General features: G+C 35.3%; 1 protein-coding gene across 1 annotated transcript; it reads right to left on the bottom strand.

The window, feature by feature from the left end:
* Positions 1 to 17,023: 17,023 nt before the first annotated feature.
* LOC150079871 (ATP-dependent DNA helicase Q1-like) lies at positions 17,024 to 70,069 on the bottom strand. Its single transcript, XM_090383266.1, has 11 exons — positions 70,007 to 70,069; positions 67,404 to 67,574; positions 59,376 to 59,555; positions 55,049 to 55,354; positions 51,991 to 52,157; positions 48,948 to 49,029; positions 46,449 to 46,715; positions 42,991 to 43,129; positions 42,073 to 42,167; positions 24,172 to 24,444; positions 17,024 to 17,562 (listed from the first exon to the last, which is right to left on the bottom strand). Exons 1-11 carry the CDS (start codon positions 70,014 to 70,016, stop codon positions 17,024 to 17,026), a joined length of 2,229 nt encoding a protein of 742 aa, XP_090239392.1. The 5' UTR covers positions 70,017 to 70,069.
* Between the last annotated feature and the right edge of the window lie 2,020 nt (positions 70,070 to 72,089).

Genomic DNA, 72,089 nt, shown 5'->3' with positions numbered 1-72,089 from the left:
CCACATCATAATAACCAATCAAATTTGTCAGACAAGACTTTCCCTTAACAAAACCATGCTGTGTTTGAATTATTGCTGCAGTCTTGTCTAGATGATCCTGCAATGCATCTTTAACCAGTGACTCCATTATTTACGAATATACTCGCAAATGCAAGTACCTTGCATTTGCGAGTATTAAACTTAAATTGCCACTTCTCAGCCCATCTGCATAATTTGTTTAGATCTTTTTCTATTAGCATACCCTGATTATTGCGATTATCTATGCTGCGACCTTGGTATCATCTAAAACTTAGAGATTAAACCTGATATAGCTTAATCAATATCATCATTAATAAATATTAATTAATGGGCCAAGCAGTGCACCCAAGGTAAATCCGCTAATAATATTAGTCTAAGTAGAGCAGCGCTCATTGATAACTACTCTCTGTCTTTTCCCATTCAGCCAACCCTTTATTTATAGTTGTAACTTTTCCTCAATCCGTGTTGCTCCAATTTGTAGAGCGGTCTTTTATGTGCAACAGTATCAAAAACTTTTCTGAAATCTAAGTATATGATGACAAAATTAATTTTTGCAGCCAGTTCCTTTGAAAATGCATCATAACATGCAATCATATTGGTGAAACAAGATCACCATATAACAAATCCATGTTCTGCTTACAGTATAAATGCATTCCTCTCTAGATGTGCCTGAATTACTTGCTTAACTGCCGACGACACTATTTTTCCTGACACAGAAGGTCAGCTAACAGGTCTGTAATTACTCGTGTCTCCCTTTCCCTTTGATCCTCATTTGTGTATTGGGTATCCTCAGCTAACAGGTCTGTAAATACTCGTGCCTCATTTTGATCCACATTTGTGTATTGGGGATCCCCTGATCATAAATTTATTCTCATAATTATGGCTTAGGGTTTGCTTCCCTCCTTTGTTGCCTCCATTAATGTAATTGGATGGATCCCATTCACACCAGGTGCCGTTTATATTCAACAATTTCTCTTCCATTTTCTTCTCACTTATCACAAAATCATTTATGTCCCTGTTAGATTTTGATAAACTTCTACCATCCCCCTCCCTAATTAATTACTTATGTGTGAATGTAGAAGAAAAATACCAGGTTGTCTGGAATCTGAGCAGGATCATCAACAGTTAAAACATCGATGTCAAGTGTACAGTTCATCTCCTTCCTTCTAATGTTAATATAAAAAAAAGACATCTCTGCATCTTTCGCAAAATAATTCCCATAGCTTGCCCAACCTCCTTTGTGACTTGATTGCAGACTTGTTTATATCTACCATAAGTTTCTGTATCATCAGATAATTTATATGCATTCTGCGGAATTTTCTTCTCTGTAGTAGTAGTAGTAGTAGTGGCATGTGATGCAAGAAAGCAAATGTAGGAGCTTATGCAGCATAAGCCAAAAAAAAAAAAAAAAAAAATCACACCATTCCCTCCAAATGCCTGTCCAGTTCCTCCTTATATTTATTTAACCTATCAACTTCCACAGCGACAGATGGAAGTTTGTTCCAGCAATTAACCACCCACTGGCTAAAGGAAAATTTCCGCACATCTATTCTACATCTGTCCTTTCTTAATTTGAATTTATGCTCCCTTAGATTCGTAATCTGAACAAGTGGAAGGATCCCATCAGAATTCAGCGTGCTCAACCCATTCAAGGCCTTATAGACCTCAATCAGATCACCGCGCAGGTGCCTAGTCTCCAGCCACTGCAATTTGCAGAACTTAAGCCTCTCTTGGTAAGAGGATCCTTTCATTCCCCTCACCAATCTAGCTGCCCTTCACTGTACACGCTCAAGTAAATCTACATCCTTCCTAAAATGAGGCCTCCAGACCTGTACGCAGTACTCAAGGCGTGGCCTGACCATTGCCTTATACAGAGGGATAATCATCTCCTTTTCCCTGCTAGCAAAATTCCTATATATCATTGACAAAACCCCATGACCTGCCCTGGCAGCCTGTCTGCATTGCTCAGAAAACTTCATATCTGACTGCACAATTACTCCCAGGACTTTTTCATTTTCTACCGCCTTAAGTGTAGTACCACACAGTTGGTACGTTTCTCTGGGGTTACGTCTACCCATATGTAGTACTTTGCATTTGTCAAGGCTAAACTTCAGTTGCCATTTCTTAGCCCATCTGCCCAAATTATCCAGATCCTGTTGCAGTAGCACACTGCCATTACTGTCATTAACAACCCTGCCAATCTTTGTATCATCTGCAAACTTCGACATTAAGCCTGATATACCTTCATCAATATCATTGATAAATAGACAAAACAACAGTGGACCTAACACCGAACCCTGTGGGACTCCACTAATAACATTAGTCCAAGAAGAGCAGCACCCATTGATTACCACCCTCTGTCTTGTAGCACTTAACCATCCTTTTATTTATTGTAGCAACTTACCCTTAATACCATTCTGCTCCAATTTGTACAATAGTCTTCTTCCATGCGCAACAGTGTCAAAAGCTTTCCTGAAATCCAAATATATGATATCAAAATTATTTTTCGCATCCAGTTCCTTTGTAACCACATCATAATATCCTATCAAATTTGTCAGACCAGACTTTCCCTTAACAAATCCATGCTGTGTCTGAATTATTGCTGCAGTCTTGTCTAGATGATCCTGCAATGCATCTTTAACCAGCGACTCCATTATTTTACCCGGAACAGAAGTTAAACTAACTGGTCTGTAATTACTCGTGTCACCCTTCGATCCCGCTTTGTGAATTGGGGATACATTTGCACATCTCCAGTCCGAGGGAACCTCCCCTGAGTCCAAGGATGCTATCCTAATTATGGCTAAGGGTTTGCTTAGTTGCTTTGCCGTCTCCTTTAATATAACTGGATAGATCCCATCCACCCCAGGTACTTTTCTTACGTTTAACTTCAACAATTTCTCTTCCACTTTGCTCTCGGTTATTACAAAATCATTAAGTATCTTGCTACAATTTGATAACCTTCTGCCATTTTCAAACCTTAATAATTCCTCACGTGTGAATGTAGATGCAAAATACTCATTCAGTTTGTTTGCTGTCTGAGCAGGATCATCAACAGTCGAACCATCGATGTCAAGTGGACCGATCAGATTCATCCCCTTCCTTTTAGAGTTTATATAAGTAAAGAAATCCTTGCTGTTTTTCTTAGCATCTTTTGCCAAGGATTTCTCGTAATCTGCCTTCGCCTGCCGAACCTCCTTTGTGACCTGATTACAGATTAACTTATATCTGCCATAGGCTTCTGAGTCGCTTGATAATTTATATGCATCCCATGCATTTTTCTTCTCTGTTACGAGTCTCATTAGTTCATTTGACAACCATTCAGGCCTAAACTTTGAACAATATGAACCTTTTAGTAGCTTCCACGATTAATTCCTTGAATGCTTCCCACTTAGAATTTACTGTTGGTAACATCGTCAGTTGATCCCACTGTACAGAATTTAAAAACTGTCGGAGACCACTGTACTCGCCTTTACGGAAGCAAAAACCCTTTTCTTTACTCCTGATAGTAGTTAAATCTTTAAGTAAATCCTACGTCAGTACACTGTGATCACTGCCACCTAGTGGTTCTTTTATCTGCAAATTCCTAATACATGAATGATCACTGCTGATAACCAGATCAAGAGTATTACTTTCTCTGGTTGCCTCTCCACATGTCTGCCACATGTCTCCTCATTTAACCTTATATCCATTTAGGACCAAGCCTTGAACAGTATTTCTTAGTTGGCATGAAGAGCCTAGCAGCTTCTATGATTATTTCCCTGGATGTTTCCAATTTAGAATTTTCTGTTGGTAACAGAAAACGTATCGTAAAAGTCCCATTAAAATTCCTCACGTCTATTGACTCGGCATCTTTCCCTATAGAAATAATTATAACCGCTATCTTCACACATAGATTCGGAGAGACCTTAGTTGGAACCTTGTCAATGGCGCGAGGAATTTTAATGGCACTTTTATATGTAGCTAAGTTCATCGGTCTATTGAGAAGTTTAAATGTTTTTTTCTTCAAGAAACTCTTGTCCAGCCCTTTGTCTAGCAAATAGAAAACCGACAGAAGAATATACACAGTTACAGACAAAACGCCACTGAAAGTCTTGGGCGTTTAGTAAACACCTAACACCAAACTAACCGGCTCAGCTGGCCATGAGGTTGGAGAGTGTGCTATCAAGAGAGACATTACCGAGGAACAGCTCTGAATGGAAGGTAAACCCCAGATCGATGGCACCTGATATATATTAAACTGTAAAATCAATTTGGACACGATAAGTGGTGCATCCAGAAATGAAGATATTCATAAATTACACATGCAGAAATTTAGTTTGAGTGGAACGAAGGCTTCTCCATTTCACACAGGAACGTTGTACCATAATCACGTAACAGTAAAATCATTGGAGGTTTAAGCTGTTATCCCACGTGGGTGGGAATGTAGTAATCTATCATATAATATCAAAATTATCGCTGATGCTAATGATGTAGATGGCATTATCATAGTGCATGAATAGAAATTGAACTGAGAGAGCATTATTATTGACCGTCCTAGGCAAGTTGCTGACGAATATGAATATAGATGCAAAATAAATATTTCTCATCTATGTTCATGTATAAAGAAGTTTCTAGGGATGAGTACACTAGAAGTTCACCTCGTTATAATTGGGAGCTAAATGATTTTGTGATAACTGAACGAAAAGTGGAAAAGAAATTGTTGAAAAGAAGCTAAAGTGAATAAATCATCTGGGACAGTTGCTGTTGTTGGGTTTTAGGAGCATCGGCGACTAAGGCCATATTGCACAATATATATTATCTGTAAAAATTGCTTGAGTTTTGAGGTCGATTTTCTGTTTGCTGGACGAAAACCCGAGTTTCCGGGAGAAAAAACCACGTTACCATCGCCTGAGACTGATTAACTCTGCCAAGTTGTGAAAAAGGCCCGTAAAAATTCCTCCAGTCATCGACGGGATTCGAACTTAGTTCTTTTCCACCCGGTGTGTGGAGGACGGCGGTCCTACACATTGTACTACCCACGAGGGCCACCTGGGACAGATGGAATCTGTCCAATAATATTAAATGCAGAAAAAGAGGCAAGCAAACCTTTGACAACAATTACGCAATCAGCTTTGGTGACAGGGTTGTTCCTGCAAATTGGAGATGTTAAAATATCTCTTATAGTCACAAAAGTGTGATAACAGAATTCAGTGAGTAATTAGAGGCCTTAGAGATTTCTGTTACATGGGAAATAACGGAATCAGTGGCCACAGAAGTAATGCAGTCACGTCTTAAGAGGAATACAGCTAAATAGCGGTTGTTGTTCTAGTATGGTTTTAGGAGCATCAGCGAGTAAGCCCTAATTGCTCCGTATATACTGTCTGAAAATTGCGTGTGTTCTATGGCTAATTTTCTGCTTGCTGGACGAAAAAACCCAATTTTAAAGGGGGAAAACCATGCTACCTTCGTTTGAGATTGCAAGAGAAAGAATCCCATCAACATTGAAGTTGCTCAATTCATTCAAACCCTAAAACACTCCAATCAGGTAATGTCACAAGTGTCCAATGGCCAGACGCTGCAATTAGCAGGACTGAAGTCTTACTTGGTAAGAGCACCCCTTTGTTCTTCTCACAATTCTCGTTGCTCTTCACTGTACTCGTTCCAGCAGCTCCACAGCCTTCCTAAAACGAGGCCTCCAGACTCACATGCAGTACTCAAGATGTGGCCTGACCATTGTCTTATACAATGAGATAATCACCTCCTTGTCCCTGCTAGCAAAATTGCTGTATATCATTGACAAAACCCCATTAGCTTTCATGGCAGACTGGCTGCATTGCTCTGAGAACTGGATATCTGACTACACAATTACCCCAGGCCTTTTTCATTTTCCACTACCCTGAGTGTAGTACCACACAGTTGGTAAGTTACTCTGGAGTTACTGTTACCCATGTGCAGTATTTTCCTTTATAGATGTTAAACTTTAATTGCCATTACTCAGCCAATCTGCCTAACTTTTCTAGATCCTGTTGCAATAGCATACTATCATTAACCATCCTACCTGTATATCATTTACAAACTTGGATATTAAGCCCGACATGCTTCATAAATATCATTGATATATATAGAAAACAACAATGGGCCTAATGAACCCTAGAGGAGTCCACTAATAATATTAGCCCATGAAAAGAAATGTCCAGTGATTACCACTCTCTGTCAACTCCCACTTAACCATCTCTTTATCCATAGCAGCAACTTGCCCTTAATGCCACACTGTTCCAATTTGTACAGCAGTCTTTTATGTGCAACAGTATCACAAGGATTCCAGAAATCCAACTTTATGATATCAAAATTATTTTTAACATCCAGTTCCTTTTTGACCACATTCTAGTATCCAATGAAATTATTAAGCATGATTTCCCCTTAATGTAGTAAAAAAATACACATAAAACCTCATTTTCTTGTACAAATTCGTTATATGCATTGCCCAACTTAGACTGTAGTCAATCCATAACCCAAGGTAACAGTGATTTGAAACTTCTTCCACAGTTAGACATTTGCAATTCTGGAAATTCTGATCACGTAGGCATTCATGTTTATGTAATTTTATAGATGGATGTATGTCCACGGTTTGATGAGGAGGTCTAATTATCAAAAATTTTGTTTTTTCAAAGCTGAGTGCTAATTTATTATCGTGCAACCAATTTTGTAAATGTATTACATCCTGCTGTAAGTCTATTGCCATTTTTGTCATGTTCTTTCCAATTGTACATAAGATTATATCATCTGCATAGATTTTTATAAAGGAGTTCTTTATTACTTCGAATATGTCATTTATATAGACGTTGAACATGATTGGCCCTGCATGTGTACCCTGAGGTACTCCCCTCTTTACATTATATGATTTTCCCTTTGTATTTTCTACTTCAACTGTTATTTTTCTTTTGGTTAAATAAGATGCTAAGAGCTGATTGATTCTTCCCCTTATTCCATATTTCAGTAATTTCTGTTTCAATATTGGGATGTCAATTAAGTCATATGCTTTGGTGAAATCTATAAATAAAATCATTATGAGGTTATTGTTGTTTAAATGTAAGTTAAAAGAGTCTACTAAATTCTCTAATAATGTCTGTGTGCTCTTGCCCTTCTGATATGAGAACAGAGTTGTTTAATAGTCCATATTGATGATGAGAAAATATATAATTTTATATTATCTTATTTATAATTGACTGTATTGTTATTGGTCTATAATTGTAAACGTCATCAGGTGGTCCCTTTTTATATATAGGAATTATCTTAGATGAAAGTAAATTTGTAGGATAGCTTCCCAACTCTTAACATCCGTGCTATAAGCTCCACCAAGAGAACAGTGAACTGTTCTTTATTTCTCTTTACTTCGGTTACTGTAATACCGTCCAGTCCATAAGATTTCTTGTTCTTCAACTGTTCTATAATCTTAAGGATCTCGGTGTATTGTGGAGTTGACTACACAAGAGTTCACTATCTGAGGAAGGCTTTCATGTTGAGTAAAGGGATGTTGGCAATTATGTATATCATATCTATTGAGATCTAATACAGCTTTAGCAAACCTATTTGCAGCCTCATTGTTTGTTTGTACCAGAAAGCTGCTCTAATAGTGTTTTAATTTGATTTCCCCTTGATTTTTTCTTCCTTGTACTTAACAGGTTATTTATAATGTTCCATTTATCCTTTTGAGTTATCTGCTTATCCATAAAAAGTTGATTGATAAGTGTTTTTTTGTTTTCTTATTATACCTGGCAATTTATTTCTTTTCTTTTCTGGTTTTTTTTTTTTTTTTTTTTTTTTTTTGGTAGTTGTTGGCACATAGGCTTCTGTGGCCATAATGCACCTCCCAAGGTTTTTGCAGTACTTTGATCCAAGCCCGAGGTGGGAATCGAACTCGCGACCTTTGAGTTGCCAGGCAGGCACTTTACCCACCCAGCTAGCCCAGTCGGCAATTTATTTCTGAGTGTTTTATAATTGTGATAATGTTCTATACTGCCTGAAGTATTTGTCCCTTTGTACCATTAATTCTTCTATTTCGTTAGTCAACCAAAGTTTCTTAAGCTTAGTCCTGCTACTGATAGAATTTATGTCACAAGCTGAGTAATTTACTTTACTCTCCTCATTAAACTTCGAATTGTTTATCATTTGTATTATCTTATTTGAAAAGACATTTACATCTGTTGTGTAAGATGCTTGCTCTTGTATTAACATGTTTTCTATGTTCTGTTTCAGTTTACCTGTTGATAAATAATTTTTCTTCGTAATATTTGTTAATTTTATATCTACACATGGATGTTGTTTTGAATACTTATTCACTATTAGTATACATGTTCTGTGATCTGAAAGTTGATGTTCTGTGATCTGAAAGTTGATTTAATAATATGTAAGAATTAGTATACTTTAACTTTATATTTGTTATAAGGTGATCTAAGCAAGAGCTTACTGTTCTAGCTCCCCCTATCCTTTGTTGCCTAGTTATTCCAAATAAGGTATGTTCAAGTCCATAATTGTTTAAGATTGCTGATATCTGAGTGTCACATTATCAGTTTCATCATTTAGTAAATTAATATTAAAATCTCCTACTAGTATGGTCTTATCAGTCTGTATGTCATCCCATTGCAAAATTATATTATCTAATTCTATTAGGAAGTTGTTTATGGAATCTGATGGTGGCCTATAAAAAGCACAAATCATGAATGTGTTTTCTGATCTAATAATTTGACAGCAGTTTTCACAAGACTGAGTCAAGTGGTAAGCCTGTATTGCCTTAAAGTATGTTCTATAGTATATCATTATTCCTCCACCCCTTCTCAATTCTCTCAACATATAGACCTTGTCATAACCTTGTATGTTATAATTGGAAATTTCTTCACTTTTTATGTTCACATCTGTTAAAACTATACATGAAATATAATCTTTCATTGCATTTATATATTGCAAGAAGTTAAACCAATTTTTTCTTAATGACTTAATATTTAGAGCTACGAGAAAGAACTGATTTTTATCAATTATAAGATCTTGAATATTTGGATTATTTAAAAAAATGTAAAGGTGAATTGAAAATCTGTGATTCCTCAAAAAGCATAACTGATGTCTTAACTTTAACTTAGGTCTAGATTTCAGGAAATTTCAATGTTTCACAATATAAAGGTCTATTTTATATACTGTAGATCCTTTGAACTCAAAATTCTTATGGCTCTTGAAGATTCATTCTTCTTCACATAAATTCTTCCATGTTTTAACCATAGAAATTTGTAACTGTGCATTTTTACTAATTGTTTTGTTTCCCAAAACATTTGCTTGAGGTGAGTTAATTGGTCATTTATGTAGATTGGACTATTGCTGTTGTTCTGAAATACATCATTTGCCTTTCTCATCCATTTTTCCCTTACCACATGGTTTGAAAATTTTACAATTAGTGTAGGCTTGTCGTTTATTTTCTTATTGTTAGGTATGTAATAGTGATCTACTTCTTTATTGTGCTGTAGCTTCAATGCAAGTCCTAGTTGCTGTATAACAAGCTCTAGATCTTGACCCGCTAGTCCAGTTAGTCCTACTGTTTCTACATTATTTGCTAGTAATTGCTGTTCTATCGAGCCAATCCTTAAGTTGAGCAGGTTGGAATTTTCCTAATTTTGTTTGAATGAAGCTTCCAGATCCACAATTCTTTTGCTGATTGCCGCGTTGAAGTCCTGCAGTTTACTTATGCTTTTTTGTATCTTGTCAAAGGAATCTGAGACAAATGAAATCGATTTCTTGATATCATCTACTTCTGTCTTCAGGTCTTCCATTTGCTTCTTTATTGGTAATATTTCTATTAGCAAATCCAGTAAGTGGATTTTACTGGATATCTTCCTTAGTACGTCCTCTATATTTAGGGTGTTCACCTGCGGTTGTGTAACCTCCAAGTCTTCATTTACTACTGTTGTTGAATGTAGCAAATCGTGAAATTCTTCTGCCGAGTAGGAAATTTCACTTCTTTCTTCCCTCTCTTCTTATATAATAATAATAACAGGTCTGTAATTACTCATGTCACCCTTTGATATCTTTTTCAAATTGGGGATACACTTGCACATCTCCAGTCCACTGGGACCTCCCTGAATCCAAGGATGCTCTCATAATTATAGCTAACTAAGTTAAGGATTTGCTTACTTTCTTTGCTGCCTTCCTTAATATAACTGGATTGGTACCTTCACCCTGGGTGCCTTTCTTAGGTTTAACTTCAACAATATCTCTTCCACTTTCTTCTCAGTTATTACAAAATCATATAACTCTCTGGTAGAGTTTGATAAACATCTGGTCCTCTCCTCCTTGAATAACTCCTCATGTGTGAATGTAGATGCAAAATACTCATTTAGTTTGTCAGCAACATGATCAACACCAGCGATATCAAGTGGACCAATTTGGTTTATCCCCTTCTTTCTAGTGTTTGCATAAGTAACAAAGGCTTTGATATTTTTGTTTTTGCATCCTTCACCAATGATTTTGTATGATCTGCCTTCGCTTTCCTGACCTTTGTGACTTGATTACAGTTCAGTTTATATCTACCGCAGGATTCTGTGTCGCGCAATAATTTATACGCATCCCATGCATTTTTCTTCTGTACCATGATTTTTTTTTAGTTCATTTGACATCCGTTTAGGCCTGTACCTTGCAGATTGTTTTTTAGTTGGTATGAAGTCTAGTAGCTCTATGATTAATTCTTTGAAAACTTCCCATTTAGAATTTGCTGATGGTAATATCATCAGTTGGTCCCACTACACAGGATTTAAAAACTGTCTGAGACCACTGTAGTCACCTTTACGAAAGCAAAAACCCCTCCTTTTATCCTTGATGGTGGTTACGTCTTTAAGTAAATCCCAAATCAATACACTTTGATCACTTCCCCCTTGTGGTTCTTTTATTTGCAAATTCTTAATGCATGAATAATCACTGCTGATAATTTGATCAAGAGTATTACTCTCTCTCTAGTTGCTTCTCTAATGTGGTGCTGTAGAAAACAATAATCCAATAAATCCACAAAAACCTGGCTAGTCTGTGAGTGATCAACCCACAAGTTCCAGTCAATATATGGCAAGTTAAAAACCCACATTATAAGACATTCTGATTTACTGGCCCACTGAATTTCTCTGCAGCTGTTCGATGTAATCATCAGAATCATTAGGCCTATAACACACTCCTACTCTCATTTTTGCTTTCCCAGTGCTCAGGTTTCGATATTGCTTAGATATTAGGTTTAATATCTAAGTTTGCAGATGATACAAAGGTTGTTATTATGAGATTTTAAAAAATCAGGCAGATGGGGTGAGAAATGGCAGTTGAAGTTTAACAGTAACAAATTCAAGGTACTGCATATGGGATTAGTAATCGAAGATTAATGTACCGATGTGGTACAACACTCGGTGTAGTGAAAATGAAAAAGACACGGGGATAGTTGTGCAGTCAGATATGAAGTTCTCTGAGCAATGCACAAGGTTGCCAAGACAGTTAATAGAGTTTTGTATATGATATACAGGAACTTTGTTAGCTGGTATAAGGTAAATATCCCATTATACAAGGCTTTAGTTAGGCCGCATCTTGAGTACTGCATGCAGGTCTGTGGGACTCATTTTAGAGTGCAGAGAAGGGCAACCAGATTGATGAAATGAACGAAAAGCTACTCTTACCTAGATTGGCTTGTTCAGAAAATTGCAATATCTGCCGACTAGATACCTGTGCCCTCTTGGGTAACACAATTGTTAGAATCGTAGTCTTTCTCACCCTGGATGGAAAACCGATTTTGAGTCCCGTTGATGACGTACGGGTTATTTTTATGGGGCTTTTTCATGTGGCTGAGTAATTCGGTCTGTCTCAGGTGAGGTCAGCATGGTTTTTCCTCTGGGAAAGCTCAGGCTTTATGTCCAGCACACAGAAAATCGACCACAGAACACACGCAATTTGAATACAGTATATATGGAGCAATATGTCCTTAATCACTAATGTTTCTAAAACCCTACTATATCAACGACATAAGTGTTTAAGGCTTTGAATGGATTGAGCAAGTTTCAGTGCTGATTGGATTCTTCCTCCTGCTCAGACTACACACACACACACACACACACACAAGGGCACATAAATGGTTGCAGAATAGATGTGAGGAGGTTGCCTTCAGCCTCTGATCACTTCTATAGTTGGAACCAACTTCCACCTGTCATTGTGGAAATGGGTACTTTGAAAAATTTCAAGGAAGCAGATACTTCAAAGACACTTGATGTGCATTTCAGGTGAGGCTGTTTCAAGAGACAATGTCCCCACCCATTTCACACTTGTGAAGGCATTTCTGATGAAAGATTGCATTGTACAGCTCAACTATCCCCCACTCTCCTGATCTAACACCAGTAGGCTTCTTTCTCTTTCCTAAGGTAAAACTACTTTCAAAGGGAAAATGATTTCAGGATATTGAGGACATAAATACAACATAACTGCCAAACCAAACATCATATTTTTGGACACCTTTGCTGACTCTTTTCAGAAAGATTTAAAATGGTGTAATAAGTGGCGGGTGGTTGGTTGGTGGAACGGACTTCCATCCCTTGTGGTGGAGGTTGATGGCCTAAATAAGTATAAGGCTCAGCTGGACAGGTATTTTGAACGAACAGAGGGGTGAAGTGGAAGTGGGTTTTTTTTTTTTTTTTTTTTTGGCTGATGCTGCATAAGCTTGCTTTCTTGCATCGAATGCCTCTACTAATGCTAATGCTAATGCTAATAAGTGCATTCAATCAGGTGATTACTTGGAATAAAACTAAAACCATTTTTGAGCTCCTTCACTTTGAGTTCTTTTTATTGCCCTAGTCTGGGAACTTTATTGCCACACCTCATTTAGTTTCAATGAAGTGTTTAAAAAATTTATACCCCTATAATTTTATAGCAATTGCTTATCTCGTTTTTTTTATATATTGGTATTGTTATATTTTGAGCCAATCACGTTCTTTTTTTTAAAAATGTATTTTAGTATTCTGTAGTTTAACTTTTTCCTCCATATTTTAGTAACTCATTTGTCTGTACCTGCACTTTTCCTATTATTCCTTTAATTTCTTCTGCATTTAATTCTATCCTCTTCACCGATCTTATTTCCATTGTTTTCTGATGTTTGCTGCTCTTCGCTTGCATATATTTTTAAATAATTTACCCATATGGCCCATATTTACCCATATTTAACAAAAAAATGTGTTTATTACATATTAATTTAATTCTTTTATTTTTCATATTATTTGCAAATTTTTTTTTTTGCTCCATGGAAATCATATTCTAATTCTTTTGAAAGCCTATTCCAATACTCGTTTTATTTTTATCTCCTCACTGATCCTACTTCAAATCTCCTTATATCCTTGATATATTTGTGCATCTGTTTTATTTGATTCTGAAATGCTTTTGCTTTGATCTTAGCTAAATCTTTTACCTCTTCTGTATACCATAGTGCCAATTTTTTATTTTTATATTTTGTTCTCCTAATGTTTCATATGCTGCTTTATTTATACAAATTTTAATCCTTTCCCATCCTTTTTTTTTTTAAATTGACTGATTTTCATATTCTATTTCTTTTAATTATAAATATTCTCAACTATTTCTGTATGGATTACTAATATTTTCATCTTGTAATAATTCAATTTTGAATTTTGTTTCTTTATCTTCATTTATATTGTTCTGCCTTTTCTTAAAGAATTCTCTATCTTATTATTTTACGAAAATTCCAAGCACGAGAGGTATTAGAACTTACAGCATCCAAATGTTCTGAATTCCAAAATGCAGAAAATCTGAATGTTCCCACTACGAATTTATGATCACTTCCAAGATAGATTACAGTCCTACAAATTTCAACGTCTGGAAATTAGGCACCTGTGGCAAGACCTGATTGAAGTGTTTAAGGCTCTAAATGGATTAAATAAACTAAAAGCTGATGGAATCCTTACTATTTCCCAGACAGTGCACATAATGTGACAAACTTAAATTGAAAAAGGATGGCTGCAGCATAGATGTGTGAAAATTTGCTTTCAGCCAAACAGTGACTGATTATTAGAACAAACTTGTATCTGGTGTTGTTATGGAAGTGGGACCTTTCAATAAATTTAAGGGAGAATTAGAGAAATTATTATAAGGGATGAACAGACGAGTTTGGTAGTTATTTTTTGGCTGATACTGTATAGCTTGCTTTCTTTCATCATTTACCATAATTAATATTAAAGCCTATGCAGAAAGTTTCAAAATTCAAAAAGAAATATTGGAGCACGTTCTACAGCTAGAAAAAAAAGTTCTCATAAACATACCTCAAAAGTGTTTATTTCCAAGTTATTAAACATTAATCATAAATTGAAAATCATAGGAAAACATACATTCCCACACCAACACGAATTGGGTTGTCCTACTTGAACTGTACCAATTACTCAGTTGTAACCAGTGTTACCAAGTATATACGTGCCTGCTGCTTGAGTTTCATGTTCCACAACACATGCCTCATTGTTTACAGTACAGCATTTATTAAAGTGATATTGTGGAAGACCCTATTTTTATTTACTTTTACTTTTGATTTACTTTTGCCAAATTAACTGACTTCATTTTAATAAATACCCTGCCTCTATGCAAGCATCAAAAGGCACTAAAAAGACCAATAAGATTATCCTCAAGAATGCCACATCAAACATTAAAGGAAAAGGTATTTTTTTACCAGTAAGGCTTTCAAGGATTGGCATAACTAGATTTTCTGCAGAATTTGTGAAAACCATTGGAAGGCATACTCCTTGAGAATCAGCAGAGGTTGTGGTTTATGCATATGGTGCCCTGGCAGGCACCTCCGTAGCCAGGTGGGAAGGAGCAGCAGTGCGTAGCACACGCTTCTTGATTAGACCGGGGTTTGAGCCTGTCACCACCAAATACGGAGGACGCGGAAAGGTCAGGGAATGACCACCGCATATCCCGGAGCAATATGGCCTTAGTTGCTAATGCTCCTAAAAAAAAAAAAAAACAAATAATAAGGTGCCCTGGCCCACTTTTCCCATGAAGTTTGACTTTATATATGGCATACAATGACTGATGGAGTGGTCAGAATGGCTCTGCACAATGACTACTTTGTTCACCTGACTTCACATCCTTGTGTGAGGTTGAGATTTTGGTGGCCATTGCATTTTATGTGAGGTCACATGGAATCCATGATCTATTCTATGAGAAATTGTATTTTGGAAGTTTCTAAAACCATTAAGAATGGCCCTGAAATTAAAGTTCCAAGAAATCGTGAGCTCAAGCTAAATACGGCACTGAACAAAATGGAGATCATTTTGTATAGCTAGTTTAGATGTTTTCCTTTAAGAGGTTATTTATTTTTCCTTTAAGAGTTTATTTTTTATTATTATTTTTTTTTTTGTAATTTATGATTGTTTAATATTTCAAAAATAAAGATTTTGAGACAAGTTTATAGGAACAGTCTTATTTTTAGCTCAAGAATACATTCCTTTCTGGACTTTCAGTGCTTAAGTTTTTCTTTTAATTGCATGATGCACTAGCAAATCAAAGTTCAGACTAATGAGAAATTAAGCGCTTTAATCTGTCTTTAATTTCTTAAAGGACTACAGATTATTCTCAGATTTTGTGATACTTACTGTGGCAATTCTTCAGTTTATTCCACATAAATTCATGAGCAAAGTGTCTTTCCTTGATTTTGATGCCCCCCTCCAAAAGCCACTCACTATTCTCTTGCTTGGAGCCTCATACAAGCTGACATAATTACACTGGCAGTACATTCACCGACACCGGTCCCTTAAGAATTCAATATACAAATTACCTCTTAATGAATAAACTCAGCTACATTGTGAAAAAGGTCCCTAAAAATTTCCTGCATCATTGATGGAATTTGAATTGAGGTATTTTCAACATAGTGTGGGGAGGGCACTAATTATAAATAAATTTGCCATCCTTTTATCAAAAGAATACAAGAAACAGCACCATATTTAGTAGTCTTGGGCTCAAACTTCGGTACCCTCAAAGCACGTGTACTTATGCACCCTTGCATTTACCACTCAGCTATGGCAGCCTATATATCAACTTTGCTATCCATGAGAACATGAGAGGCAGAAATTTGAAGCATATTTGAACTGCAAGGGTGGGAGTCCCAAATTTTCCAACCCAGAAAGTTGTATGTCACACAGTACAGGTGTGGATGTTTGTCAGGCAGAAGAATAATCCCTTTTTTGTAAGGAAAGAATGCATGCGAATGCTATCTCTACATTAACAACACAGATGTTCACTTATTCAAAATAACTGTCACATTTCCCACTCAGAAATGTGACAGTTATTTTGAATAAGCTCATGCAATTAATCTCTGTTTGCAGATGTACAGCATGAGGGAGACCGCTTACTGTCTCAGAGCTGTTATACGTTTTTGTTATATGTTTTTGACAGTGCATCATTCCCTAGCTGTATTTGAGAATAGGTGCATTATTCCTGAACAATTATGAGAATATCGGCTGACTTTCAGCTTTCTTTTGCCAAAAATTTGATAACACATTACTGTTCTATCTTTTTATAATTTCTATTGACATCATCTTGTGGTGAGACTAAATGGATGTGTACTGTTGTTGTTGTTGTTGTTGTTATGGGAGTTTAAAGGCACATAAGCTACTATGGCTATAATGCGCCTGTGGATGTGTGCAAGTTCAATTAAGGTGAGAGGATAAATATGAAATGACTGCAAAAATGAAACAGATCTACAGTGTTGTTATGAGAAATAACAAAAATTTTGGGTCAAATTTGAATGCCTATCCCACAGTCTGTCTCATATATACATATATATATATATATATATTTGAAATCACAAGTGAAACAAAATACATTTTATAAATAAAGTTTTTTTTTTTTTTAATGTATAAACAGTATTTTGGGTCTCCAGTGTCAAAACACTCTTGGGAACCAAAACTCACTGGCATATACACCCTCTATGTTCATAATATTTATAGAGTATGATCAGTCAGAGTCATCATTTATTGCAAAAATCATCGCTGTCATCATCACTTATAGTAATAATGTTTTCTGTAGTGCTTTTTACAGAAATATTTGGATTTTCACCAACACATTTTGAACCCGAAACCATGTCTAACTTTCTTCTTTTATTACCGTGTAACTTTTTACTATGATTCGGAGATACTGTAGAGTTTATACTATCAAAAGAATCTGAGGATGATAACTTGTTTTTAGATTTTTTAGTTTTTGACTCTGCAAGTTTACCACTAGAACCACTAGACTTTTTAGTTTTTGATTCTGCAAGTTTACCACTAGAATCACTGTTACTAGACTTTTTAGATTTTGATTCTGCAAGTTTACCACTAGAATCATTGTTACTAGACTTTTTAGTTTTTGATTCTGCAAGTTTACAACCAGCATCATTATTTTCTTTTATCTCCACTCCTTGGGTTGTTTTACTTGTGGGAGTGCTGATAGGTAAAGTCTGGGTCTGTTCTAAAGTCTTTCGTTTTCTGGAAGGCATACTAAGGATGATTTCCTCTGCTGGTCTAGGTCCTGTAAAGGAAGTAAATTTAAATTACAAGTAATGAAAATAATTTCAATATGTAAAATTTTACATGAAAAACTGTAACATATTCAATATTCTGCTTACTATTAGTATTCAAAATTAAATGAAAGATGAAATAAATTAAAAAACTATACAATAGTTTATTTTAATTTATCTTAACAGAAGATTTTCAATGGGTTTTCTCACTTTTTTATCTTTTTATGTATTAAAACATGAAGGAAGCATTTTTTCGTAAAATAGAGAAACTTTCTTAAAGAAAATTATAAAAGTGGAAATATATTTTCTAGGATACAGTTGAAGTAATAATCTTCAGTTGATGTCAAAATCACTTTTGGACTGTGTTTTTCATCTCATCATTTGACTTGAATTCCTTGCCATCTAATTTGCTCTTAGAGTGATGAAAAACAGAAGGAACACATTGGGAAATTATATTAGGCATCAAGATTTATAACATCAGTTGAGTCTCTTATGTTAGTTATAATGGTGTCAATTGATACAGGGGAAGAAATCTACATAGCACCAAACAAAAAAAAAAGAAAAATAATAAGCCAAACCATTTGTCCATCCCCTCTGATAATTACCTAATTCTCCCTTAAATTCAAAGTAAACTTCCACAACACCAGATAGCAGTTTACTCACACAATCACTCTCCAGCTGAAAGGAAATTTTTGCTTATTTTGCCTGCAGCCATCCTTTTTTGATTTAAATTTATATCCTCTTATGTGTGTCATCTGAGCAAAAGTAAGTATGCCATCAGCATTTAGTTTATTCAATCCATTTAAAGTCTTAAACACTTAAATCAGGTCTCCTTGCAGTCACCTAGTTTCCAAAACTCTGCAATATGCAGAACTGCAGTCTTTTTCAGTAAGACTTTATATATTCCCGAAAGAGGTAAAAATATAATCCTGGGTTCCCCAGACAAAATGCCCAATGTTCCCTTGACTCCCTCCCACATCCATGATGGCAAGTCTAGTGGTATGGTAGTTTTGCCACTGGTCTCTGACTATTATTGCTGTTCTTCTCTGTACCCATTTTAACAGAGCTATATCTTTCCTAAAATGAAGCTTCTAGACCTACATGCAGTACTCAAGATGCATCCTGACTATAGCCTCATACTTAAATGGGCTAATTACCTCTTTGTCTCTACTGGTAAAATTTCTGTATGTTACTGACAAAACTTCAAAGGCTGTCCTAGTAGCCTGTCTATGCTTGCTCAGAGAACTCCAGGTCAGACTGTACAATTACCCCTGCATCTTTTTCACTGACAACTACCTTGACTGTGATATCACCTAATTGGTATGTTATTCTGGTATTACTGCATACACTATGCAGTATCTTGCATTTATCAATGTTGTCAGCATTGTTAATAAATACTGAAAACAGTAAGGTAGCCCAGCACTGAATTAAGAGACTCCACTTTTCATGGACATTAGTCCACGAAAAGCAGTGGCCATTAATAATCACTCTCTGTCCTCTTTTCTCAACTATCCCTTTATCCATAGAACTAAATTGATCCCAATGCTACACAGCTCTAATTTTTACAACAGTCTTTCATATGGAACTGTGTCAAAAGCTTTACTTTAATTCAATTATATAATATCAAAATTCTCTTTTTTCATCCAGTTCATTGTGACTACATCATATCTGATCACACTGGAAAGACAGGATCTCCCCTTAACAGGTCCTTTCTGTGAATGCTGTATAACTGCATTCCTGTCAAGATGATCCCGAATTACTTCTTTAACCACTGACTGCATTATTTTTCCCTGGAACAGAAGTCAAACTTACAAGTCTGTAATTACTCACCTTGCCCTTTAATCCCTCTTTGTGAATAGGGCAAACATTTGCACCTCATAATCTATGTGGACTTCCCTGAATCCAAGTATTCTCTGGTAATTATGGCTAAAGCTTTGCTTACCTCTATTGCTGCTTCTGTTAATACAATTGGATAGGTTCTGTCTGCCCCAGTTGTCTTATTTACTTTTAGTTTGAATAAGTTCTCTTCCACTTGCCTTTCAGTTATGACAAATTCATTTATCTTCCATGTCAGTTCATGCTTACATAACATATTATATAATAATAAGAAATAATATCTCTAGTAACAGTAGCAGAGCTAGAACTAGGCAATCCTATGCCTGGGACAAAAGATTGACAATCCTGCATTATATGCAGGTAGTCAATCTTTCAGTAGTGTAGCTAGGGTCATCGATGCCTAAGGGCAACACGTCTTCCTGTTGCCCCTGATTGTGATAGATAATTTTTTCAGTTGAGCCCCTGCAGCTCAGTGCCCGGGGAGAAAAGAATTCCCCCTCTGCACCCCCTTGCTATGCCTCTGCAATCTTTATGAATTTATAAAAATTACTATTGCAACGGTCTACGATTTGCATATATTCATTAATAAAATAATTTAATGTAATAATTTAATGCACACACTAGTAAGACTTTTGTGGATTTATTGGAGAATTGTTTTCTATAGCAACATATTCGAGGGGCAACTAGAGGGAGTAATACTCTTGATCTGATTATCAGCAGTGATTATTCATGCATTAAGAATTTGCAGATAAAGGAACCACTAACCACTAGGTGACAGTAATCACGGTGTGTACTGATGTGGGATTTACTTAAAGATGTGACTACCATCGAGGGTAAAGGGAAAGGTTTTTGTTTTCGTAAAGATGACTACAGTGGTCTCAGACAGTTTTTAAATTCTATACAATGGGATCAACTGACGATGTTACCAATGGTGAATTCTAAATGGGAAGCCTTCAGGGACTTAATCTTGGAGGCTACTTGGCTTTTCATACCAACTAAGAAATACTGTTCAAGGTTCAGGCCTAAGTGGAGGTCAGATGAATTAATGAAGTTCATGGCAGAGAAGAAAAAGGCATGGGATGCATTTAAATTATCAGGTGACACAGAAGCCTACGGCAGATATGCTAGTCTGTAATCAAGTCACAAAGGAGGTTAGGAAGGCAAAGGCAGATCACGAGAAATCTTTGGCGAAGGATGCAAAGAAAAACAGCAAAGAGTTCTTTACTTATGTAAACTCTAGAAGGAAGGGGATGAATCAGATTGGTCCACTTAACATAGATGGTTCGACTATTGATGATCCTGCTCAAGTAACTGATAAACTGACACCCAGACTAGACTGCAGTAATAGCACAGACTCAGCATGGGTTTGTTAAGGGGAAGTCTTGTCTGACCAATTTCACTGGATACTATGGCGTGGTCACAAAGGAGCTGGATGCAAAAAATTATTTTGATATCATATACTTGGATTTCAGGAAAGCTTTTGATACTCTTGCACATGGAAGACTGCTGTACAGATTGGAGCAGTATGCCATTAAGGGCAAGTTGCTGCAATGGATAAAGTGATGATTGAGTGGGAGACGGCAGAGAGTGGTAATAAATGGAAACTGCTCTAAGTGGACTAATGTTATTGGTGGAGTCCCCCAGGGTTCGGTGCTGGGCCCATTGTTATTTTATGTATTTATCAATGAAGGTATATGAGGCTTAATGTTCAAGTTTGCAGATGATACAAAGGTTGGCAGGGTTGTTAATGACAGTAAAGACAATATGCTACTGCAACAGGATCCAGAAAAGTTAGGGAGATGGGCTAAGAAGTGGCAACTGAAGTTTAACATTGACAAATGCAAAGTACTGCATATGAGTAGCAGTAACCCAAGAGAAATGTACCAACTGTGGGGTACTACACTCATGGAGGTGGAGAATGAAAAAGACCTGGGGGGATTGTGCAGGCAGATATGAAGTTCTCTCAGCAGTGCAGATGGGCTGCCGGAGCAGGTCATATATGTCAGTGATATATAGGAATTTTTCTAGCAGAGACAAGGAGGTGATTATCCCTTTGTATAAGGCAACGGTGAGGCCACACCTTGAGTACCACTTACATGTCTGGAGGCCTCTTTTTTAGGAAGGATGTAGAGTTGCTAGAATGAGTACAGAGAAGGGCAAGATGATTGGTGAGAGAAACAAAGGGGTGCACTTATGAAGAAAGGCTTAAGTTCTGCAAGTTGCAGCATCTGGAGACTAGGCACCTGAGAGGTGATCTGAATGCGGTGTATAAGGCCTTGAATGGTTTGAGCAGGCTCAATGCTGATGGGATACTTCCGCTTGCTCAGCTTAAAAATCTGAGGGGGCATAGATCCAAATTGAGGAAAGATAGTTGTAGAATAGATGTGCAGAAGTTTGCCTTTAGCCAGTGGGTAGTTGATTGCTGGAAAAGACTGCTATCTGTTGTTGTGGAAGTTGATAGTTTAAATAAATTTAAGGCTGAACTAGACAAAAATTTTGAGTGACCAGATGGGTGAAATGGGAACTGGTTTTTTTTTTGGCTGATGCTGTATAAGCTTGCTTTCTTGCATTATATGCCTCAATTAATGCTAAGTTCAGAGTGTTACCTTATGGCATTTCTTAATGCTTGTAGAGTTAAACAATACACTTGGGCATGAAAAGTGCAGCCGTGCAATTTGAAATTGGTTAAGAGAATTTTTTCCTGTTACAAAAGACTGTTCACATCACTTTTTTGGAGAAGGTGTTATTCATTGGGGATCCAGAATGCTCATTTTGATTCAGGAGAGGGAGCGCACTCAGATCTCATCACCTATAACAATTTGGTTCAGCAATTTCTCTTCTGAGGCATAATGCTGAAAGTTTTTCAAAAAATACTCCACTCATATTTTTTCTACTCATCTGTTAACATTTTTGAAACTCACCTGCTTGACACTTTATGGAAATTCAGTTAATGATTGATGACATTCAAGCTGCACCATAAGAAAGGTCAGCCATTTAGTTAGTACATTTTAGTTACACAATAATTCTCCTTAATGATGTGTTAGCAAGAAAGATTAATGCAAAGCAGGTCGTTCTTCATTCTGTAAGGTGCTTCCCTCCCCTTTGCCTCGTTTACAACTGACACCATTTGCAAACATTTTTCCAGACATAGTTTCTTTGTTGATTTCTATTGCTATCTTGCCTTTAGTCCATAAAAAACGACAACTGCTTACACTTCTTTTTATGTGTGTCTATGCAATTGGCCATTTATAATACATTGCAGTGCAGTGAGACCAGTTTCATCTATCTAGTCACACAGCATTCTATAAATGTTACATTTCTGAATTACATTTTTGTGTATCATCTAGTTTTTAAATTACAAAGGGTACTAGGAAAGTTTTGCAATACAGCTTTGTTTATTTAATTTTTTCAAAGTAATTTCCTCTACATTCAATACACCTCTCCATCCTCCGAAACCAATCTTTAAACCAGTTCTGCCAAGTTTCACTAGGGAGTAAAGCACACTCGTTGTCCCAAGCCCGTAGAAGGTCCTTATCACTGGAAAACCGCCTCCCTTTAGCTTCATTTTCACATGCGGGAACAGTGCAAAGTCGCAGGGAGCAAGGTCTGGACTGTAAGGAGGGTGCTCGAGAAGTTTCAGTCCTGTCGTGGTCAAATATTCGGTGCAGGCTTTGGCGCAGTGAGCTGCAGCATTATCGTGATGGAGGTACCAGGTGTCCATTCTTGACATTGGCCGCAGGTTCTTCATAGATCCAATGACTTTGGGCAGGCATTGTTCAGTATACCACTTAGCTGTGACTGTCTTCTGCGTGTCCAAAACGACACGTTCCACAATTCCACTCGATTTGAAAAATACAGCTATCATTTTCTTCTTTACAGATCGGGATTTTCTGACAATTACAGGTGTGTCGTCATCATCAAAGACCCAAACTTTGTTTTGAGCCTTGGTCGGCAGATCGTAATAGTACAGCCAAGTCTCGTCACCTGTCACGGTGTTGTTCACATACCGAGATTGTCCCTTATCAAACTTTTTTAACATCTCCCGGCACCAAGTCACACGTCGTGTCATCTGCTCTTCAGTCAGTTGATGTGGCACCCAGAGAAAACAAAGTTTCTTCACGTGCAAATGATCTTGCAGAATCGAACAAATTGCTGGTGCATTTAGGCCCAAAGTATCCTCTATCTGTTGGTAGGTCACTCGCCTGTTTTCGTCAAGCATTTTCCTCACAGCAGTAACGTTTTCCTCCCCGTAACTGACGTTCGCGGCCTTCCCGATCTCTCAGAATACTCCAGAGTGAAATTTCCCATTTGGAATTCTCTATACCACTTGAATATCGTTGTACGATGTGGACAATCATCATCTAGTGCAAGAGTCATTTCTTCTAAGCACTGGTCTATGGTTAAACCACGCACGAAATTATACCGCAAAACTGTCCTTATCTCATTTCGTGACCACGATGCCATCGCAAGCACTTTACACTCTCACTACTAATGAATAACTGAGCCCATCGACTTGGCGTGGCGGCTACTATGCACGTATGAACTTGTCTCAACATGCAGCAACAAGCAGCTTCCTGTGATTCATTGTTGCGTCATATTGCAAAACTTTCCTAGTACCCTTTGTATAACATTGTAGATCTTATTTTCTAATTTTCTGTCATATATTAAATTACACGTATGACTTTCAGCTTAATTTACTGTAACTATTCTCACCAGAGAACAGTAGATATTACTAAGCAAACTTGTAGAAAATAAAGGGTTTCAAACTTTTAAATAAAACATACCTTTATTAATATAACTGATGGTAGAATAAGGGGTAAAGTGAAAGTCTTCTCTCAAATATGATTCAATTAGTAGTAGAGCAACAATACGTTCACACATTTCTCTGGACCTCGTTGTTGATATCAGATCCGGAGGTCTCAACTTAGGAATGCCCTTACCTACCCATACATCAATCAGCTTTTGGGCTGTTACTTTTTCATCTTTGGAGTTTGAATGGTCCAATATTTTATATAACATAAGGCAGTCTTTAGTCATATCAATTTCATCTACAAGAGCTACAGAAAAGTAAATGTCATGAGCTATTAATAAAAGGTGAAATATTAAATTAAAATAACTTAATTTTTTGAATATCCACTACAGATTAAGATTTTTAACTGGATTAAAAGGAAATTTTGTTATCAGTATATATATAAAATTTTGAAAAGTGTGAATTTGATCATTATCCTCTCTCAAGCAATGTCAAATTGGCTCAGTTCCTAGAAGATATTCTCTAATTGGAACTGCTGGGAGAATGGTATTTCATAATCCAATTATGAAACACTATGATGGTACACATTACATTATATACATTAGACAGGTCAAAATAATGGTGTTTATACCACGAACTGTGTAATCAAATAAGTCTTATAACTCCACTGATCATCATGGACAAAGGACTAAGAGTTGAGAGTGACAAAAAAAGACAAAAGTTAAGAATGAGTTCCACAAGGTTTGGTGCTGAGCTCCTTATTGTATCTAATATTTATTAATAATTTCAATGTGATTATTTCAAAGTTTAATGTGTCTAAGTTTGCTGCTGTTTCAACAAGGTGTAGATCTTGAACTAGTCAGATGAGCTGAAAAACAGCAACTGATGTATAACAGTGATAAATCCAAGTTACTGCATTTGGGTAGCAGTAATCTCAGAATAAAATACCATTTGGGTAGCACCAAACTGAAGGTAAATGATACTGGAAAAAAAAAAAAAAAAAAAAAAAAAAACCTTGGGGGGAATTGTTAACTGGAGAAATTTATGGTTATCTAAACAACTTAAATGAGATAAACAGTCCTCTACCAAATTCCTTACCAAAGAGCTCCTGCCCCAAATTGTATACCCTGAAGAGAGGATCAACGAAATGGTTGCACTCAGCCATTTTGTTGATTCAATCATTGGAATTTAATCTAGTCTGTTCACTGTAACTTTAATACTGACATAAACAAATATTAATGAAAAACAAATGGCTGATGAAAGCACTCTCATTGGTCAGTTTTAGAGGTACCATTATTAGACTATACAAGGTATTAAAGTAACACCACTCAAATTCTGAATTCTTATCAATGGATTATTTCAAGATTTACATGCAGGACAACTATAGATAAATTAAATGACTCAGGTAGTAGTAGTAGTAGTAGTGGCACATGATGCAAGAAAGCAAGTGTAGGAGCTTATGCAGCATCAGCCAAAAAAAAAAAAAAAATCACACCATTCCCTCCAAATACCTGTCCAGTTCCTCCTTAAATTTATTTAACCTATCAACTTCCACAATGACAGATGGAAGTTTGTTCCAGCAATTAACCACCCGCTGGCTAAAGGCAAATTTCCCCACATCTATTCTACATCTGTCCTTTCTTAATTTGAACTTATGTCCCCGTAGGTTCGTAATCTGAACAAGTGGAAGGATCCCATCAGAATTCAGCGTGCTCAACCCATTCAAGGCCTTATAGACCTCAATCAGATCACCGCGCAGGTGCCTAGTCTCCAGCCACTGCAATTTGCAGAACTTAAGCCTCTCTTGGTAAGAGAATCCCTTCATTCCCCTCACCAATCGTGTTGCTCTTCTCTGTACACGCTCAAGCAAATCTACATCCTTCCTAAAATGAGGCCTCCAGACCTGTACGCAGTACTCAAGGCGTGGCCTGACCATTGCCTTATACAGAGGGACAATCACCTCCTTTTCCCTGCTAGCAAAATTCCTATATATCATTGACAAAACCCCATCACCCGCCCTAGCAGCCTGTCTGCACTGCTCAGAAAACTTCATATCTGACTGCACAATTACTCCCAGGTCTTTTTCATTTTCTACCACCTTAAGTGTAGTACCACACAGTTGGTACGTTTCTCTGGGGTTACTTCTCCCCATATGCAGTACTTTGCATTTGTCAAGGTTGAACTTCAGTTGCCACTTCTTAGCCCATCTGCCCAAATTATCTAGATCCTGTTGCAGTAGCACACTGCCATTACTGTCATTAACAACCCTGCCAACCTTTGTGTCATCTGCAAACTTCGACATTAAGCCTGATATACCTTCATCAATATCATCGATAAATACACAAAACAACAGTGGACCTAACACCGAACCCTGTGGGACTCCACTAATAACATTAGTCCACGAAGAGCAGCACCCATTGATTACCACCCTCTGTCTTCTCCCACTTAACCATCCTTTTATCCATTGTAGCAACTTACCCTTAATACCATTCTGCTCCAATTTGTACAGTAGTCTTCCATGCGCAACAGTGTCAAAAGCTTTCCTGAAATCCAAGTATATGATATCAAAATTATTTTTTGCATCCAGTTCCTTTGTGACCACATCATAATAACCAATCAAATTTGTCAGACAAGACTTTCCCTTGACAAACCCATGCTGTGTTTGAATTATTGCTGCAGTCTTGTCTAGATGATCCTGCAATGCATTTTTAACCAGTGACTCCATTATTTTACCCGGAACAGAAGTTAAACTAACTAGTCTGTAATTACTCGTGTCACCCTTCGATCCACCTTTGTGAATTGGGGACACATTTGCACATCTCCAGTCCGTGGGAACCTCCCCTGAGTCCAAGGATGCTCTCATAATTATGGCTAAGGGTTTGCTTAGTTGCTTTGCCGCCTCCTTTAAAATAACTGGATAGATCCCATCCACCCCAGGTGCCTTTCTTATGTTTAACTTCAACAATTTCTCCTCCACTTTGCTCTCAGTTATTACAAAATCATTAAGCACACTGCTACAATTTGATAACCTTCTTCCATTTTCAAACTGTAATAATTCCTCACGTGTGAATGTAGATGCAAAATACTCATTCAGTTTGTATGCTATCTGAGCAGGATCATCAACAGTCGAACCATCGATGTCAAGTGGACCAATCATATTAATCCCCTTCCTTTTAGAGTTTATATAAGTAAAGAAATCCTTGCTGTTTTTCTTAGCATCTTTTGCCAAAGATTTCTCGTAATCCGCCTTCGCCTGCCGAACCTCCTTTGTGACCTGATTACAGACTAGCTTATATCTGCCACAGGCTTCTGCGTCACCTGATAATTTATATGCATCCCATGCATTTTTCTTCTCTGTCACGAGTCTCATTAGTTCATTTGATAACCATTTAGGCCTAAACCTTGAACGATATTTCTTAATCGGTATATAAAGTCTAGTAGCTTCCACGATTAATTGCTTGAATGCTTCCCACTTAGAATTTACTGTTTGTAACATCGTCAGTTGATCCCACTGTACAGAATTTAAAAACTGTCTGAGACCACTGTACTCCCCTTTACGGAAGCAAAAACCCTTTCCTTTACCCCTGACGGTAGTTACCTCTTTGAGTAAATCCCACTTCAGCACACTGTGATCACTGCCACCTAGTGGTTCCTTTATCTGCAAATTCTTAATACACGAATGATCACTGCTGATAACCAGATCAAGAGTGTTACTTTCTCTGGTTGCCTCTCAAACATGCTGCTGCAGAAAACAATCATCCAATAAATCCACAAAAGTCTGACTAGTGTGTGAGTGACCAACCCACAAGTTCCAGTCAATATCTGGGAAGTTAAAATCCCCCATTATAAGACATTCTGATTTACTGGCCCACTCTATTTCTCTGTACAATTGTTCATTGTACTCATTCAAGTCATTAGGCCTATAACACACTCCTACTCTTATTTTTCCTTTCGCAGTGCTTATCTCACACCAAACTGACTCAACAGAGCACTGTTCATCTATATTAACTGGGTGCACTTCCTTTGATTTTATGTTTTTCTTAATTAAGAGCATAACACCCCCTCCCTTTCTGTCCTGTCTATCCTTTCTGTACACATTGTACTCCCCAAATTCCAATTCTGCATTCCTTATATCTTTGTGACACCACGTCTCTGCTATCCCAACAATATACTGCTTTCAGTGAATAAAAAATAAATTAAGATTAATACTAATAACTACACCAACTTTTGAAAAAAGTGCAGATGTTTATATCATAATCTGTTCCTATGCAGTTCATGAACTTTTTACTTATTTTTATTCTATTTTAATTTGATCTGTGCCAAAATTCATTTACACCATTTCCATGCATTCTCCTCTTAAGCTATCAATTGCTAGGGTTTTCTATGGCTGCTAAATTCTTTGTCTCAAAGGTCCCTTGTAAATGGTTTATTGAAACCAATATGCTTGCAAAGTTATTATTTTCTTGGTGTCTACATTCTGTAGTGACCACCATATGTTCTTTCAAAGGAACTGTTTTTTAACAAAATCTAAATCTATGCAGGTCTAGAAGTAGCTACATTCTAATAAATGATTCTCAAAATGAAATAATCTGCTTTTTTTCATATTAAATAAAATATGGAATCTATCCATATTATTGGCATTTTACTTATTTTGCAAGAATACTTACTGATGCTATCGAGGCAGTGTTAGCTGGGTCGTAAAACTGCTAGCTTGGGGGAATACAAGGACTAATAGATTACCAGTAGCCACTGGCAGAGGTGAAAGTGATTCTTGCACTGCTTCTATTGGAATGAGCAGCAGTCTGGAAAACAAGATGCAGGGTATTTCAGAGACTGCTGGAGTCATTGCAGTACAAGTAAACACATGGGTTGTGTTAGGATAGCTAAGAATAGGAATAGGTGCATGTATACTTGCGTGTACACCAATGCTAGGAGTTTGGTAAATAAATTTGATGAATTTGAGGTATTGCTCAAAACATCGAAGGCAGATATTGTTGGGATATCAGAGACGTGGTGTCACACAGATATAAGTAATGCAGAACTGGAATTTGGGGAATACAATGTGTACAGAAAGGATAGACAGGATAGGAAGGGAGGAGGGGTTATGCTATTAGTTAAAAAACAAAAAATCCAAGGAAGTGAAGCCAGTCAACATCGCTGGACAGTGCAGTGTCGAGTCAGTTTGGTGTGACATAAGCACTGGGAAAGCAAAACTGAAAGTAGGAGTATGTTATAGGCCTAATACCCTGATTAGTATAATAAACAACTGTACAGAGAAATGGAGTGGGAAAGTAAATCAGAGAGTCTTATAATGGGGATTTTAATTTCCCAGATATTGACTGGAATTTGGGGGCTGGTCACTCACACACTAGCAAGGCTTTTGTGGATTTATTGGATGATTGTTTTCTACATCAGCATGTTTGGGAGGCAACTAGAGGGAGTAATACTCTTGATCTGATTATCAGTAGTGATTCTTCATGCACTAAGAATCTGCAGATAAAGAAACCACTAGGTGGAAGTGATCACAGTGTGCTGAAGTGGGATCGACTCAAAGAGGTAACTACCATCAGGGGTAAAGGGAAGGGTTTTTGCTTTCATAAAGGTGACTACGGTGGTCTGAGACAGTATTTAAATTCTATACGGTGGGACCAGCTGATGATGTTACCAACAGCAAATTCAAAATGTGAAGCATTAAAAGAATTAATCCTGGTAGCTACTAGGCTTTTCATACCAACTAAGAATTAGTGTTCAAGGTTCCGGCCTAAATGGATTTCAGATGAACTAATTAGACATGTGGCACAGAAGAAAAATGCATGGGATACATATAAATTAACAGGTGACATGGAAGCCTATGATAGATATAAGCTGGTCTGTAACCAAGTGACAATGGAGGTTAGGCAGGCAAAGGAAGATTACGAGAAATCTTTGGCAAAGGATGCAGAGAAAAACAATGTAAACTCTAGAAGGAAGTGAATGAATCAGATTGGTTCACTTGATAATGACGGTTCAATTGTTGATGATCCTGCTCAGGTAGCTAACAAACAAAATGAATATTTTTCATCTACATTCACACATGAGGAGTTATTCAGGGAGGGGAATGCCAGAGGTGTATTAAGCTCTGGCAGTAAGCTAGAGAATCTTGTAATAACTGAAAGTAAAGTGGAAGAGAAATTGTTGACGATAAACATAAGAAAGGCAAATGGAGTGGATGATATCTATCCAGTTATATTAAAGGAGCAGTAAAGGAAGTAAGCAAACCCTTAGCCATAATTATGAGAGCTTCCCTGGACTCAGGGGAGGTACCCATGGATTGGAGATGTACAAATGTGACCCCAATCTACAAAGGAGGAAACAAAGGGTGATACAGGTAATTACAGACCTGTTAGTTTAACTTCTGATCCAGGGAAATTAATGGAGGTATTGTTTAAAAAAGCATTGCAGGAACATCTAGTCTAGACTTCAGTTATAGTTCGGACAGAGCATGGGCTTGTTAAGGGGAAGCCTTGTCTAGCCAATTTAATTGGATACTATGATATAGTCACAAAGAAACTGGATGCAAAGAATAATTTTGATATCATTGGAGGCAAATTGGAGGTAAATTGTTGCTATGGATAAAGGGATGGTTGAGTGGGAGAAGACAGAGAGTGGTAATCAATGGACACTGTTCTTCGTGGACTAATGTTATTAGTGGAGTCTCCCAGGGTTCAGTACTGGATCCACTGTTGTTTTCTGTATTTATTAATGATATTGGTGATGGTATATCGGGCTTAATGTCCAAGTTTGCAGACGATATGAAGGTCAGCAGGATTGTTAATGACAGTATGCTGCTGCAACAGGATCTAGAAAAGTTGAGCAGATGGGCTGAGAAGTGGCAAATGAAATTTAACATTGACAAATGTAAAGTACTGCATATGGGAAGCAGTAACCCCAGAGTACTGTATCAACGGTGTGGTACTATACTGACAGTGGCAGAGAATGAAAAGGATCTGGGGGTAATTGTGTAGGCAGATATGAAGTTTTCTGAGCAGTGCAAACTGTCTGCAAGAGTAGCTCATGGTGTCTTGTCAATGATATACAGGAATTTTTCTAGCAGGGATAAGGAGGTGATTATCCCCTTGTATGAAGCAATGGTCAGGCCACACCTTGAGTACTGTATACAGGTCTGGAGGCCTCATTTTAAGAAGGATGTAGAGCTGCTGGAACGAGTACAGAGAAGGGCAACAAGATTAGTGAATTGAACAAGGGGTTGCTCTTACGAAGAAAGGCTTAAGTTTAGCAAATTACAGTGTTTTTAGACTAGGCACCTGCGAGGTGATCTGATTGAGGTGTAAAAACTTTGAATGGTTTGAGTATGCTCAATGCTGATGGGATTCTTCCTCTTGCTCAGAATAATCGCCTAAGAAGGCATAAATTCAAATTGAGGAAAGACAGTTGTAGGATAGATGTGTGGAAGTTTGCCTTTAGCCAGCAGGTGGTTGATTGCTGGAACAAACTTCGATCTGTTGTTGTTGTAGACGTTGATAGCTTAAATAGATTTAAGGCAGAACTAGACAAACATTTGGAGCAAGTGGATGGGTGAAATGAGAAGGGTGTTTTTTTTTTTAGCTGATGCTATATAAGCTTGCTTTCTTGCATCATGTGCCTTTACTAATGCTAATATGAATAAATTTTCCAAAAAAAAAAAAAAAAAAAAAAAAAAAGAAAGAAAGAATATATATTCGTTATTTACACTATGAAAAAAGGCACAAGAAAGAATAAATGGCAGTTGTGGAATGTGAAAAAAAGGTACAGTCAGTCCTTATATAACATGTGTTTACACTACACGAATTCGATCATACACGATTTATAAATAGCGGAACGATATCTTATATAACACGAATCAAATTCGCTTATGCACGAGTCGCCTTTGTGTTTACAAGAAATGGCAGTCGAATGCAGAATCACCCCCAACTGAACGCAACACGATAGGAATGAAGAGAAGATTCTGAAAATGTATTTATGTGTTTTATATCAGTGGAGGGGAAACACATTTCACCATAATAACGTAAAAACCCACACAATTCCAGCTATCGGTATAATCGCAAATGCAATTAGATCGAGTTTATAACAGATTCCACTAGCAGAAACTGGAAATTGTTTTTATTTTTTTGTGGTAGTAACCCCTAGAAATGTGCTTTAGTAAAATGTGAGGTGTTAATAGTGTGTCTCTGCTTTTGCGGTGTTGTTTATTCAGTTGCTACACGCGCGTAGCTTTGTTTATGTGTATCAAGGGTGCCTCCTCGTTTTGTAATTGTGCTTTATTCCCTAAGAATGAGTAAAATACTTAAAAGGTGTGAAAAGGAAGCGTCCTGGTGAAGACACTGCAGATTCAGAGAGAAAAAGAAAAGCAATATCGATAAACAGAGGCGGACTGGATCAAAAATTCTTACCCGGGAAAATTTATATTGACCTCATACCAGCGTTTATGGCCAAAATCACACCGGTCTCCGGCCCACCGGGGTTTCCCCAGTAAGGCTTATGTGTATCAAGGCCAGTCCGCCTCTGTCGATGGAGAAAAAATATGAAATTGTGAAACGCTTTGAGCGAAATGAAAAACCATGTGATATTGCAGGTGCTACAGACCTAAATGAGGCAACGCCGAGAATTACAAAGAATGCAGAGAAAATAGCAGGAATAACTCAAAATCCATTTGGCAAATCAATCCATTAAATTAAAAAATGGAACAGCTGTCATCTGTTTAGATAGAAAATCAAACAAAAAACAAGTTTGTTTACGATAGAAGAAAAAGTATTAGCAATATTTTATTACGTTACTTAGTTGTAATGTGTGTTCAATCTTGGGTGGTCGGCACCTAATCCTATTTCTCCCACAGGGCCTGTTGTTTATATTGCACAATTTTGCATTGCACGAGCGTTTCTAGGAACACAACTATCGTGCTATACGAGGACTGACTGTACTCAACATTTACTCTTGGTACATGGATCATAAGTGCAATGAATTGCCCAACAATACTTTGGCAACTGACAAATGAGAGGGTTAGTTAATAACATGTATTTGTTTATAACAGGATTAAAGTAACTGTGAGCAGACCACACAACCTGGAATGTACTTAGAAATAAATAACACACTATTTTAAAACAGTTAAAGATTGTCCACCGAAGTTTGATGGAAAATCTGTAAAGGCTATAAAACTGCTCTCTGAGAGCACAGTGTGAATATAACATCATTTTTCTCTTTCTACATATATATATATATATATATATATATATATATATATATTTTTTTTTTTTTTTTTTTTCAATTTGTTTTAACAATCCTGTCTTATTTGATCTTTTTCCAAGATAAACAACTGTGCAGCAGACATTGAGAGAGGGTCACCATAAGTACCAACCTTGTTTTTTCCTTAAAAATTTTTAGCTGTGTGGTGAAGCATATTATATTTATATTAATAATAACTCTATAAAAGACTTACAATTATAGATGCTATTGGGATCAAACTCATCTAACAGTCTGTCGATATACTACTGTCATCTCTGCAATTCCCATATCATCTGGACCATCCAAAAGAAAGTTTTGTTAAATAAATATCCAAGAATTATTAGAACTTTCAGCAGAAGATGCAGTACAGTACAAGTTCAGAAACATGATAAATGGAATGCATTGGTTTTCCCAAGCATGCTTCATAGAATCGTTTTAAGGACTGTGCTGAAAGATCTATTACAGATAGGTTTTTTCCCCCCTAGCTTACTTGCTGCTGAGGGGGAGAGATGTTTTGATATAAAAGCTGATGAAAATCCATCCACTCAAAGTGGATGGATTTTCATCAGCTTTTATATTATACTTAGGTCTTTTAGAAAGGTTTGTCAAGCCATCCCAAATTTTAATAAAGTTGAACCAACCATACAGCAACTTTGCTTTTCTAAAATTTCGAGTTCTCTATATCAGACTATAAATGGGAGTATAATTTGGATGCCTGGGCATTACCTAATAAAACATCAAATTGACATTGAATTTTTAGTGCATCTTCTGTTAATCCGAATTTAGGGTCAATCACAATATGTAGGTTAGTGCAAATGCATTATTTTAACATAGCTACCAAAGTAGTTAAATTAATTAATTAAAGAAGTAGAACATGCCATCCGAATAACAAAGCCAGGCAAGGCCTGTGGACCTGATCAGATTCATGTGGAACTGCTGAAACAACTAGACTACAGCAACATCCAACAACTAACGAAATGGTTCAATCAAATCTACAACAACAACGACATTCCATCCGAATGGCTCCAATCCATCTTTGTGGCCCTACCAAAAAAGGCTACCAGCCGGAAATGCGAAGACTTCAGGCTGATCAGTCTAATGAGCCAGGTGCTAAAAGTCTTCCTCAAGGTGATTCAGCAAAGGATAAGATGTAAGTGCGAAAGTGCACTAGGAAACACACAGTTCGGATTCTGCAGGGGACTAGGCACCAGAGAAGCAATTTTCTGTTTACAAATATTGCTACAAAGGTGCTATGAACATCAAAAAGACGTGTATATATGTTTTATTGACTACGAGAAAGCCTTCGATTCAGTAGACCACGACCACCTAATTGACCGACTGAGAAAACTTGGGCTTGAAAACAATGATATCAACTTTATTACAACTCTCTACTGGAATCAAACAGCCCGGCTTCGCTATGACAACGATCTGACAGACCCAATTCCAATAAAAAAAGGCGTCCGGCAAGGCTGTCCATTATCTCCCATTCTTTTTAACATCTATTCGGAATGATCTTCGACCAAACACTGGCTGACAAGAACATCGGCATAAAAGTTAACGGACACTACATCAATAACTTAAGATATGCCGATGACACAGCACTAATAGCGGATTCAGAACAAGATTTACAGACCATCTTGAACGAAGTGGACATAGAAAGCCAAGCATGGGGGCTACGAATCAACAAAAAGAAAACAAAGGTGATGAAGGTCAGCAGGACTGCAAGCAAAATCACGATCAAACTAAACAACGAAAAATTAGAGCAAATACACCGCTTCAAGTATCTCGGAGTACTCATTGATGACCAGCTGAACCATGAGGCCGAAATCAAAAGCAGAATTGAACAAGCCAGGCAGGCATTCACCAAATGGAGAACCCTCCTCACCGACAGAAGCTTGAACATCGTGCTCAAATTACGCACATTGAAATGCTACATCTGGCCAATACTGCTCTACGGTGTAGAAACCTGGACTCTAACATCAGCCACTACAAAAAAGCTCCAGGCCTTCGAAATGTGGCTCTACCGAAGAATGCTGAAAATTCCGTGGACAGCCAAGATAACCAACGCACAGGTCCTGCAGGACATGCACACGGAACGGGACCTGCTCAAAACCATCATCAGCAGGAAATGCAAATACCTAGGTCACATCGCTAGGAACCAACAAAAATATCACCTACTACCACTCATCCTGGAGGGAAAGATCGAAGGCAAGAAACGCCCAGGCAGACCGAAAATGGCATGGCTAGATAACATCAACACCTGGCTTCACATGACAACAGCACAAATTCTACACGCAGCGCTAGACAGAGAACAATATCAAAACGAAGTCGCAAACACCATTCGGCAGCATTAAAGTAGAAGAAAGATGGTCAATCACAAATTAACAGTGCCTACAGAAATCTATATTGGTTTGGATATTCAAGCATTACTGAGAAGGAAATGTCAGACCAGCACCAAATTTTCAGTGTGTTTTTCTGCCCCCCCCCCATTCAACAGAAATCTGTATGTGTGTGTGTAAATGAAAGTATGTTTCAAGCATTACTATTACTCAAGGAGAAAAGGTCTCATTGACACCAAATTTTCAGTGTTTGATTTGTTGGCCGATGGGAAGGTTTTAGGTCCAATTCTGATTCCATAACCCCCCCCCTCCACTTCCACACATAGAGACATCATGATAAATTTGGAACAGTTACTTAGATCCCATATCAGAATTTTAGGACTTTTTTTTTAGGGTATTCTTTGTACCAAATAGCATGTCAGTAGGTACAGCAATATCCTCTGTGCCTCCCCCCCCCAAAGAATGCTACACAATAAGTGATGAACATCACATGCTGAGGATTTGAAACCATCTCTTAAGCACAGTACAAAAGGTTTTAGGCATGTTATTTGATAACTGAATGTGTCTGAAATGCAACAAAATGCATATATTACCTAACTTGTTACCCATTTTTTCTTAAACACTTGCCCACCAAACTGGAAACTACTTTTCAAGAATTTTTTTTTTTATTTCTCTATTAAATATTTAAAAATACCTTCTTAATTATTGTCCAAAAAAGGGGAAATGCTAATAATCTAACTGTAAGCTGGAATTTTCTGTTCTAATTTTAAACAAAACGAGATTGATTTCCTATTTAAAAATACTACCACAGAACTGATTCTAAAATTGAAACATGTGCAGTTTTTGCTGTTCTGCATTTATTTGTTTTATGGAGTGGAAAAGAGGAGTTTGTTGTCATTTACCAAAATTTCTCTTTACCTGAATACAACAGAAATGCTGCTTGCCACAATAAGTTATAGATGTTTTTGCTTTCAACAGTATATCTGAAGTCTGCTGTTTCCTGGTAGGAAAATTAGTGGCTACTCACATAGCCACTAGCTTTATATATGATAGAGAATTTTTTTGCACAACATAAGAACTTTTCATGTTCTGAATTCATTATATTATCATTGTGCATTTTCATTTGAAGGCTGTTGTATCATATCCATGATCCATATTCCTCACAAAGTTAGATTTATAACAATTAAAAAGTAGGTTAGCATTAGCATTAGTAGAGGCATTTGATGCAAGAAAGCAAGCTTATGCAGCATCGGCCAAAAAACAAAAAAAAAAAAAAAAAAAAAACCACTTCCACTTCACCCCTCTGTTCGTTCAAAATACCTGTCCAGCTGAGACTTAAACTTATTTAGGCTATCAACTTCCACGACAAGGGACGGAAGTCTACTCCACCAACCAACCACCCGCTGGCTAAAGGCAAATTTCCGCACATCTGTCTTTCCTCAATTTGAATTTATGCCATCTCAGGTGATTATTCTGAGAGAGAGGAAGAATCCCATCAGCATTGAGCATGCTCAAACCATTCAAGGCTTTATACACCTCTATAAGATCACCTTGCTGGTGCCTAGTCTCCAGACACTGTAATTTGCAAAATTTAAGCCTTTCTTCGTAAGAGCACCCCTTTGTTCCATTCACTAATCTTGTTGCCCTTCTCTGTACTCGTTCCAGCAGCTCTACATCCTTCTTGAAATGAGGCCTCCAGACCTGTATACAGTACTCTAGGTGTGGCCTGACCATTGCCTTATACAAGGGAACAATCACCTCCTTATCCCTGCTAGAAAAACACTGAGCCCTGAGGGACTCCACTAATAACATTAGTCCACGACGAGCAGTGTCCATTGATTACCACTCTCTGTCTTCTCCCCCTCAACCACCCCTTTATCCATAGCAGCAATTTTCCTCCAATGTCACACTGCTCCAATTTGTGCAGCAGTCTTCCATGTGCAACAGTATCAAAAGCCTTTCTAAGATCCAAGTATATAATATCAAAGTTATTCCCTGCATCCAGTTCCTTTGTGACTGCATCATAGTATCCAATCAAATTGGTCAGGCAAGACTTCCCCTTAACAAAACCATGCTGTGTCTGAGCTATAACTGAAGTCTTGTCTAAATGATCCCGCAGTGCTTCTTTAACTAGTGCCTCCATTAATTTTCCTGGAACAGAAGTTAAACTCACAGGTCTATAATTACTTGTGTCAGCCTTTGATCCTCCTTTGTGAATTGGGGTCACATTTGCACATCTCCAGTCTGTGGGTACCTCCCCTGAGTCCAAGGAAGCTCTCATAATTATGGCTAAGGGTTTGCTTACTTCCTCTGCTGCCTCCTTTAATATAACTGGATAGATCCCATCCGCCCCAGGTGGCTTTCTTGTGTTTATCCTCAACAATTTCTCCTCCACTTTACTCTCAGTTATTACAAGATTCTCTAGCTTACTGCTAGAGTTGAATACACCTCTGGCTTTCCCCTCGCTAAATAACTCCTCATGTGTGAATGTCGATGAAAAATATTCATTTAGTTTGTTAGCTATCTGAGCAGGATCATCAACAGTTGACCCTTCGATATCAAGTGGACCAATCTGATTCATCCCCTTCCTTCTAGAGTTTACATAAGTAAAGAACTCTTTGCTGTTTTTCTTTGCATCCCTTGCCAAAGATTTCTCGTAATCTGCCTTCACCTGCCTAACCTCCTTTGTAACTTGGTTACAGATCAACTTGTATCTATCATAGGCTTCTGTGTCATGTGTTAATTTGTATGTATCCCATGCATGTTTCTTCTCTGCTATATGCCTCATTAGTTCATCTGACATCCATTTAGGCCTAAACCTTGAACAATATTTCTTAGTTGGTATGTAAAGCCTAGTAGCTTCCAAGATAAGTTCTTTGAATGCCTCCCATTTTGAATTTGCTGTTGGTAACATCATCAGTTGGTCCCACTGTATAGAATTTAAATACTGTCTCAGTCCATCATAGTTGCCTTTACGAAAGCAATAACCCTTCCCTTTACCCCTAATGGTAGTTACCTCTTTGAGTAAATCCCACTTCAGCACACTGCGATCACTGCCACCTAGTGGTTCATTTATCTGCAGATTCTTAATGCATGAAGAATCACTGCTGATAATCAAATCAAGAGTATTCCTCCCTCTAGTTGCCTCCCGAACATGCTGATGTATAAAACAATCATCCAATAAATCCACAAAAGCCTTGCTCGTGTGTGAGTGACCAGCCCCCAAATTCCAGTCAATATCTGGGAAATTAAAATCTCCCATTATAAGACTCTCTGATTTACTGGCCCACTCTATTTCCCTGTACAGTTTCTTATTATACTCATCAGAGTCATTAGGCCTATAGCACACTCCTACTCTCAATTTTGATCTCCCAATGCTTATGTCACACCAAACTGACTCAACACTGCACTGTCCAGCGATGTCCACTGGCTTCACTTCCTTGAATTTTATGTATTTCTTAACTAATAGCATAACCCCTCCTCCCTTCCTATCCAGTCTATCCTTTCTGTAGACGTTGTACTCCCCAAATTCCAGTTCTGCATTCCTTATATCTGTGTGACACCACGTCTCTGATATCCCAACAATATCTGCCTTTGATGTTTTGAGCAATACCTCAAATTCATCAAATTTATTTACTAAACTCCTAGCATTGGTGTACACGCAAGTATACATGCACCTATTTCTATTCTTAGCTACCCTAACACAACCCATGTGTTTACTTGTACCGCAATGACTCCCAGCAGTCTCTGAAATATCCTGCATCTTGTTTTTCAGGCTTCTGCTCATTCCAATAGAAGCAGTGCAAGAATCTCTTTCACCTCTGCAAGTGGCTACTGTTAATCTATTTGTCTTTGTCTCCCCACAAGCTAGCAGTTTTCCAACCCACCTAACACTGCCTCGATAGCATCAGCAAATATTCTTGCACCCTTTCTATTTAAGAAAGGTTCATTGCAAAAAATAAATAGAACACAATCAAGCATATGCTAAAACAATGAGTGAGTGAGTGAGTGGGTGAGTGAGTTGAAGGTTTATGGCACATTGACAATAGAGGCCATGTTGTACCAACTGAAATAATGGATTATACTGTTTATATATAATATAAAGGATACAAAATAAGCTGTTGTAGGACTTTTGTAGGGTTGAAAAGAATTTTATGCCCAATTTTTATTGACAGTTTTAATGATATTTTATAAAATTGGATAACTTTCTATCCACTGAAGACAGAAAATATAATAATAAAAGAGAAAACAGGCATTCCTTTTATCTAGGAAATCTAATACAGTCTTGTACTTCTTAGCAGATACTATGTAAGCAAATGTACTTCCTATTCAGCAGCAATCTCTTCCATGTTTTTCTTATAGAAAAAGTCGAAGTTTTGCTATACTTATGTTCCATGCGTCCAGGCTAGAAATAATGTCTGAGCTAAAAGCATGTCAATCAACACAGCATCTGCTAAAAAGGACAAGATTGTTTATATTAAATGCTGAGGAAGCTGAGACCAAGACATAAATAAATCATGTCTATCCATTGCATGCAATCTATGGTCAGGTTTACCTGCTTATTGAAAAACTAGTTTTCTTGAGTGAAAATCCGTGTAACCATCACCCAAGACTATGTTGTCTATGGAGTGAAAAAAAAAAAAAAAAATCTTGTAAACATTCCTCCCACACCAAGAACAGTGGTAATATCTATTACCTAAGGGGGCACAGATTCAAATTTAGGAAAGACAGTTGAAGAATAGATGTGTGGAAATTTGCCTTTATTCAGTGGGTAGTTGATTGGTGGAACAGACTTCCATCTTTTGTTGTGGAAGTTGATAGCCTAAATAAATTTAAGGCTGAGCTGTACAGGCATTTGGAACGAATGGAGGGATTAAATGGGAGGGTTTTTGTTTTTTTTTTGTTGATGCTGCATAAGCTTTTTCTTGCATCACATGCCTCTACTAATGTTAGCCACCGAGACTGTAGTAAGAGGGATAGCACATCATCACAGATTGCCCATAATAAAGGGAACAGCCCACATAAAGACTTGCAGCATTATAATACGGCTTTAAGTTAAGCACACTTCACTCATCATGGCAAAGAAAAGACAAGGATGGTGCCACACAATATATGTATATATAATATATATATATATATTTTTTTTATAGTTTAAGTAAAATAGGTACGTGCTATTTAATAGTATATTATGTTAGATATGATGGTGGTGGCTGAAAATATAAAATCGATTCTATATAAATATAAGAACATATGTATTTTAACAAGCTGCTCAAAAATATACCCGTAGATCAAAACACCAAGTAACTCTATAATAGCCGTTACCGGGCCCCACGGCCAAACCTAGTAAAAAATAATCATTAGTAAAACAAAGTAATAATAATATAACACCAAATGTTAATTATAGGTGATAGGATACATTGAAAGAGACTTTATCGATAAAGTCCCTTTCAATCCAGGCATATGCTCTGTGAGCCATACAGTTCAGCTGAGTTTTAGAACATTTGCAGCCCAATAGCTCAGTGAATGCTTTGTTAGACACATCAACTTTTGATGTGATCAATAATAATAATTATCATTAATGATGTTCAAATGTAGAAAGTTTCAAAAATCAAAACAAAAACTGCAACCAAAACTTTTATATCACGGGCTACCACTGAATTCAGCAATGAATATTTATAGGTCTCTGTTCCATGAAAATTTATACCATTTGTCTAAATTGCAATACAATTGTGCAGGTTAGGACAATAGTCTCACTTCTGCATTTAGCAAAAACTTAGCTATAGTCTCTCTTTTTTCACTTAGCTGCTACCAAACATGGTTTAATATGAAATGGATTGATCTCCTATCGGGGAATTCCATCACAAGTTGCCTTGGTATTGCACTACACACTCCAAATAAAAAGCACTGCTCAAAAGGGAGAAATATATTGGTATTTATTTAAAGTGTATGCCATTTCATAAATAAGTAGCAGTATACTTCCATACTAGAGCAGTGCATTTTATTTAAATTGCATAATGCAAATACCCAGGTAACTCATGGTGAAGTACCTTGACAATATGAGAATGATGTATTTCATAGCAAACCTAGTTTGTTCATAGCTCATACAAAACTAAGGCTATTGCCCTAACCTGTACAATAATATTCTAGGGTACGAGGCTTTTGTTTAAATTTACCTGAATCTAAATATAGAAAAGTTTTAAAACAATTCTGACTTCAGTTCAAAATATGCTTTTCTATTTTTGATTTCACTTAGGTTTTCAATTTATGGGGTGGGGATTAATTCAATTCCTCCCCACAGACCAAAAAAATTTTAAAGCTACGTAATGGTCATTACTTACTTCTGTTTTCGGGACTGCAATGATCACAATTTCCTTTACAATCAGATGATTCCCATCTCTCACCAAAGTGGTTTGCTATTATGGATCGTCTACATCTAAATAAATATAAGGACAGTGTAATGCATATGAGTAGTTTACATATACAAATATATTTTTAAGCATCATCTAAGAATTGATTATCATGAAAAGTTACTAGCTAGAATCATAAAATATGCACTATAAGTGGAAAAACAGCATTTGAGGTAATAAACAGGTTTGACTGCTCATGCAGTAAATCTGTACCTTATGTTTCTGTAACAAACAATGGTATGAGGGAAAAACAGTGAAAGAGCCAAAACAATATTAAACAGAACTGTGTGATATAAAGTGTTATCCTCTTTCAAGCAAAAGGGGTTCTTTCACTCACAGAAACCACATATTTGTGCAAATATAAAGGAGTAGGTTGAGGCTGAGTGTCTCTTTATCAACTCTAAAGTGTATACAGTTATATTAACTTAGCAAATTCACTGCTTCTTGAATGCAAATATGTGCCTTCATTTAATCAACTTGGAAGGGAAACCACCCTATTTTTAGAACTTTTCCTTTCAATTTGACAAAAGAAAAACAAGATATTTTGTCAAGCAACCTTCACCAGAGGCTGATTAATTCAGTTATAGTGAAAAGAAAGCCGAAAAATGTTTCTGCCCTTTCCAATCCAGATTGACTCAATCCCATGTTTTCAATTCTGGGTCGAAACTGTCATCAGAAAATCCAGCACTGAAAGTGTTAAAACAGCAGATTTTCATGTGAAGAATAACAAATCATCACATGATGCAATATGATGTGTTAATTAAACTGTAAAGTACAAGTCACTGAATAAAATAGTAAACAATATACACATTCCTATCTATGTAACAGTAAAATACAATGTATTCTTACCTTCCTAAGTCTAGGCAGTATGCTACCATACTATACAAATTGTCTAATCCTGTTTGTTCTGTGAATACCATTGTGCTCTGCCGAAACACATCACCAAAACGATACATCAAAATGCAACTGGCTGGTTTATCATCTCGACCTGCAATCCATACCTGAATTCAGTTACAGAATTTTAGATTATATTTTCTTATAAGTTATCTGCATACTATTAATAACTGTGAACATTAACAAAAAAAAAAAAAAAAAAAAAAACTGTGCCAAATTTCTTTAGTTAGATATAAACTACTATGAATATAACAAGGTGGAAACAAAAAATATATCGGTATTGACAAAATAATCCAAGAAAGAGCAATGTTTATGTAGAGTTACAATAAAACCTAGTCAATTCGAAGGACCAAAAACATTTTTTTTGATTTAAATGAGTATGAAGTATCTGTACAAATCAGAACATGTTATTAATTATCAAGAGAAAATTTCAATCACATACCCTTATTAACACTATGCAGAATATTTGTAATTCTCATTTTAAAAATTGATAATCTTTTTTAATTTTATTATGGTAGATATTTGAGTAGATGGTTAATGAATTAATTCAGTTAATATGAGAAAGAAAACAATTATATTATGGAGAAAATTTTCTCACTTGTAATAACAGGATTCTCAAGTTTAATTTTTGCCACCATGTTGATATACATATGCATTATATTGTTTATTATGCAAAATTATCGGTATCTATGTCTTGAGATATTATATATATAGAGCAAAAAAACTTGCTCTATGTAAATCATTAATTTCCTATGAATTGAGAGAGTTGAGCAATTTTCAGTCAAGATATAAAAATATATTAGAATCATTTAATTTTTCAAGAATGAAAAGGAATAAAAAACATGATTAACCACTAAATTAGTGCTGAAAAATATTAAATTAAATGGAAAGTCCCTTTAATTTAATATTTTTTTCATGCTGTTTATCATCTTGAGCCACACAAAATTCATCACTGTATCATATCAGCCATGGAAAAATGCAGCTCACTTTTGGATGAAAAACACCTTTCATTGGGATATTAGGCTCAGTGTTGCATACACATTTTTTATTAATAGCCCAAGACATCTGACCTGATGAGCAGAGTGGGCTGCAAAACTTTCCACATATAGCCACAACACGTGTAGAAAAAGAACCAACTTTAATGGTAGGACTGAAGCAGCCCAACTTTCTCATGTAAAACAATGCCAACTGAAATTAATGCCATTTACTTCTTGGAAAATTTTAATACCAGGCCATGGGGATACCCCCACACACAACAGAACAAAAGTTGAAAGCCAGATAGCCTCTTATGCCACTGGGAACTTTGACACATCAGTTTGCTGTTACCAATGAACATAGTAGATGTCAAAAATTTGTCTTTAAATACTGGCATCATACATGTGAATGGAAAACCAGTTCCAACACAAGGATGAAATACATCTGACTTGCACATAAAACAGCTCTATCAAAAATAAAAAGCTATATAATGGTCAAAAATTTTTTAACAAAACCATCACGTAGAAACACAAGATTAAAAGCTAGGTATCCTTTTATGCAGTTAGCAAAAATTTTACACATTACTTTGCCATTGCTGAGGTAGGCTGCAATGAAACACAGGCCCCAGCAGTATACTATCAGGGTTCATTAGTAAAAATTTAAAGGGAACTGCTACAAAATTTGACACATCTATTTGCCATTATCAATGAACACAGTAGGCTTCAAAAATGTGCCTTTAAATACAGGCATAAATATTTATGCCAGTATAAATATTTATAAATACTGACTTTTGCATGTAAAAACAGCTGTGATTGAAAATAAAAAGCTACATGATGGCTAGAAATTTTTTAACAAAAGTTAGGTATACTTTTATGCAGTTAGCAAACATTTAACATATCAAATGAAACACAGCCATAACATGTACAGAAGGATAACTCCAACCGCAGGAATTTATAAAATAAGCCCAAGCAGTATACCACTCAGGATCATTGGTAAAAAATTTAAAATAAGGGAAACAGAGTCACAGCAGATACAGCATGCTCCTACAGCAGATAAAATTCAGTTCCATTTGGTAACTTACACATTTATTGAATCCATTAACACCTTCAGTAAATAAAAAGAAATGTCATTTTGTGAATAAGCATCACAGCCTAAAAAATTACATGAAAAAATAGTAAATTTTCATCATATCTCCATTCCATTTCATTATAATAACATTTTTTGTATGATTTCAGGCAGTCTTCTTCAAATTATACAGTCTATTCACAAGTCATAGGACCCAATATAAATAGTAGCATACAGTATTGTGTCCTTCCTGAATATTTCATTAACAGTAAATATCCATCTATCATCCCTTTTCAACAAATGAACTATGAAAGCTGTTCAAGAAAGGCAAAACAATTTTTTAAAAGAGAAAAACAATTACTTTTTAAAACTCTTATCGTCATTTGTTTACACTGTTAGTCTCATTCACTCACCAAATAGTAATCTTTTCTTTTGTCTGTGCATGTGAAGACATGATCATGAATTAACCTTATTTTTGAGCCTGCTTCTCAAATACCTTATGGACATAAACAGAGATCTGCTTACAGCTCCAATGTTTTGTCTACATCAAAGAAAGCTATGATGGAAGCTTACAAGATGTTTCCTGTTGAAGAGGTATTGCCACAGGAAACTGATTTTCATTGTTTAAAATTACTTCAATGAAGATCAACAATCATTTGAGAAAAGTGAAAGGGCTGAATGGCAAAAATCTGCTATAGAAGAGGAAATGATAGACAGGAGCATTATCAGGTATGAAGAATAACTGATGACTTCTAGAAGATATGTTAAAAGAAAACAAACGTATTCAAGCATATCTCTCATTTTGCTACACAAGAAAAGAAAGCAGCCCATGTGGATGTCTATACAGGAGAGAGTTCGTATGCAAGACTGACAAGAAATGAATCCTGATTTCACCTATGCTTAACCTTTGTAATTATTATTTTTTTTATGTGGATTTGAAAAGATCATAATTATTGATATAGTCCCCACATGGTTCAAAAACAGAACAAAAATCTAAACTGTGATGGAAAGGAATGAAAACTGCTTTTTATGTAAGGAGGGGTAATGGATGATGGAGATTTCATAGGAATTAAAAATTCACAGATTTGTATTTTTGAGATAAATTACTGAACAATGTTTACTAATTATTTTGTGAAAGAAACATAATAGAAAGAGATGGCATTTTTTTTAAAGCTCCTTAAAATATACAAGCATGAAAGAAAAAGGTGCAAAAAATATTTCAGATAGTACAAACAGGACTACCAAAACACAAGTTATGTAGTATGGCTTTGTGTTTGCAAACAATTATAATGGATAAGTTTTTATCCTTGATGGGCCTATTATTATCACAGAGCAGGTAATAACAATGATAATAAAGTTAAAGAAACAATTACCTGCACGTCCACTTTCTTGATAAAAATTCTCCATTGACTTGGAAACTGAATGATGGATAACGAAACGAACATCTGGCTTGTCAATACCCATTCCAAATGCCACAGTAGCAACAATTACTTGAATTTCATTTTTTGTCCAACTTACATGTGCTTTATTTCTTAATTTAGCAGCTAACTGAGCATGGTAACAACAAGCTCGGATTCCTCTCTTTCGTAAGGCACTAGTAATGCTTTCTGAATCTTTGATAGAGAAACAATAAATTATCCCTAAAAAAGAAATTGTATAAAACAAATTATTGCTAATTTATGACAAAAAAGTCACATAAAGAGTAAAGTGTTCATTAAAAGCATATGTAAGCATTTGAGCAGTAACCTCATGAGAGGTATTTGTATAAACTGAAACACATCGCGATCATGGGTAGGATTCATGGAACCATTATTGCTTCTGATTTTCATAAATGATATTGATGAAGGGATAAGAGGGTGTGATTCCAAATTTGCAGGTGATGTAAAGATTGGGAGAGTGGTTAATGATCAGTGAAAAGCAGGGCTCCTGCTGGATGACTTGGAGAGGCTTCAAGGATGATCAGAAAATGGGAGGCCTTGTGTTTTAATGCATCAAAATGCAAGATCTTACTGTTGGGGAGACATCAACTGTCTCTTCTTGTAAAGAAGACTTATAACAAACCTGAAAAGACAAACAGAAATAACTTATAGACTTGGTAGGGGTTAAATTAAAAATAACAGAGGAAGAATGGGATTTAAGAATTATGACATGGTCAGACACAAAGTTCTCCATGCAGTGTGGAGAGGCAGCAAAAAAAGAGTCCACTTGGTATCCTACTGATAATTTGGTATAACGAACATTTGCTTGTAGACATAAGGAGGTCTAATCCCACTATATAAGTCAGTTTTAAAACAACACGGAATACTGTATTCAAGTAAGGGGACCACACCTAAAAAAAGAAGACATCAAGCTTCTTGAAAGGGTCCAAAGATAGACAACATGCCCAGTAAAATCAGTAAAAGGATGCCGATATGAGGAAAGAATTTGAACGTGTGGGGTGCAGAACTTGGCAATCAGACACCTTAGCGGGGAACCCATTGATATCTATGAGACTCTGAAATGGAATAGTACAATGAGAGATTTAGATTGAATTGTCAGAAATTTCCTTTTAGCCAGCAAATTGTTTGTTACTGGAATAAGTTACCTCTGTGGGCAGCTGAGGCTGACAGTTTGGGGAAAGCTACCAATGTGAGGTGGGGGAATGAGAACACACAAGTTGTTTCTTTACTTTTCATTTATTTATTTTTATACTATTATTTATTTTATTTTGTTTTATTTACTTCTTTTGGCCAGTGCAGCAAAAGCCTGTGGCTTCCTTGAACTATATGGTTAATACTATTAACTACTGCGTAGATGGTGTAGAAATTCATAAAATTCAAATCGATATGTTCATTTAGAAAACCAAATCCTTTTAATTAGTTCTGCCTACAAACTGCATTAACCCTGCTGTGGGCATGCTGTTTAACTCAATTCAAATAAAATAATAATAATAATAATAAATAAATAAATTTAAATATTAAAAAACCTATTAGAATTAAATCAGTGTGAATTTTAATAAACCATCAACACAGCCTTCAATAGTGATCTGCATCTCAAGTGAAGCAGTACAGCCATAAAAAAAATCATCTCTGTCCATGCTGAGATACAAAATGTAACACATGCCTGCTTGTGTATGATTTCTACATAGAGTTGTCAAAGAAAAAAATAATGTTAAAATAGTTTTAAAACTATTTATTGCCTTCTTCCCCACAATGATATTGAGTTGAAAGTAATAAAACAGCACACCTGTTTATGTGCCTCTTTTTTTGCACAAATGCAGGAGAGTTAATAAAAAGAATTTATTAAGCAAAAAATATTAATAAAAGCAAGACTCTTTTATGTTTTATAAAGATTTTCACAGATGAGATATGTAAAGGCATAGGAATAAAGTAACACATATTTGGTTCATATCTTGTAGGTATGTGAGATGAAAAACCCAAGATAAACCAAGAAGAGAAATCTTACACCTTTGTCTGAGAATAGCTAGAGCTATTCTCAGACAAAGCTCTAACTATAGCTCTAGAAAGGAAAAATGCAAAAGCCCATTATAAAGCTCCTTTATTATGTACATTGAATTAACCCACTGAATTATTATTGAATTATACATTGAATTATTACTGCACTCAGGTGCACAATTATATCCTTGGTAACATATCATAAGGTATGAAGGCACAATAAACTTCTTTTTGAATCTGCAAATATATTTTAAAAATATTTATTACTATAATTTTTTTTAAAAAAATTCTATCTTGGAAGTTTATAGGTTATTATTTTCTAATATTCTTTGAGAGTTTTATAATACAGCTGCAAGCAGCTCAAATATGGTTAATTGACCATCGCTGCTCTAATTCTAGTAAGATTACATGAAAAAAACAAACAAAAAATAATCGAACCTGACATCCCCTTGAAACGATGAGTCAGCAACGTCACTAGTTCATCAACTGTCTCTTCTTGTGAAGAAGACTTATAACAAACCTAAAAAGACAAACAGAAAACCAGCAATTCAAAGCCATCTGTGTAATGGATACTTTTTAAATATTTACATCAGATTATAGGATATTCTCAACAATCCCAATTTGAAAACTTCTCTAATGTTTTTCAGTCAGGTAATCTATATTCTGATAAAAATAGTAAGATGGATCAAAAAACATATACATAAGATTTCCACTTGAAGTTATATCTGAAACGAAAGCAGTGTGTTAACACATGAATATCTGTTTTCCAGTATTCATTTCCAGCAACAACATACTTTTTATTACACTTTATGCTTTTTTATTTATTAAAAATATAAGCAAGCACTTGATTGTATTTCTGAACAAGGGACTAGACCAGTGGTTTTCAACCGGGGGTGCCTTAGGGTGCCGCAACATTATTCCAGGGGTGCCACGTAATTAGGGTTTAAGTTACTTAAACTTATATATATATTCTAAAATTTATTTATTTATTTCATTATAAAAGGACATACAGTATCTTTTTAATTTTTTTTGTGATCTCCAACTGATGTTTAGTTAGTACTTCTATATAAAGAATAAAATTATTATATGTATATATAATATATTATGAATTGTAATTTTGTTTATAGTTATATTATTGTAATAAATATCATATAACATTTTTTTTAATATTATACATATATATATATTAAATGTTATTAAACAGGACCAACAGGTCAAATGGACCACCGAGCAGCAGAAGTCAGTTATTTTCTCGGATGAGAAGAAATTCAACCTGCATGGCTCTGATGGGAGACAAACAATAGTTTGTCTCCCATCAAACGCCTGATTTGTCTCCCATTCGCCGCAGATGTGGTGAAGGACACCAGCCAGACTGTATGGTGTCTACAGTGAAATTCCCTACCAGCCAAATGATATAGGGGTGCATTTCATATCGCGGAGTAGGTCACCTGCAGTTTATAAAAGGTTTCGTAAATGCCACTGGATATGTGGCTATATTGGAAGGCAAATTGCTGCCAACCATTAGAGACCATTTCAACCTGCCGAGTAACTGCATCTTTCAGGACGACTCTGCTCCTTGTCATCGGGTGAAAAGTGTAAGTTCACACTTCTGTATTCGAGGATTGACAGTAATGTGTTTACGTTTGTTACAGATGAAAAAATTGTTGGAAGAACGGTCCATTACAACTGTTAGCTGGCCAGTAAACAGCTCGGATCTGAATCCCATAGAGAACTGTTGGCATCGTGTGGAATCTGCAGTTGCCAGAAAGAAACCAAAGACCCTTCGTGAACTTCAGGAAGCCATAATTCGTGTTTGGAATCACGAACTATCAGTTGATTATCTTCCAAAATTGATCTTGTCAATGCCTTGACGGTGTGCTGCTGTCATTCAGGGCCAGAGGCAGTTCAACTAAATATTAGTTTGCACCTGGTAAACTTTTCATTTTGTTTTCCATTTAAAATGATAAACTGAAGCAAACTGAGAGCTTCTGATAACATTTCAGCCATAATTGTCGTGTTTACCAAAACTGTTGTATAAAGGTTGCAAATGCTCATTTTGGAATATTTTGAGAGCACCTGTCAAATATTACTTAGCTTTGCCTTAACAATTAATAAATATATTTTGTTTATATTTCTATTTGTGATGTTAGTCATTAATGTAACACACCATCACAGAAAAGGATTAGAAATGTGAAATTCCTAGGTGATGCACTTTCTTTGAACACCAGTGTGTATGTGTATATATATATATATATATATATAGAGAGAGAGAGAGAGAGAGAGAGAGAGAGAGAGAATTGGATCTAACAGGCTAAGAGCCAAGAAATTGAGTAGGGGTGCCACAAAATAAAATAAATTACTTAGGGGTGCAGTTATTAAAAAGAGGTCGAAAACCATAAACCTTTACTGAGGTTTGAAGTGAGATATATGGAAAATCCTTGCTAGTGCTGACCACCAAATGGGGAAATGAAACTTGAAAAAGTCAACCAAGACGGTATGCTTTTCTCCATTTGTTAACTCCGAGTTTATAAAAAAAAATAATGTTAATTTTAAAGAAATTAAAAAAGCTTTCCTATACATAAAGTGCTAAAGTATAAAGAATGAATGAAGGAAATTTCAGAAGTGGTAAATTTAGAGACATATTTGTGCCCATATATTTTCTATTCATTTTGCACAGCTTTGGATGCTTTAGTAGTCACAGAACGTGTTTGCTTACTTGTCATAGTGTATGGATTACAGCCACTCAGCCTTTACTGGGGCAAAAGGTTATGGAAACACTAGGGTATTTCCTTCCCTCACAGTTGTGCCTTGCTTTCCCCTGAAGAGATGAAGCATTTGTCAAATTTCTCATTCTACTTCATAGCAGTTATTTCCATTTCTCTTTTTACATATGATGTTCAATTTTCATCAATATTTTATTACCATGTCAGCTTGTGATAACTTTAAGCTGGTAAAAGCTTTTCTGGAGTTTTTTCACTTCTGAAATTTATTCTATACATACTGACTTCATTTTATTTCCTTAAAATTAGCATTATTGTTGTCACACTCTGAGTTGATTGACATATAGAGACATGCTGTATTGGTTGATTTGTTCAAGTTTCATTATCTGTTTGGTCAGCAAGAATTTTATATGTAAAAGTTTGGACTATTATTTTATTTTTTGATGGCATAAAAATTGTATGAATGACAATATAGCTTTTATTTGTGGTATCTTAAACCTACTCCCACCTCCAACAGATTCACCAGCCACAAGTTATCCACTTTTCAGAGAACATCTTGAGTAAATATAAAACTTCAGAATTAATAATATGGAGTTTCAATGAAGAGATTTTATGTTCTCTCACTCAAAGTGAAAATTGATACCCCCCCTTCCTCATATTTCTGTACTTTTACAACGGTATACCTCGGCATCTCAAACTCTGCTCTTCAAATACCTTTGTATCAGAAAATAGCCCAATTCAAAAACAACAGTAATGCTCACCTCATATTTTAAATTTGGGCGGTTAAAAGATGACTTCAGTACAAGGCATCCTTGAATATTAAGAATTTTCTGAACATCACCAACAACCTTTGCTGTTGCTGTAGCAGTTAATCCTAAAATTGGAACTTTAGGGAACTGCCGTTTCATAATGCCTAAAAATTTGTAATCTAAAAAAAATAAAAATAAAATAAATAAGCAAAATTGCAAAAAAATGATTTAAATATTAAAAACTGCATGACAAAACTCATCATAGTTTTATTCTGTGCTTAAAATATGTTTAACCCAGCAACAGGCACCAAGGGCAGATTGAAAAATACACGGACTGATGACACTCTTGTGCTGATATAGTCATGATCAACTGAGCGAATATCTAGTGTGATAGGGTAATCATCCCAGATAGTATGTGCTAATCTTGTTTCATTGTCAAGTATTGAATTGTTTTGTGAAGTCTAGATGTGTGGCAGCCAAAGAAATTTCTGTTACTGTTTGACAAAGATCTACAGTGCAGTTTTATGTTAAACTGAAGAAAACTGTTCAGGAAACATGAGATAATTCAAGAAGCCAACAAAACCAATGCTTTCAAAAGATCAGCAGTAGTGAAAACATTTTAAAAGTGAAGTTATGGTGAAGGACCAGAAAAGAAGTTATTATATAATTAAAGGACAAACTCGTTTCTCTTTCAACTGGATCTTTTGCAGGACAATGCAAAACCTTATATTTTCCCAGGCTGTAAGATGCCCTACTGAGCATTGAGAACATTCGTCCTATAGTCCATACCTCACCCCATGCAATTTTTAGGCTTTTCTGAACTTGAAAACATTTATAGGGGAAAAAATTCAGTGGGAGAAAAGAAACAAAAAATGCTTCAGCCACTGTACTAAAAATGCTCTAAGAAAAAGGCCTGCGGCACATCTTCAAAATGTTATCGAGCCACTATAAACAGTGTGTAAGCTGTTAAAAAAGAAACTAAGAGGACCTCTAAATCTGGGCAACAGATACAAAAAATGAAATTTAAAATATTTATTAAAATTACATTGGTGTGAATTTTGGCATTCCTTCAGTATGGTCTTAACTTTTAGCATTAGCATTAGTAGAGGCATTTGATGCAAGAAAGCAAGCTTATGCAGCATCAGCCAAAAAAAAAAAAAAAAAATTCATCTGCATCATTATGTTAGAAATAAAAAAGTATGGTAATCAAAGAATTTAAAGCTTTAATGCTGCTGTACAAAACATTTTGTTTGTTTTAGATGTGTCTGCATCTTAGGCAATGTATTAGTATATACAAGTATATGTTCATGGACTGATCTACATATTGTGCAGGCTAAAAAATTCAAAAGTCATGGGGGGGGGGGGGCAGAACCGTCAACTGAGATCATTCCTCATTGACAAAACCTTTGAAAGTTGGGTAATGGTTTTTTGGATAACAAAACAGCTGTTATAGTTTTTTTCACAGTTTACATAATTTACTGTGTATCATGTAAGTGAAATTCTTATTCCAATTTTCATAAGTTTACTTTTGTTCTTATATCACAATCCATGTAAAACATTTACATGTATTGTGATATAAAACCTTAAAAATGTATGGAATGCCACACATTTTAAGGTCCCAAGAAGGAATAAACCTAGATTTAATCCTCTTTCCTCTTGATTTTAGTAACGGAATGATAGAGACTAAATTCTAGGAATCATTTATGGTGCAGTTTGTTTACTTCAGACAAATCTTTCTAGTACAGGTCACATTTGTTTATTTCATATTTAACTCTAAGTTTTAAATTTAGAAAGGTTGCTCTTTACAACTGTGTCTAGCCATTTTTCTAATTATTGGTATTACATTAATACAATGTGTTCAACACTGTATTAACATAATACCAATAATGCTACTTTTATCGTGTTTATAATATTCAAGATATTTTTAATTTTTAATGTAATAAAATCTTTTTAAAAATTTTCATTCTTTTGAATAGCACGCAAAAGAAAAAGACTGAAGGTGCCAAAAAACTCAAGCAAATAGTTAATATATAAGTTGAAATCAGTGAACAGGTTTTCAACTTACATATTAACCATTTGCTCATAAACACTGCAAAAAAAAAAAAAAAAAAGTTATCAATGAGAAACCCTCTACGAATGAGCTCAGGATGGAAGATTAGACCGTGAAACAGACAAAGAATAAGAAAGGCAGGAAGACAAAAAATTCATTTGGATCAAAAGACAAATCAGCCAAAAACATGTGACATCTATCCATAAGTTTTTTTTTTACAATTAATTTTTTATTAAAATTGCTATAAATTTCTTTACTGAATACTTTAAAAATAATCAGGTGCAACAGGCACCTGCAAGTGTGCCTAATTAAGGTCAAACAAAATTCTGAAAAATCAGTATAACGCCTTTCAACCAGTTATACTTAATCCAAAAAAATTACATAAAATAACAATGAAAAATATTCATTTATATTATAGTGAAGTGTAATGTAAGAGCAATGTAGTCAAGTGGTCAAGCACAAGGGTGCAGAAGCACATGCATTTAAGTGGACCAGGCCCATATGACTGCTAAATATGGTTAACAATTTTATTCACTGTCAAAATGACTAATTGTAAACTTCTGACTTACTGGTTATGTCAGAATATAAAAGATCTTTTTTTTTTAAATAACTCTCAAGTGCTATACAAATAAAATGCTCTATTTTATTTTAATAGTGCTTATAGTATTACAGGCTAGCAAAAAAAAATAATGAAAAATATTTTATAAATGATTACTGTGTAATGTGAAGGATCAAACAGATTCTATACAACCAGTAAATATTAAAAATTGTACTTAAGTAAAAGAGAGCAGTATTACAAACAGGAGCAATATTATAAGGTATGCATGCATAATCATAAAATAGTGCCTTCCTATTATTGGGTTAAAGTTGTACCTTCTATAATTGATCTCTGAAGGATATGTTGTTCATCATATCCTCCAAAGGTCATTAATTATGCATAGGAGGGATAGGAATATCTTTCGACATAAAGAACAGCATACATCCTAATCTTTCTATAAATGGTATTTCATTTATAGTTACCAGGGCGAAAATCATTTCCCCACTGTGAACAGCAGTGAACTTCATCAATGGCTATGCAGGAAAATCTACCCAGTGCATACATCCGTTCTAATTTTGACATGAAGCGTTTGCTTTTTGCTAATTTTTCAGGTGTGACATAAAGTATCTTGAGTAAGGCAGTTTTATCAATCATAGCTTTCTGAACTTTATTTACTTCTTCCCTTGTGCAACTGGCAGAGAGCATGGATGCTGGGACATTCAGAGCCTCAAGAGACATCATCTGATCTTCCATAAGTGACACTAAAGGTGACACTACCAAGGTGACACCTAGAAAGAAAGTTTATGCATCAGAATATGTTTATTTTCTAAGGCTTCTACAGACTAGATTAAAAGAAGAATATTAGTAATTTATGATATGATGGACCAATTTTATGGCTCAAAAACAGGCTGTAAATGTAAAATTTTTAGCATATAAATCAAAAAACAATACTCTTTAATGATCTTTCTACTGGGAATTTGGAATTTTTTTTTTTTAAGTGAAATGAATTTATTATCAATATGCTGCTGATGGCTTCCTCTTGTTCAGACTACAAACATAAAGGGAGATAAACTCAAATTGAGGAAAGATGGTTGGAGAATAGATATGCAGAAGTTTGCCTTCAGCTAGCAGGTGGTCAATTATTGGAAAAAACCTTTATCTATTGTTGTGGAAGTGGATAGTTTGAATAAATTCAAGGAAGAACTAGACAAATGGAGGAAATGGAAGGCAATGTGGGAAGGTTTTTTTTTTTTTTTTTTTTTTCTTGACTGATGCTGTACAAGCTTGCTTTCTTACATTATTTGCTACTACTGATACTAATATTTTGGTGTGTGTCATTACTTGCTAAACAATGCACAAGACTAATTTCAATATTTAGAAAAATAATGCCATCTCAAAATCACTTTGTACCATTCAGCTTAAATACTGATATATGAAAAATCAAAATTTAACAGAAAAAAAATCTCATGTAATAGCTATAAAAAAATTAAATAAAATTATCATATTAATAATAACCATTGTGTAATAAAAAATTGTTAACTTAGTAGTTGATAAAAACTGTTGAATGGTATAAAACAACACTAAAATGCATCAAATTTATTAAGTTGTACAATACTAAAATTTAGTATTTGTATTCAAATTAGATAAATTGATTTCTAATAAAATAAGAAATTATTAGACAAAATAATAAATTAAGACTTTATTAAGGAAGCCAAATGAAAAAGAGATAAGTAGTGAAATGGCAGACAGAGGATGGTAAGAAATTAACACAATGAATACATCCATTGTATGCTATAATAAGGGAAGAGATGGGTAAGAGAGATACTGGAGGCAGACAGAGAGAAAAAGTGAAGGCTAATATTAGGACAGATACAACGGGTTTATCAAAGACTAGATATAAGGCTTGGCATACAACTGCCTTGTTAGCAATGAAAAACAATAGCTTGAAGGTGGAGATTAAAAAAAAATGACAACTTATGCACCAACTATACAAATAGGAGCATTATGTCACACCAGAAATAGAGTACCAGTTATATTTGGAATTTATTGATAGATCCTATTCATGCTAATAAACTAGACATATCAGTTTAATATACTTTTTCTGAGTAGCACATTTTTGAGAAATATAAGTTTATGAAAAATATGATATCTGCAACAGCCTAATCAAGAAACACGGAGAGTAACTTATAAAGATTTGTAGAAAAATATTAATATTCACAATGCATACAAGAAAAATAGCTTAAACACTTAGCAAATGACACCCTCTATCCTTTTGTTTATGTTATTTAAACAATCAAAAACAAAAGTAGTCCCAGAACTAATCCTTGGAGATGTCACTTTTAACATTAGCCCAGTCTGAAGAGTAACCATTAATCACAATCCTTTGCTTACTGCCCTGCAGTCACCTATGATCCATCTAAGTATCTTATCTGTAATCCCAACATGTTCTAGCTTAAATACAATGACTTCCTGTGCGGGACTGAGTCAAATACTTTGCAAAAACCCAAGTAAACAATATCAAAATTATTTCCTTCATCCAGCTCATGAGAGGAAACTGTCAAAATAGTTAATCAAGTTTGTTAAACATGAGTTTCTCTTTACAAAACTATGCTGTGCTGTATTTACATCAGAATTCCAATTCTATTTAAATGTGTTCCCTACATTGTACCCTTGATCATGGCCTGTCATTTCATCTGTCCATTGGTATTGCAAATGTATCATAAAAGACTTCAAGGCCTGCATACAAGGTGTGATTGAAAATTTCAGGGACTGAATTAATATTTGAAAAATGACAAAGCTTGCTGGCTATTCAGATGGATCTCCCTCAAAGTATCCTTTGACAATGTACACACTGATTCCACTACTACTACAACTCCCGGAAGCATTCCTCATAGGCTTATTTTGGAATTGCTAATAATTCCGTGTAGCATGTTGAATAATTTCCTGCAAATATATGGTGGATGGGAGACCACAGTGTGGAGTGTTTCATAAGAAATGCTTGAAGTTCTAGGTTTGCAGGGGGCATTATGATGCAGGCACCAATTCCCCAAAGCCCATATTTCAGGTCGTTTTCTCTAAATAGCATTGTATAATCACCACAGAGCTGTTTTTTAGTATTCCTGGTTCACTGTTTCACCATATGGGCAAATTTGTAATGAAAAAAAAAAAAAAAAATGCCTGCAAGTCAAAAAATACAATAAACATGATCTTCCCATTCGATCAAGGTTGTCTTGCTTTTTTGGAAACAGTCTTCCATTGAGAGGACTGGGCCTTTGTTTTCAGATCATAATCAAACATCCATGATTCATCACCTGTAATGATTGAAGAAACAAAGAAGTGTAGGTTGGCAGTGGCAGCAGCAGCATCTTGACAAAGATCCTGACATATGAGAACCCACTGCTCTTCTGCAATTATCAGTTAGGATATGAGGCACAAACTTGGCTGAAATGCATCATATTCCCAAATACTCTGCTGAAATTGACTGACATGTCCTATACTAGGGGTGGCAAACCCATGGCACACGTGCCTAAAGTGGCAGCATTCCCACCATTCAGTAAATTGCTTGAAGTCGGAGTGGTGAGATGTACTGATAAAATTGTGATTAAATGTCTTGAATATTGCCTTCTGAGGTGCATGCGAAAAATTCCAAGGGGCAAGCGAGGGTAGTTTTTTAAAAAGATTCAGCCAATTTTGGCATGCACGCTTAGAAAGGTTCATCACCCCTGTCCTATACAAAATACCAGTTTCACTAGCAACTTTGAGGATTGTTAAATGTTGATTATTCCTAATCAGATCACAAAAAAAAGCAACTGAATAGTTGGTTTTTGAAGTTGAATGACAACAGAACAAGGATCACTTTACGTGGATAAGCAGCCCTCTTTAAACTTTGTAAACCACTATAAAATCTTTGAAAGACATACTACAGTGCATTCCCTGAAAAATGTTTTTAATATTTTGTGTGCTATACTTTCCCTAATTTCAAACAAAATTAAATTAAAATCGCTGCTCAGTAAAACCACTCATTTTAAAATACAACAAAATACCTTCTATTAAATGAGAACAATTTTACCCCATGAGCCTTGCACAATCTCTCCAGGGCTGAATTGATTGACAAGGTTGTCATCATATACTCCTTAGTATCTCATCTGATTGCTAATAAAACTTTTTGATCACACCTCATATATAACCATAAATAGAAAATACTGATATATATATATAATAAAACTATATATATATAACACTATATATATATATATATATAGTGATAAGTAAATTTTCTTGCAAGGAGTGGTGTTCCAAATAAATTGTTAGGAACAGCTTGAGGACATGCTCACAATAATTGCACCTTAAAGGTGGAATTTTAAAATATTAATTGAAAGGTCCCTCTTTCTGTGAAAGGTAGTGAAGGTATTGACTGGGCACTTAGTTTATAAGCAGTAATGAGTTTTAAAATGAGAGACTGGATCTTAAAAGTAGGATTTTTTGTAGAATGAAAAAGTTCAAACTTTTGATGAAAGATATCGAAGGCCTCAGCAATCCTGATTTACTATTCTTGAGAAATAGTTTCTGAGAAATGAAAGATAAAATCATCACTGACTTTTGCTGATGGGTTAACAGAGAAGAATAATGTTCACCAATGTATACTAAACATTAAAAAAAATTCAAATAACCTACACATGTTTATATTGATAATTCTAGTAATCAGTATCATAAGATTTCTCAGATATTTACAGAAACTCAGAGTATTTGACTATTCTACAACTAATATTTTAAAATTTAATTATTTCATGACATGGAAATTCAATATACCTGGCATGAGTAGTGCAGGAAGCTGAAAACAAAGACTTTTCCCTCCTCCTGTTGGCATTATTAGAATGCAATCTTGACCTAACAAAACAGCATTCATTGCAGGTAACTGATAAGGTCTTAGCTGACTAATTTTGAACACATTTTCTAGTTTTTCTTGCAGTTTTTTGGACCAAGCATAGTCTACAATAAAATAAAGCATTTAATATAATGTTAATATTCCACTGGAGTGCCACATTATGTATGTCCAACACTAATCTTTGTTTTGCAAAAAAAAAAATTTTAGAAAAGTAAACTAAGTTGTGAACAGTTCATGCCAATGAGTAACTCAATATAGAACAGAAAATTTATCAGCAGTGAAGTGTAATGTTTACATTTTGTTACATTTATAACAATTTTCACTGCTTAATTGGCTTGTTTCATTCCTTTTTGATGATCACATGGACATCATATACATTTTAGTAAAGCTTCTGATACAGCATCACATGAAAGACTACTGTACAAATTAATGTTGTTTTGGTTTTTTTTTAGGAGTATTAGCAACTAAGGCCATATTGCTCCGGGATATGCGATGGTCATTCCCTGACCTTTCCGTATTTGGTGGTGACGGGCTCGAACCCCGGTCTAATCAAGAAGCGTGTGCTACACACTGCTGCTCCTTCCCACCTGGCTACGGAGGCGCCTGTACAAATTAAAGCACTGTGTCAGTGAGTTACAAGAGACAGAGAGTGAGACAGATTGGAGCAGTGGCTATTAACAGCCACTGCTCCAATGAACTCCTCTTCAGGGAATAATGTTATTAGCGGAGTCCTTCAGGATTCAGTGCTGGTACCCTGAAGTACTGTTTTCAGTATTTATTAATGATATTAATGAAGACATATTAAAAATTAAACTAGAGAAGGACATTGTGGAATTACTACTAGGTAGGTTTAGTAAAGGCACTTTATCACACAAAATATTTAATTAGCTTATTGGAACAAGAGGAAAATTATTACAGTAGACCCAAACAGTTCCAACAACCAAATAAACTGGCTACAGTTCAGATTTCTGTGCTGAAATCCATTTCTGGGCCTGGATTTTTGGTTCTGTAATATACACAAAGAGATCCAAAGATAAAATTGGTTCCCACCAAACAAATCTTATTGGATTCATGTTTCAAATACAAATCTTTCTTTGTATAATAAATTTTAGATCTCTTTCTAAAAAAACACTTAAAATTTGTATATAGGTTACCTTCTCTTTGTATATATTACAGAACTAAAAATTCACACCCAAAGGTAGATTTCAACATAGAAATGTGAAACGTAGCAATTTATTCGGTTATTGGGGCTGTTTGGGGTATTGTAAAATTTTCCTCTTTTTCCAATACACTAGTTAAATACAATCACATGGTAAAAGTGTCTTTGCAAAACCAACTTGGAAGACATATCAAGTTTAAGGTCTAAGGTTATGCTAGTGACAAAGATTCACAGGATGGCAACTGACAAGAATGATGGTATTCTACTGCAAGAAGTATACCGTCATTCTTGCAGTAGTATATTGTCGTTCTTGTCAATATACTACTGCAAGAAGACCTAGAAAAACTAGGCAGTTGTGCTGAGAAGTAGCAACTGAAGTTTAACATTAATAAATGCAAAGTACTGAAGTAACATACCAATTGGGTGGTATATCATACTCAAGGTAGTGAAGAATGAAAAAGACCTAGGAGTAAATGTACAATCCAACGTGAAGTTCTCTGAGATGTGTAGACAAGTTGCTAGGATAGCTCATAGGGTTCTATCAATGATACACAGGAATCTTGACAGCAGAGGCAAAGAGGTGATTATCCCATTGTACAAGCTGATCAAGTATTCAAGATGTTAGTCCACATCTTGAGTACTGCATATAGGCTTAAAGGATCATTTTAGGAAGGATGTGGATCTGTTGGAATAGGTGCAGAGAAGAGCAACAAGATTAGTGAGGGGCATAAAATGGTACTGTTAGCATGAAAGGCTTCACTTTTGCAAATTGCAGTGTCTGGAAGCTAGGCACTCGTGGCAAGACCTGACTGAAGTGTTTAAGACTTTAAATGGGTTAAACAAACTAAGGCACCTCCGTAGCCAGCTGGGAAGGAGCAGCAGTGAGTAGCACACGCTTCTTGATTAGACCAGGGTTGGAGCCTGTCACCACCAAATACGGAGGATGCAGAAAGGTCAGGGAATGACCACCACATATCCCGGAGCAATATGGCCTTAGTTGCTAATACTCCTAAAAACCAAATAACAAACAAACAACAAATAAACTAAATGCTGATGACATTCTTAATCTTTCTTGGAAAACATACATCAGTGCCGGACCAAGGTATTTTTGTGCCCCGGGCAGAAAGATTTTTTTGGCACCCCCTTTACTAGGGATATATATATATTTTTTTTCATGATTTGTAAAATTTGGTGCCCCTTAAAGAATGCCGCCCCGGGCAAAGGCCCTGCTAGCCCGTGCCTTAATCCGGCACTGACACAGATAAGGGGCCATAAACTTAAATTGAAAAAGAATGGTTGCAGGATAGATATATGAGAAAATTTGCTTTCAGCCAGAAAGTAACTTATGGTAGGAACAAACTTCCATCTGGTATTGTAGAAATGAATAGTTTGAATACACTAAAGGAAGGTTAGACGAATTATTAGAGGAAATAGACCAATGATAAGGGTAACTTTTTTTTTTTCTGATACTGTATGAGCTTGCTTTCTTGCATCATATGCTACTACTAATACTAAAACACAGTCAAAAGTTCCTCTTTTTTTTGACAAAAATAAAATCTTTAATGTCAAGAAACTTTTTTGGAGTGGTCACTACAGATAAAACTATTCTTTAACTGGGCAAAATATCCTTTTAAGCAGTCAAAAAATACAACAGGGATATGGTTGGCATGATACCTTTTATCTCAAGAAATGGAGTTGTTGTTATTTGGTTTTTTAGGAGCATTAGCAACTAAGGCCATATTGCTCCGGGGATATGCGGTGGTCATTTTCTGACCTTTCTGCATCCTCTATATTTGGTGGTCATGGGCTCGAACCCCGGTCTAATCAAGAAGCGTGTGCTATGCACTGCTGCTCCTGCCCACCTGGCTACAGAGGCGCCAAGAAATGGAATGGCTGTTCATGTCCAGCCTTTCAATACCTTTTAAGAACAATTTGATGATTGCATAGCTAATTAAAAACTCCATCTACATTCACATATCATCAGGCTACAAGCGAGTGTTGGTGTGTCACTAGATTCCTGCATGCCCGATTATGAAGCTTTGGCAAAAAAATTATTATTTATTTGATTATTTTTATTTTTCCTGTAGGAAATTAGTAGTCTTTGATAATATTACTGTAGTTTAACAGCACATGAAGGAAGTATCAGTCCCATTATCTTTAAGTTAAGCATTTATACTTTTAGTACAAGTTTTTGAAAACATCATTTGCATCGATTATAAAATGATAACTTTAATGAGAAATAGTCATACATGGCTACATTATAAGTTCCTAAAGTTGGAATGCTGTCAATACTCCAATGTGATTATGAATAACCTAAATAATTTCCTAGTCACAAAATTATTTAGGTTACAAAAAAATTTAAATAAGTTCTTCCATGATGAACATGATAATGAATTTTTACAATTCTTAGAGTGGTACTTGCCAAAAATTAAAAAAAAAAAAAAAAAAATGCATTTATACATTGTCTATTTAATGCATTCTTGTGCTAATACAGTAATACCCCGAAGTTACGCGATAGGTGGGTCCGACGAAAATCGCGTAAGTCGAATTCGCGTAAGTCGGGGTAAAACTTTGCATATAAATACATATAAATTTTGCTTAATTGGGACCAAGGACTAACAAAAACACTAGTTTAGAAGAAAAATATTAATAAAATTGCAGTTCTTTATACATATTAATACAAAATATGTATTAAAAAAACAAATGACTTACGTTAAAAAGTTATTTCGATGTCGATGGCTTCATAAAATCTAACAAATTCGTCTGACGACACAGCGCCTTCTTTTTTTCACGCAGAATTTCTTCGTAGCAAGCTAATAATTTTTTTATTCCTTGCTTTGTAGCTATAACGTGTTCTTCGTTGGAGTCTATGTTTTCTAAAATTTTTAAGCCCTTTACAATTTTCAACCTGTCAAGTTTGCAATTGTCATGTGCTTTTCGCCGTTGCTTCATTTAGGCCTGTAGCACGTGCAATATCACATGGTCCATTTCGCTCGAAGCGTTTCACAATTTCATATTTTTTCTCTATCGACAGAGGCGGACTGGCCATAAGCCTTACCGGGGCCAGTGTGATTTTGGCCATAAACCATAGTATGAGGCCACTATAAATTTTCCCGGGTAAGAATTTTTGACTCAGTCCGCCTCTGTTTATCGATAATTGCTTTTCTTTTTCTCTCTGAATCTGCAGTGTCTTCACCAGGACGCTTCCTTTTCACACCTTTTAATTAAGTATTTTACTCATTTTTAGGGAATAAAGCGCAATTACAAAACGAGGAGGCACGCTTGATACGCATAAACAAAGCTGCGCGCATGTAGCAACTGAATAAACAACACCATAAAGGCAGAGATACACTATTAACACCTCACATTTCTAGGGGTTACTACCATAAAACAATAAAAATCCAGTTGCGTTTCTGCTAGTGAAATCTGTTATAAACTGGTAGTAAACTCGATCTAATTGCATTTGCGATTATACCGATAGCTGGAATTGTGTTGGTTTTTACGTTATTATGGTGAAATGTGTTTTTCCCTTCACTGATATAAAAAACATAAAAGCAGCAAAGTTGAATTTTGTTCATCTTTCGCTCTCATTCTCCGCCGTCGCACCGTATATCGATAACATATGAAAAACGATCTTGAAGATAGTGGGCGGCAGGTTGCCAAACGAAAAAAATCAAGAACCGCGTAACTCCAAGTTCGCGTAAGTCGGGGTATTGCTGTATATGAGTCATAAAAGCCAGTTGAAAAAAAAAAAAAAAAAAACCCCAACTAACTTTACCTAAACTCTATTTTTAAATGAGTGAAGATTCAAAAAAATGTTTTCCACTGTTTTTAATCGTGATTTATGAAGAATATTTTGAGCAACTCTGCTGTTCTGATTTGTCAAATAACATAAAAGTAAATTGACAAACAACTTTGTCTAAAATCTTTATTTTTGAACTATGCAGCAGCTCAAAATATTCTTCACAAACCACAATGCAAATACAATAGAAAACATTTTTGCATCTATGCTCATTAAAAACTTTTGACCAGGCCACACGTGGATTACTTAAAGAGAATTAAGTAGTCCAAGAGGATTTTGTGGCCTTTAAAAAATGCATACACAAAGGTCCTTAGTTATTGTGGAAAAGGAACAGTTCAAGTGTTCAGTGAACACATGAACTGTCTGGATCCCAGAAAATGAAGGAAATGCATACAATTATGCTAGCTGATTGACACTAGACCAATGAACAAGTAGAGAACTTCTTTGGTGAAGTGACTGTATGAACATTTTTGCTTTTCCCTTCCAAAATATACCATAATGTCATGGAATTTTTTGGAAGAGGAATAATTTTAAAAATTATTTCTACTGTATTATATACATATTGTATTTTCTAGATACTGTAAATTACCTTTCTATTGGAAAAACGCTACAATCATACAGCACTGTGTGAATAAGTTGCAGTACAGAAATGCAATATTTTTTGTGACTTTTTTTAGAACTCTGATATTATTACCTGAAACCCAAAAAATCTGAAATCCAGTAAAGATCAGATCTGATGATGAGCATAATCAAGCAATTTTCATAAAAAAAAATTTATTATTATTATTTTACTAATATATAATATATATTTTATTTATGTGTAAAACAGAAAACGGTTGGCCAAGTGGAAAGAGCATTTTTTATTTAGTTTTGTAACATTGCATCCAGTCCCTCAACTGTCATTTTTTCCCCCAGTTTTCTTCTTATTGATTTCGTAATCATCTGATTTGAATATAATTGATTATTTCAATTAAATTTGAATATGTCCATCACTAATGAGGTCACAAAGTTCTCAGATTTTGGACTGCATGTTATAAAGAACTTAAGGACATGGTTACAAATAAAAAATGACTAATTTAAGAACTAAGCATCCTACATTACATTGATAAGTTTCAAAATATATAGATACTAACCACTTTTAATTAATTATTAATGCTTATGTAAATTACTTAAAGTTATGCATATTAATCTATACTTAGTTCTCAAAAAAAACTTTTAACATAGCACTGATCTTGCATGTTGTGGCATTATCACAATGAATTGCCTTAGTGTTACACTACACTACAGATAAATAGCATTCATATCATTATCTATATAGAGTGAGGCCTCCGTAGCCAGGTGGGCAGGAGCAGCAGTGCATAGCACAGGTCAGGGAATGACCACCGCATATCCCCCCCCCCCCCGGAGCAATATGGCCTTAGTTGCTAATGCTCCTAAAAACCAAATAACAAACTATTTATATAGAATAAATAAATAAGCGACAAGAAGTGGCGTTATAAGTCATCACTGGAAGATTAGTGTACCTATTATCTTTAGTTTAGTTTGTTTAGTAAGTCGTGTCGTAATGCAAATGTTTAGTTTGTTTTAGTAAGTCATGTCGATTATTGTGTTCCGTCATACCGCAAGAGGACAAATTTTGTTTTGTTATTTATTTCAGGGATGTCGGAATTTTTTTTTTACAATAATTTTTTTTTTTTTTTTTTGTTTAGAAATCGCGAAAATGACGGGCAAACTCGAGAGTTGTGCTTTCAATTAAACAAAAACTTGAAATTATTCAAAAGTTTAAAAAAGGTGCCATTAAATCTCTAATGAACCATTATAATGTTAGTGACCAAACCATATGCGACATTGTAAAAAATAAAGGGAAGCTATTAGATTTAAAATCGCCATTGTAAAAAAAAAAAGGAAGCATCATATTGGATGCACGAATATTGCATAGTAAGTTTTTCGTTTTTTTATCTATCGCCATACTTTTTACATAGGTTGCTGAACATTTTTCGATACAGTAAGTCCCTGATTTATGTAGCTCCGGACTTACATTATGTTATTTATATATATTTTTTTTTATGACTGAAGATTTCAGTGAAGGGGACACACATTTCACTATAATAACTTAAAAACCCACAGATTTCTAGCTATCGGCATTATCGCAAATTCATAAGATTGAGTTTACTACCGGTTTATAATGAATTGCACTAACAGAAAAGCCCAATAAACCAGAAAGTGGAAATTGTTTTCATTGTTTCATGGCAGTGACCTCCAGAAATGTGCTTTAGTAAAATGTGAGCTCGCATGGGGTGATAATAGTGAGTTTTTGCCATAAACCTGTGAAGTTCTTTTCAGAAAATTTAATTTTGACTGTTATCATGGTGCTGACTAAAAAATAAGTGACAGCGATACTAGTAAATCTAACGAGAAAAGGAAATCGATTGAGTTGGATCAGAAAATTAAAATAATAAGGATGTATGAAAATGGCCAAACATTAACAAGTATCATGCGGAATTCAGATTTGTTAATGGCAACAGTGAACAAAACAATAACGGACAAAGACAGAATACGAGAAGCAGTCAAGAGATCGGCACCAATGAAGACAACTATAATAACCAAGGCTACGAAATACATATCAGTTTTTACAGTACAATGACATGCATTTTTTTTTCCTTTTATGTTTTCTTTTTTATTTGTGCCACTTCAACTACTTCACCGCTGTCCCCAGATAAAGTTTTTAACTGAACTAGTTAAAAATATATAACTATTTTTCTTCATTCTTCTGAGGATATTATGTGGTTTTTGTAAGGATATAGTAGCAATATTTTATTAGTCATTCCCAAGTTCATAAAACTCAACTTACATAAGAAGTCCTGGAACGTATCTCTTACATATGTCGGGACTTACTGTATTTTTGCATTAACCATGAAATCAATTATTCGGGAATTTTTTTTTTTTACCATCTATCCCAGAAAATCGAGAGTCTAATGTATTAAATTCTACCTGTTTTTCCCCAGTCTAACTTTGCTAATGCTTCTGAAGACTGTTGCTGAATTTTCAACTTCAGTTCTTCTCTTTTATCTTCTAGCTGTCTTTGTTCACATAGTAATTTATTAATAATGCCTCCTACTCTGGCCAATTCCTTTTCAACAGCTATCAGTTCTTGCTCTGCATCTGAAAATAAATGATTTAAAAGATATTCAATATTGCAACAAAAAAATCTTTTCAACAGAATCAAGATGCTCAAACTCAAAATGTAAACAATCTTATCTTCCAGGGAGACAATGTTTCCAGTAGTTTAAGTTTACTTTTTCCAAGTGACTTGACATTAAAAATTGGATTAAAGAAGATTTTATGGAATGCATATTCTTGAATTTTTTTTTTTTTTTTTTTTAAATTCAATATGCAAGTAGTTTATAGTGCCATAAAGCAAGTAGTTTATAGAAATGACTTCATTACAGAATCCCAAAGAGGATTCAGAAGCAGTTTGTAAATAAATAATGTTTTAGTAAATTGAATGTTCTGGATATAAGGTTTCTTAACATTACACAAACAATAAACAAACTGTTGATTTTAAAACATGGAGTTAAGTGTTATTCATTTAATTTAATTTAAAATTAGACAAATGCATAAGGGCAGAAACTACAGAAAACAAGAAAATGCTACTATTGTCCATATAAAAAAATCAGCGTGTGTACTCTGTATGCACAAAAGATGTTTTATTTTATGTGAAAACATCTACGGTAGCACTGGTAACAGGTATAAATATCTCTGGTAAAAATATTCCTGGAAAAAGTCCCATTTTCTAATTATTATTATAATACTTAACAGACAATAATCACAATTTAATTATATCAGAATCACAGATTAAAATTTTAATCTGTGATTTTTAATCTGATATTTGATTTTTGATTTAATCTGATTCTGATATAATTAAATTTTAATCTGTGATTAAAATTTAATTATATCAGAATCACAGATTAAAATTTGTATGATTTTTTCCATCACAGATGGAAAAAATCATACAAATTATAATCAAACATTTAAGTATTATAATAATCTTAATATACTTAAATAATCTTAATAATACTTAAAGGCTAAACACCATTATTTGGGTAACACTTGTGTCTGTGCAGTGTGCGCTGTCATAGAAGGGATTGATTGTACGGTCGAATTCTGTGATTGGGTGATTATTGTGAAGGTGTTTTCTTTCTGATTGTTTTGTGTTGTTGAGGAGGGGGTTGCTTAGCTGAGGTAGGGTGCTTTTCCCCCTATCCTGCTGTTTTAAAATCGGTAAACGAGTTCGCAATTTAAAAACAGCATTAAGTGAGGGGATAAACACCCTAGGCACATCAACCTAGGAGGGCAGTGGGTGGGGAAAGCAGTATCAAATTTTGCTATTTTTTTTACTATTTAATATTAGAAGTAACCATTAAGGTTACTAGGAAGACAGTGTCTTCCAACATTTGAATTTTTAAAAATGTTCAAATCACCATCGTGTCCATAAGCACCAACTTCTATTTCAGTGAAACAGTAGTTTGTATTGATTTCCGCATCACAGTATAAAATTTTGCGATTTTTTCACTGTTTAATATTAGAAGTAACCGTTAGTCAAAATACTCAAGATCTGGAGTTTTACCCACTTAAATAATAACAAGAAAATGGGATATTTTTTCTGGTATTCGGCGGCATTAGAGAAAAACCGTTTTTGAACAGTTTGATCGAAACTTACATTACTTAGAAGGTTGATGTTGATCAAAATCTTGCATTTTATTCTTGGATAATATTATTACCTGCTTTCTTGCATAATATTCTGCTTTTAATCTTGCATAATATTATCTTGAAATCTTATCACAATTGTAAAACCATTTAAATTTTTAAACAGTTTGATCAAAACTTACTTAATCACTTACGCTAAAACAAAATCTTGAGAAACAGATTTTATTAAAGTCTGCATTTTATTCTTGCATAATATTACTACCTGCTTTCTTGCATAATATTCTGCTCTTATTCTGGCATAATATTACTACCAGCTGCTTACTTTACCGAATCAACGTTAGAGTAAAATTGTTATCAATCGATTTTACTCTAGTGCCACCGTAGATGTTTTCTCATCAAAAATTTCATTAACAATCAATTGCGTCATTTCCGTTACAAGAAAATTTCGTTACCAATCGATTTTACTCTAGTGCGGCCATAGATGTTTTCACATCAAAACAAAACCACTCAACAGATTGCAGGTTCAACATATGCTGTACTAAAGATGGAAGAGCCGCCTAAAGGCAGCTTATCTCATTATGACCATATTTGGAAAAGATATATATTTTTGGAAAACATATTTATGTGTATCTTAAAAATATATGTTGCAAATTGGACTGAAATTGAGAAAAATCTTTCTGTAAAAGATATGCAATTCTCAAAAATTTTCTGGGAAAACCGAGAAAATTGGTATGTATGGTACTAAATACCAGCTTAATTCAATCAACTTAAAAAAAAAAAAAAAACTTAAAATATAACATATCAGAAATTGTCACTCTTGGTCAACAAGATTTTGATTAAATGACATTATAATAAATAAAAGAATATGTTGCAGAAGGATTATTTACCTGAACTCATTCTGAAGAGTATATACCTTGTTTCTACTTAGGCACAGTACTTGTGTATTCCTGAAAAGTATTTTAAAATCAATCAGTCATAAATTTCCTTTAAATTATATGACTATCCTATTTAAAATAAGGAGAATGGGGACAGCCTATACACAGCCTCTTACTGAACAAAAGATACATTTAATTATAATAAGACAAAAATTCTAACTTCCTATTTAATACAAATATAAAGAGAATTTTGATGTCTGTCTATGTAGCATCTTTTCATCTGAGCACATTCCTTTCAGAGATAACACATTCAATATTCTCACCAATAAAGAAGTACCCCAACTGCTTGGTTTCGATTCCAATGAGAGACTACAAGCAGCCTTAGGTAGATGGTATTAGATTGGAGGGAGGGGACACTTTCTTAATAGTAATTTTTCTAATGGGTAATACATTGTTTCGTAAATATGAAGGGATTCAAATTTGATCTGGAATTTTGAGCATAGCAAGCTAATTTGCCTCACCTTTTGTAAAACTACTTTTAAATAGTGTTCTTGATATACAGTAAACCCTCGATTTAACGGTCTAATAGGGAAGAAGGGGTGTCCATTAATGCCAAAAGTCCGTTAAATTGAATGTAACCTGGGGGGGTTATTGTTCTTAATGCAAAAAAAAGCTTTAATACAATATACAGTACTGTACAATATAAAATTATTAAATTATAATAAAGAATATGTAATATTCTGTTGTAAATATAAAATGTTGCAATTTGGCCTTTGATTTACGGATATCAGAGTATATCAGATATTTGATTTATGGATATGTATTACATTCTGGTTTTTGATAGTACATCATTTTCTGAACTGAAAGTATTGGAAATTGAAGTTTAACATTAATAATGCAAAGTACAGGCAACAGTAATCCCAGAATAATATACCAGTTGAGTGAAACCACACTCAAGGTAGTGGGGAACAAAAAAGATCTAATGGTAATTGTACAGTTTGACATGAAGTTCTCTGAGCAGTGCAGACAGTCTGCTAAGACAACTCAGGATTCTGTCAATGATATACAGGAAATCTTTGCCAGTAGGGTCAAGGGGGTAATTATCCAGCTGTATAAGGAAATGATTAGGTCACATGCTGAGTACTGCATATAGATCTGGAGGCTTCATTTTAGGGTTGGGGATATCTTGGAATGAGATCTATATCTTTAAAAATTTCAGTCAAGTCACCTTCTAGGAAACCTGACTGAAATTTTTAAAGCTTTGAATGGATTGAGTATGACCAGTGCAGATAGAATCTTCCTCTGCCTTTGTAGTCACTATCAAACTGCTCTGAGGAGATGAATATATCCAGTGCAGTTTATCTCGCAGTCTAAAACACCCCAAATTCCACTATTGACGGCTGTAACACTTCAGCTGAAATACATGGTAATCTCCACTCACTCACTTTTTTATATTTTTTTCTTTGGGTTTTACCGATGCATTTTAGTTTATTATTATTTGGCCTGCAAGTAAAAAAGTGGCAACTACCAGTCAATAAATTATTTTTAATTCACACAGAGCAGTGTTCGATCTTTAATTCGTAGTATATCATGTTATCTGCATGTATGGAAGACTGTCCTGTAACTCTTACATTATGTTTAAAAAAAAAAAAAAACAGTACAGGATAAAGATAGGATAAAACTGCATATTTAATATAAAACACATTTATAACATTTGTGTGCTGTTGTAATTTAGGGCTCTATACTAACAAGCATTGGAGGGGATGGAAATCAAAGGATACTTTGGGCAGATTTCAAGAAGGATCAGAAAAGTAGGAGCTCTTAAAAATTATTCCAGAACTAGGAGCCATAAATTCAAATTATAGGGAAAGAGGTCCAGGCTGGACTGTAGGAAGCTTTCATATAGCAAGCAAATTGTAAATTATTGGATTAATAATTTGCACCTGACACCTTAAGGAAATTCAAAGGTCATATAAGATGGGAAAGGCATAAGTGGTTTATTTAATTTTTTTTTTTTAATATTGCTATTATTCTGTCTAGCACAACAAAAGCCTGGGTTTTTTATGTGGTATTAGTATTAGCCATGTGGCTAATA

Source organism: Mastigoproctus giganteus, chromosome 10 (assembly GCF_048544385.1).
Source record: "Mastigoproctus giganteus isolate SK-2022 chromosome 10, ASM4854438v1, whole genome shotgun sequence".
NCBI lineage: Eukaryota > Metazoa > Arthropoda > Arachnida > Uropygi > Thelyphonidae > Mastigoproctus > Mastigoproctus giganteus.
Note: the sequence above shows the minus strand (reverse complement) of the source record. Positions and strands in the feature narration are given on the sequence as shown.

Excerpts from the sequence above, each read along its gene's own strand:
- LOC150079871 (XM_090383266.1), bottom strand. Across the intron at positions 59,556-67,403 it reads GTTAGACTGGGGAAAAACAG|ACTATGCTTGGTCCAAAAAA; the intron begins GTAGAATTTAAT and ends ATTTTATTGTAG. Across the intron at positions 46,716-48,947 it reads TCGTTTCAAGGGGATGTCAG|GGATAATTTATTGTTTCTCT; the intron begins GTTCGATTATTT and ends TTTCTTTTTTAG.